The 72089-nt window shown below is 37.0% G+C and overlaps 2 pseudogenes; both read right to left on the bottom strand.

Moving 5' to 3' along the window:
• Positions 1 to 28572: 28572 nt before the first annotated feature.
• Positions 28573 to 34694, bottom strand: LOC129063201 (forkhead box protein K2-like; annotated as a pseudogene).
• Positions 34695 to 35613: 919 nt separating this feature from the next.
• LOC129063199 (stress-70 protein, mitochondrial-like) lies at positions 35614 to 36996 on the bottom strand (annotated as a pseudogene).
• Positions 36997 to 72089: the final 35093 nt, after the last annotated feature.

Below are 72089 nucleotides of genomic sequence, written 5' to 3'. Positions count from 1 at the left end.
TGTATTCATTATAATTGGATAAAGAAAATATAATAGTAGAACATGAAAAAAGAGATGTTCAGAGGTAAATGTTGGTTATGTCAATCCATAGAAAAATGAGCACTGCCATTTCAAATATGCTGTAGGATCTCAAAAACACCTTATTGTAGCCATTAAACGATGCCATTAAACACTTGAATGTAATAGATAATACTTTTGTTCTATTCCATTGATTCTAAGAATATTGAATGTATCCATGTAACATGCTTACTGGGAATAAATGTGTTGGAATGATTAACACAAATATCTAATCCACTTCCATATTCTTATTCTAACTAAACTAATTTAAACTTTTGATTTTCTACATTAGATTCTTCTGAGATTTAATATGTCAGCTTTCTTAAATATAATTAGCTCTGACTATACACTTCTGAAATAGACTTTCTGACTTTATCCAGTGAAGACTTCAGAGGTGAACACAACCATATGGATTGAGGGGATGACGAGCCTGCATATTCTCATCAACCCGGAAAGGCTTTCTTTAAAACCAGGCAGAAACCAAGCATGTTTCAAGACACCGTTTAAAGATAAATCTATTTTCAAAAAAAATCTCTCATGAAATTTAGAATTAATCATGTGACTCAGTATAACCTTGGCCTTTTATGTACACAACAATGTCTCCATTTTACTTGTAAAGTGCTTAAAAACTATACGATATTCAATTTCTTCAGTCCTAAGAATGTTGAAGTATGACTGATGGAAAATAGTCATAAATAGATGTTGAATAAGTCAGAAAAACTAAAGATCCTTTATTGGTCTTTGACTCAGACAGCATTATAGAGTAACTTGAGATCAGTTATTTTTTCTTTAAAATATGAAGTGTTGTTACAACTCAGGAAGGAAAAAATAAGCATACAAAATGCACAGGTCACAAATTCATAATTAATACCTATGTAAAAACAATAAAATGTCTTGTAAAACATGTCTTGTCAAAAAAAGCTTTGTAAAATGACTTTAAATTAAATTAATGAAGCATAATTTTTACAAATATTGAACAAATTTAAAGATATTTAATAACATATTTGAGAAAGTAGAAAAAAGGACTCATAAGAGATGATATTCAGGTATACTGCTGGTAAAAATGTAAACTGACTTCTAATCTTTCTGGAAGGAAATTTGGCAATATATGTGAAAAGTTTTAAGATCTATCCAAATATAACTAACAATACCACTTCTTGGAATTTATATAATAAAATAATCAAAGATGTATTTAAAAACTATAGGTTAATGGAGGTTTAGCAGAGCATTCTAGGTCCTCTTTATTTTTTCTCTTGTTTATAGGAATAACATTTTCCATTCCTATAAATATCCTTCATAAATATGGTTTAATGACTGTATAATGTCCCATTATATTTGTTGCACTATAATTTATTTAGAATAACTCTAATTTTAAACATTCAGTTGTTTCCACTTTTTTATCATAATAAATAATGCTGCAATGAATAACTCTCTCTGTATATTTCTTTATAATAAGGTCCAGTTGGATAAAGGGGCAAGAATATTTAAGAGATTAATACGCATTGCCAAATTGCTTTCTAATTACCTTTGAATGGTCCAATATAAATTTGTATCTGAAGTTCATATGAATCTATCTCTCTGTAACCTCCTCAGTAGTATTAAAAATTTATATCATTGTTTCAATAGATTAAAAATGGTTCACTGTGCTGCTATATTATTTATTCTTTGATTACATTTAAGGTTAAACTTTTAATATATTACTATATGGTAATATTTATTTCACATTTTAAAATTTATTTGCCTTTATCTTTGAATTTGTCTTTAGGGATTCTTGTAATTGATCTCTGTGAACTTTATATATCAAGAATATGACCTTTTGGGTGCAAATCAGTTTTATAATTTTGTGTGCTCAGATCTATATTTTTCTCTTTGAGATATATATTAATACTTATATTTTTAGAAAATACTTATCTAGATGCTAAATAAATATTCATCTATACTGATTTGTTAAACTGTGAACATTTATACTTTAGTCCAGAATCTCCTTGAAGAACACTCTCATGTGAAATTAGGGTTCCAATAATTCAATAGTTTGCTAAATTTTCTAATGTCATTTGGTGAATAATCAGTTTTTAATTTTCTTTTTTATTTCATATATAAGTCTTCCTCCATTTAATATTAATTTACTATATGTAACAGTCAGTTTCAGGATTATCTGTTTTGTTCTACTATTTTGACTACGCCTGTAACATTTCAACACTGCTTTCAAAGTTTTGTCTTTGTAATATACTTTTAATATCTATTAAAACAAGTATTCTGTTATCACACCTTAAAACATGAATATACAAATAGACTGTAGCCTGACCATATGTGACAAGAAAACTCTAATCAACTACTTCTGCAGCAACCAGCCTGGGAATCCAACCCACAACCTCTGCAGCAAACAATGGTGAGGACAGGTTAATGACTGCCAGCTCCCCATGTCTGTCCCAGAAGAGTGTCAAATAAATATTCTCCCTAAATCAATCATGTGAGATGGTCCTATTCTAGTGAACCCTCCTCCATTCCTCATGTCAACGACCTCTAATCAGAGCATACCTGACGTTTTCTCTCTCATTTACTCTGAAGTTTTCCCACTCCCCTGTTTGCCTTTGAGTCTCTGCCAAACATAAGTGACTGTGGCTGACTTCCTTTCTGTAGCAAATGCTGAATAAATAGCCTCTGTTCTCATTTGGATTTTCTTCATTTATTCCCATACACCTCTTCAAAATTCATCAAATAATCACTTTTGAGCCTGCTCTGATTTTTCTGTTACAAAGGAATATTAACCTTAAATACCAGTAAGTTCCTGGGTGTTGTGTCTTTAGCAATGAAAGTATAATTTTCCCCCACAGAATAATGTTTAAGTTAAGAAGCCACCTGGGCTTGAAAGAGTTGTTCAGGGATGTTATAATGAATAGTGTCTGCAGCTCAACCAGAGGCTTTTTGTGCTTGTATTAGGTATGTTATCAGACACAGAAGCACTCTCTACTACAATAATGCTGTGTTTCCATTTCAAATGTATAAAATTATGAGTAAAGAAACTTTCTAGTATAACAAAAAACCCAATATATACAGTAAATTACTCATATATTACAACCTACAACCTTTAGTACACCCAAAGTTACACCTTTGAAGAGTTAGTGTTGCTGGAGGTCTAGGAGAATTGGTCATCTTCACACACTGAGATATGTCAAAGGCTTCAGCTCAGAATAACAACCTTGGTATTCACTAGGGGCGATTCTGCTTCATGCAATAGAGATGGCCTGCCTTGGAGGCAGGGCTGGGTTGGGGGAGATAAATGAGGATGCAAGGTGATGGGGCATGAAGGAAGATTAACTTTCTGTCCTCACATAAGCACAAAGAGGAAAAAGGACTCAGGATCCCAAGGGTAAAGGCATTCTAAATTAAGTCCAGGAGATTAATAACTAAGTTGACCATCAGTCAAGTTTTGTTTTGTATTTTTTAAAAATTCGAATGAACTAAACTATAAAAATAAACATAAATGATCTGTATGGTAGTTTTTAGAAGCTTTCATAAGCTAATTCCCACAATCAAGTTTTTTCTGACTTCAATGATTAGAATGAATGACTCACACATACAACTTGGAGTAAAAAGTTGTATAATGTGGTTCTGTTGGAACATATAATAAGTCAACTATGTTTTACTATTTATCAATACAAATTATTAAAATCAAGTTAAAATTATTGATTTTCTCAACAAAATGTTATAAATCCTGAGATTCTATCAATTTGTATAGGTTACAAAGTACTTCTTTGAGGAAAATAACTGTTATTTATTTCCCTTGCAGAGTCTAATTTTTAGAAAAAAAAATCACTTAGCAGGAAAAAATGCTAGAAGCTACAGAACCTAGCAAAGTGATAGTTAATATCAGATCCCATGGGTTTAGGAAAACAGGGGTGACTGGATGATTCAAGGAAAAGTTCAGAGGGCGAAGAGAGCTATGCAGAAAAAGAATCCCAGGCATTTACAAAGGGATACCTCTGAACGTTAGCTGAGTACCAACAGGGCATGAATAGAGTGAAACTCCCAGAGCTAGAGAAGAAAATCAGGGAAGTTTTAAACTGAACAATTCCCAAACATTCTATCTCGGACTTCTCAGAACGTGGAATCCTGTTATACTGCAGGATATTCATCAGAATCCCCAGAAAGACCAAGGACAGATGTGTGTCTCTGTACTCTCCACACATACATATGCATGCATGCATATATAGACAGAAGTGTATTATATGCAATTATAGATGGTCAATATATATTTGTGATATATAGTATATATACATATATGTGCATGATGTATATATCACATACCTGTGTGTGGAGAGACAGAGAGAGAGAGGGAGACTTGGATTAGTTTCTGAGATCACTGAAGAAGAACTTTCCTGAGAGGCTCAATAGAGCTCAGTATTTAGCCCTAACAATTATGGAGGGCCGTGTCTCCTGGTCCCAGGCTGCTCCTCTTTCCAGGGGATAATTTTAGCTATACAAATGTAATTACATTACACTCAATACTAATGAAGAGACTTTAAGAATTATAAAATGCTACATTATCAGTTGCTAACTTCTAAGTAAAGTTTTTTTTTAATTGAGTTTATTGGGGTGACATTGGTTAACAAAACCATACAGATTTCAAGTATAACTTAACAAAACATCATATACATACTGCATCATGTATCCATACCCAAAGTCTCTTCCTGCCACCACTTACCCCCTTTGCCCTCTTCTGCCTCCCCCCACCCCCTGTCCCCCTGACAATAACCATACTGTTGTCTGTGTCTATATATACACACACATATATATATACACATACATATATATGTCTGTGTGTATGTATGTGTATATGTATATATTTTATTTATATATATAAGTATATATATATATATAGCTTAATCTCTTTACCTTTTTTCACCCAGCCCCTACCTCCCTTCCCTCTGATAGCTGTCAGTCTGTTCTATGTATCTGTGCTTATGTTTCTATTTGTTTTTTAATTATTTCATTCATTAAATTCCACATGACTGAGATCATATGGTATTTGTTTCTTTGACTGATTTATTTTACTTGGCATAACATTCTCCAGGTCCATCCATACTGCTTCAAAAGGTAATATTTCCCTCTTTTTTAAATTTATTTTTATTTTTATTTTATTTATTTTTTAAATGTCAAGATCAATTATAAAATATTAAAAATTTAAATCCATTATAAAGTCTCAGCAATTAAAACAACATGACACCAGCACAGAAATACTCAAGTAGATCAATGAAATAAAATGAGCATTCTAGAAACAAATTTATATATCTGTCTAAGAATGTAATATATGATTAAACTGATATTTCAAATCAATGGGGAAAATAAGTCTTATTCAACAAATAAGGTTCATGGACCACTATTACTTGAAATAAAACAAATATAGAGTCCTATTTCACACATTATATAAAAAATATTCCGTTAGTTAAAAATCAATATGTAATATCTAAGGAGTTTTAGGAAAAAAACAAAATAATATTTTTCTTATCCTGAAGTAAAATATATAAGCACAGAAGCTACAAAGTGAAATATTGACAATATGACTTTATTAAACATGTAAGATTATACAGTAAGATACATATAAAAAAAGTTAAAGGACAAGCAATAGAATAGGAAAGTATTTGACACACTTCTAGAACAGGGTTAATAGTTTTGTTTTTTAGAGCAAAAATTCTAAAAATTCTAAAAAAGTCAAAAAATGGATAAAGAATTTCAAAAAGTCATTTAAAGCTTTATAAAAATAATAGAAATAGGCAAGAAATATACAAAAACAGGTTTAGTTTCAACAAATAATAAAGTAACAATTAAAATAACACATCATTGTCAAAATCAGATTAATAAGTATTAAAGCTATAGGTAATATCAAGTATTGGTGACTGTGAAAGGAAATGGGTATTCATAGACTCTTTTTTTTCATCTTCTTAGAGCAGTCCCTTTAGCATCTCTTTCAATGTTGGTTTGGTGGAGGTGTATTCTTTCAGCCTTCTAAGGGAAAACTCCTATTTCCCCTTCCATTTTAATTGAGAGCCTTGCTGGGTAGAGCAGTGTTGGTTGCAGGCCTTTGTTTTTCATGACTTGGAATATATCTTGTCATTCTCTTCTGGCTTGCAGTGTTTCTGTTGAGAAGTCAGCTGCCAGCCATTTCGGGGTACCCTTCTATGTTACTACCTCTTTCTCCCTTGCTTCCTTTAGGATTCTGTGTCTATCCTTGATATTTGCCATTTTAATGATGATGTGTCTTGGAGTGGGCCTCATTGGGTTCCTCTTGAATGGGGTCCTCTGTGCTTCCTGCACTTGTGTGACTTTTTCTGTCCTCCAATTAGGGAAGTTTTCTGTCATTACTTGTTCAAACAGGTTCGCTATCCCTTGCTGCTCTTCTTCTCCTTCTAGTATCCCTATTTTACAGATATTATTACATTTCAGGTTGCCCTGTATTTCCCTCAGTGCCTCTTCAATCTTTTTTAGTCTTTTTTCAGTTTCTTGCTTTTTCCAGGAGCTTTTTTCTACCTTCTCCTCCAGCTCACTGATTCAATCCTTGGCCTTATCTAGCCTGCTTTTGATTCCTTTTATTGTGTTCTTCAACTCAAAAATTGTAGTTTTCATTTCCTCTTGTCTCTTAGTGATAGTTTCTATGTCTTTTTTCATGTTGATATAGATGGCAGTAAGTTCCTTGTAGTTTCCCTGTAGTTTCTCATAATTCCCTGTGAGCTCACTGAGCTCATTGAGCTTCCTTAGAACTGTTGTTTTGAACTCAATATCTGATAGCTGACTTGCCTCTATTTCATTTAGTTCTCTTTGTGGGGATTCATCCTTTTGCTTTGATTGGGAGGGGTTATTTGTCTTTCTTTGTCTTCCCATTATTTGCAAGGCTCTTGTCTTTTGCTTCTGCTTCTTAAATTGATCTGTCTTGATTTCCTGAATTTGTGGTGGAAACTTCTATGCTAGGAGACAGCTGTTTTTTTCTTTCTGGATCTGCCTCTGATGATGTCAGATGTTGACCTTGTCTGACCTTAGCCAGTCTATTCAAGACTTTCAGGAATCTACTATGTGTGGCTGTCTCCACCAGCTATTAATCTAGTCACTCGGCACTTAGCAGGCCAGCTTAGAGACACCAGAGGGAGAGGCCAAGGCCCTCCTGGGGACTGGGCTATTGAGTCCTTTCTGGCTGCTACAGATCAGGGGAGTAGTCTCCACCTGAACAAGATGGCTGCCGCCATCTGGGGGATGAATCAGCACTGGGATCTGGCCGGCTATTCTCTCAGTTCTCTCTCCAAAACCTCAGTCCCCAGTCTCTCCTTCAGCGTCTCCTTCAGCACTCTGCCCGCTCCTTTCCTGGAGCCCAGGGTAAGTGGCTGCAAATAAAAAATTTGTACATTGACTCTTTCAACAGTCTTTGCATCTCCAGCCACCTGTCGCTGGCAGAGAGAAACGCTGCCACTTTTCGCAGCTGGCTCTTATCTGTGTACTTTTTGGGCTCTGGTGCTATAGGCTGGAGATCTCCAATTATGGTTTAGATCCCGCTCTTCTTAAAGGGATCCAACTGACCATTTCAATATCCTCCCAGTGCTGCTGCCTGTGGGCGCCCCACCTGCCTTCTAGAGTCTCTACCGCACTCCTTACCAGCTAGGTTGTGCTAAAGCTGATTCTCCTGTCTGTCTGAGGTTATAAGGCTCCTTTCTCGCTATTGTTCAGTTGTTTGTTTCAGGTGATTTCTTCACAATTTAGTTGTAATTCCAGATTGGTCCTGGGAGGGGGTCAGTTTAACTTCCACCCACTCCTCCACCATCTTGATTATCACCAAGTTTTAATAATTCTTAAATTAGGTGAAAGGTGAATAAGCCATGTCATGACCAATTTTTCTCTGCATGTCAACTACCCAAATTGATGAATTCTGAAACAGAACTAAATATTTACTTGATTTCCTCCTAATTAAGATATTTATTTTCTTTTTTATTTAATTTTTTATTGTTGTTTAAGTACAGTTGTCCCACTTTACCCCAGTTGCTCTCCCCTGCCCTGCCCATATCCCCTCTCCTAGTCAATCCCCACCCCATTGTCCATGCCTATGGGTCCTTTATACATGTTCTTTGACTAGACTATTCCCCTTCTTTCCCTCATTGTCTCCCTCCCCTCTTGTCCCTGTCAGTTTGTTCTTTATTTCAATGTCGCTAATTCCATTTTGCTCACTTGCTTGTTTTGTTGATTTGGTTCCACTTATAGGTGAGATCATATGGTATTTGTCTTTCAAAGGCTGACATATTTCACTTAGCGTAATACTCTCCAGTTACATCCATACTGTCACAAAGGATAGGAGTTCCTTCCTTCTTTTTTTCTTATGCATAGTGTTCCATTGTGTAAATGTATCACAGTTTTTCGATCCACTCATTTACAGATGGGCACTTAGACTGTTTCTATTACTTGGCTATTGTAAATAACGCTACTATGAACATTGAGGTGCATAGGTTCTTTTAAAACAGTGATTAAGGATTAATAGGGTATAATCCCAGAAGTGGAATTGCAAGTTCAAAAGGCAGGTCCACCTTTAGTTTTTTGAGGAAATTCCATACTGTTTTCCACAGTGACTGCACCAGTCTGCATTCCACCAACAGTGCACCAGGGTTCCCTTCTCTCCACAACCTCTCCATGTCAACATGTTTGTTGACATGTGTATAATGGCCATTCTGACCTGTATGAAGTGGTATCTCATTGTGGTTTAAATTTGCATCTCTCTTGATAGCTAGTAATGTTGAATATCCTTTCATATGTCCATGGGCCTTCTATATGTCCTTCTTGGAGATGTGTCTATTCAGGTCCTGTGCCCATTTTTTAATTGGATTGTTTGTCTTCCTGGTGTTGAGTCATGTGAGCTTTTTTTATATTTTGGAGATCAAACCCTTATCTGTGGTATCATTGGCAAATATGTTTTCCCATATTTGGGAAGTTGATTCCCTTTTCATCTTGCTGATGTTTTGTTTAGCTATGCAGAAGCTTTTTAATTTGATGTAGTCCCATTTGTTTATTCTTTCCCTTATATCCCTTGCCCTAAGGGATGTATTGGTGAAAATAGTGCTGTGTGTAATATCTGAAATTTTCCTGCCTGTGTATTCCTCTAGGACTTTTATGGTGTCACAACTTATATTTAAGTCTTTTATCCTCCATGAGTTTATTGTTTTGTATGGTGTATGCTAGTGGTCAAGTTTCATTTTTTTGCATGTAGTTGTCCAGCTCTCCCAATACGATTTGTTGAAGAGGCTATTTTTACTCCATTTTATGCTCCTGCCCTCTTTGTCACATAATAATTGACCATAAAGACATGGCTTTATTTCTGGGCTCTCTATTCCATTCCACTGATCCATGTGTTTGTTCTTACGCCAGTACCAGACTATTTTGATTACAGTGGCCTTGTAATATAGTTTGATGTCAGGTAATGTGATACCTCCTACATTGTTGTTTTCTCAAAATTGCTGAGGCTATTCAGCAATTTTTATCATTCCATATAAGTTTTTTTAAACATTAGTTTTATTATATGTGACATCTGTCATTGTTATTTTGATAAGGAATGTATTAATGTTATAGATTACTTTGGGTAGTATAGACATTTTGATGATGTTAATTCTTCCAATCCATGTACACAGTATATGCTTCCATTTATTTGTGTCTTCCTTAATTTCTTTCTTTGGTGTTGTGTAGTTTTCTGAGTCCTTTACCTCCTTGGTTAAGTTTATTCTTAAGTATTTTATTTTTCTTGTTACTATAGTAAATGGAATTTTTTTCCCTAATTTCTATTCCTGAAATCTCATTTTTAGTGTACAAAGATGCCTTTGATCTCTGAATATTGACGTTGTATCACATTGTTGTATCACATTATTAGGTCAAGTGGTTTTTTTAGTGGATTCTATAAGGTTTTCTATGTACACTGTCTCTATATAATTTAAGTATGCTCTGATCATCATTATTTTCTTCTTTCTACTTGCTCTGGGATTTGTTTGTTGTTATTCCTCTAGAGGATATTTATTTTCTTATGTCATCCCTACAATCTAATCAACCTGTCTTATAAATTATAAGTTTATCCTCCAATATACCTTTGAAATTTTAAAGGACATAATGTAAAACAACATTTGTACAAAGTTGCTTTAGAAGTACAGAATTACTTAAAATTAAATAATTTATTAATTATGATACTATTTATTGATTGTATGCTAGGGCTAGAAATATTTCCACCAATGGCAGCCAGGTCTCTAATCTTTGGCATATTTCCTCATAGATAAATATCATCATACTATTTAGAAAAACAATTTTGTTAGACAGTTGAAAAATTTAATATATTTGGAAGATTGTCCCATAGGTTGTACATTTAAAAGGGCTAAGAATACTGCATTTGTGGATGCTATAGATATTTATTTCCTTTGTTTTGTCTTTTTGTTCCTTGAGCTGTATTATCACCTGTTTGCCTCAACATTGCAGAACAATGAGCAGGTTCAAAATAAGCCCAAATTAGAGGTATTACTATAAAAGAAAAAAAATCTGTTTCAGGTTTAGACTAATTTAAAAGATACAAAAGATACTGAGCAACAAATATGTAGTGTGCTCAATTCTAAGTGTTTTTAATGTTTTGTCTAGGTTGTTGTTTTTGTTTTCTAACTTCTCAAAACTAACTAAACATTTTTATTAAAGTAGCATTTGCTATCAAAATAAGGTACAACAAAACTTACCTATAAACAAAATTTAGATATTGCCATGGAATTATTCAAAATAAGATTTTAGCTGCTATTTAAAATATTTAGCATAAACTATTCTTATACTACAACAAACACTGAACAATGATTATCTATAGTCAGTCACTCAGGCTCCAGGATTCAGGCTGTTTTAGGGAAATCAATAATTCAAGCTTCATGACAAATATTATCCACATCCCAAGAAAATTCTTCTCCATATCACTAGATGTATGTTTAAAACAATGGCAAAAATTTGGTTCATTAGATTCCACATATGAGTGAAATTGTGTTGCAGCCTCTCTAGGTTGGGCAAGTCTGCCTGGGACTCAGGTAGATGCAAGAAGATGTGTGGAGCTTGGGGATGTTTGACATTCCTTTATTCAGGAGGGTCACACAGGCTACAGGCCTGTGTCCAGGTTGGCACCCTGACTCCCGACCTCATCCAAAGCTCCTACCCCTTATACTAGCCCTACACAAAGCAGGCTACAGGCCAGAAAGTGAAGTAATTATCATGAGCTGTACATGCGAGTGGACACAAGGCTACAGGACAGTTTATTGCATCTGGGCTCATGGCTGCGGAAACACTGCTTTATCAGACTCCTTCAAGTTTGTGAGGGGGTGCTCCCTCCAGTTACCCACGCATCTGGGTGAGGAAACCAGACCACCTCCACCTACTTTCTCTGACTGGCTTATTTCACCTAGCATAATGTACTTCAGGTCCATCCAGCCAGACTGCCTCTATCTACTTTCTCTGACTGGCTTATTTCACTTAGCATAATGTACTCCAGGTCCATACATGTTGTCCCAAACGGTAAGACTTTCTTCTTTTTCTATGAATGAGAAGTATCCCATTGTATAAGTGTACCATAGCGTGTGTTATCTACATATCTACTGATGGACACTTTGTCTGCTTCCATATCTTGATTATTGTAAATAATACTTCAGTGAACATAGGGTTGCATAAAGTCTTTTGAATTAGTGTTTTGAGTTTCTTGGGATAAGTTCCTAAAAGTGGAATCACTGGGTAATAAGGCTGTTCATTTTTTATTTTTTTAGGAAACTCCATACTGTTTTCTACAGTGGCTACACCAATCTGAATTCCCACCAACAGTGTGAAATGTTGCACTTCCTCTACATCCTCATCTATAATTGTTTTTTGATTTATTGATTATAGCTATTCTGACAGGTGTAAAGTGATATCTCATTGTGGTTTTAACTTGCATTTCTCTGATGGTCAGTGACATTAGGTATCTTTTCATATGTCAGTGGGCCACCTGTATGTCCTCTCTGGAGAATTGTCTATTCATGTCCTTTGCTCATTTTTTTTCATTGGATTTTTTTTTGGTGTCGAGTTTTATAAGTTCTTTATAAGTTTTTGATATTGACCCTTTAACAGATATATCAGCAGATATGTTCTTTCATTTACTGTGTTGTCTTTTCATTTTGTTGACAATTTCCTTTGCTGTGCATATAAAATGCAACTGATTTCTGGATATTAATTTTGTATCCTGCTACTTTACTGAATTCATTTATCAGTTCTAGCAGTTTCTTAGTGGACTCTTTAGGGTTCTCTATGTACAGTATCATGTCATCTGCAAATAATTACAATTTTACATCTTCCTTTCTGATTTGGATGCCTTTTATTTCTCTTGTCTGATTTCTGTGGCTAGGACTTCCACTATTATGTTAAATAAGATAAAATGGACATCTCTGGGGATAGAAGGTTAGGTGGCAGAGGGATCCAGCATAAAAGAAAAAGAACTCATAGACAACAGTGTGGTAATGCAGAGGTGGGGAGGGGTTGGGTAGAGGTGGAAGAGAGAATAAGGTGGATAAATGATAATGGAAAAATACAGTAAAAAATAAACTTAATTTTTTTAAATTAAAACAATGACAAAACAAGTCCATAAAAGTTTAGCAGTTGTTCTATTGATGATGCAGGTGTCAGAGACTAATTTGAATAGTGGGAAAGATTTGAGTGGAGGAAACACTTAGGAAAAGGAGAAGACAAGTTAATTTGTGAAGTTCTCTCTTTCTCACGAAATCATGAATGATATGGTTTCTCTCATGAGTGCTAATATTTCTAAGTAATACCAACAGCCCGTTTTCTTGCTTCTTATTTTGTTCCAAATTCAGTTTCCAGAGATAGTCAGAAATTAGAATAATGTATGCAACACTTGCTCTTGCAACCTACACAACTTATATTACTATTTAAGTTGTATAAATATAAGTCTACAATAACATGTAGGAATGTAATAGAGTAGCACATATGACTATTTTTCAGACTAGATGGGTACTGAATGAAAATGAGTTTTCCAATTGCTCCATATCCTTGTCAAGAATTAGTATTAACAGGGAAAGAAGGAGAAAGTTCATCAAGGAACATGTATAAAGGACCCATGGACAAAGCCAAAGGGGGTAGGATTGAGGGTGGGAGGTGGGGGTGGATGGGGCAGTGGAGAGTGGTGGGAGGGAAATGGAGACAATTGTAGTTGAATAACAATTTTAAAAATCTTAATAAAAAAGAATTAGTATTGTGAGTCTCCTTTTTAATTGTAGCTATTTGCAAATGTCTTAGTTTTACTGGTAAAGGGAAAGGTATAAAAGAAGGATTTTACTTTTAATTCAGAGGCGTTCTTTGGCAACCTATAGAGTTTTAGTTTGTTACTAGGTAAAATGCTCTTATTGGTAGCTACAGTTCTGACCTTCATCAGAGCAATTCATAAATGAAACATAATATTTCTTTGGATCTTCTCCAAGATGAAAATCTTAAGTAAATATATCAAATTTGATTTTATAACTACTTTTTAACATATGATAAGAATATCAACTCAATGCTGGTAAAGAGATTAGAATTAATTTAGACACAGTACAAGATTAACTGTTAGAGTTAATTGAAATAATCCCTTCAATGAGCAAATCATGATTTTGAACATAAAGTTAATTTTGAATTAGCAATATCCAGAATTATTTGATATAAACAGCTATGTGTTATTAATAATGTTAGCAAAATCTATTAAAAATCTAAGCAGATCTAAACTTGGCAACTCCTCATTCAATAAAACATAAGTACATATATATTTAATTTAGATACAGTGTTTTTTAATCAAAAGAAATTTTTATAAGAACAATATTAATAGCCTACATTAGGACAACAAATCAAAAATATTTTGCATGACCATAAAGGAAAAGACTTACATGCAAATTACCTTGAAATTAATTTCTTCAAAGAATATATTTGTGGCCTTATGGATCAAGATATAGTTTTTAATTAAAGAAATATTTTTAACAAATTGAGCAATACTCTAAGTTGTTTGCCATAGACAACTTTCCATTCAGGTTAAAAACTATGGTTCAAGTGAAAACAAATCATAACTTGGCCAGTGACTGATGACTTAAGGGTTATTTCTTAAAAAGGAAAAAAAAATGGTATGGATTAGATCCATTCTTTCTTTCTTTCTATTCATCAAAAATTTCAGTTAAGAATCATAAAGAGAAGCCACAGGTGGGGTGGATGCTTATGCTGAGAAGATAATAAAAGATCTCGTGCAAGTGAGGGAATCAGAACAAGGTAGTGGTGGAGGAGGAAAAAACAGACTCACAGAAATAAACAGTGATGAAAGACCAGGTAGCCTCATGGAAGAGTGTGGATGGGAGCCTAAAGGTACAAATGCTCTCAAGCTCCCTCTTCCATGGACATTCAGGTAAGCTTCTCTGAGAATTCTATTAGATTTCCCTGTAAAGAGACCTTGGTCCCATAATACCCAGTTCCTTAGCACTTAACCTCCTTGCAATTGTTAGTTTACATTTCTGTCTCTCTAGCAGACAACTCATAGCTTTAAGAGAGCAGAATCTTATTTGCATTCATATTCTCAATGTCAACACATATTTAATGTTCAAATATAATTTAATAATTTCATAAAAATAGATTTAATTTAAAAATCAAGCCCTGAGTCCTCTCACACTTTCAATTTCATGAATTGGAATAGAAGAACAGAATTAGTAACATCACAAGTTAAGGTGGAAGGAGAATTGAACAGAAGGAAATTGATTTTAACAGTCCTTGCTTAAGACAGTAATTCTCAAACTTTAGTGTATATCAGAATCACTTGAAGGACTTGTTACTGTACTGATTACTGGGTCACATCCCCATGTTTCTGAATCAGAAGATCAGAAGTAAGGCCAAAAATGTTTATTTTCAACAAGTTCCCAGATACTGACGATGCTTCTGGTGAAAGACCTTATGGGGAAAACCACAGGATTAAGAGAGTGGGATGTTCAGAAAAGACTGAGAAAGAAATAGAGGACATGAAGGGAATTGGCCTCATAGGCTAAGAAACATTTCTCTGTCAGAAAAAATAATTAAGAGGCTATAATTGTTCACTTAGAATTGAATGGTAAAGTTTAATTGGTATTACTCTTTTAAGCAAGTAGAGTTAAGATGACTATATGTCTAGGTTTATCTGGAAAAGCCTTGATTTTTTTCCTATAGCCCAGCATAATAATTAATAGTGCTTCATTTCTCTCTAAAGAATGCCCCAATTGGGACACTAAATTATATGGTCACCTTAGTTGCTTATAAAAACAAAATTAAAAATGTATGGAAGCTCTAAGGTGTGTTACTTCTCAGTCCCTCCAGGCAAGAGAATAAATGAGCTGGTAAAGAGAAGAAAAAAAGATTTTTATCTCTTTAAAGCCCTTTCCAAAAGATCTTTGAAAAATACTGAGTAGCAGACACTTCCCAAGACAGAGAGACGGTACTCTGAAAACCACGCAGAGGAAAAATTAAGTGCCAGTCCTGGAATCAGGATGATTAAAGGCTAGGTTTTCCTTAGCCCAGAATAAATATGCTTTTTGGTAGCTAGGCCTTTTCAGAACACACAGAATAAAAAAAAGAATTGCCAGGTATTCTGACACAGGATAGCAGAGAGAGAGAGTCCAGGAAGAAATTTCTTTTTCCACAAACATCCCAGGGAATTTAGATGCATGCCATCCATCGACCATACTTAGAACAACATTTCAATAAATATGGACAAGTTCTGAAGCATTACTCTTCCTAGTAGCAACAGCATTTTTTTTTAATCTTAACCCAAAGGAATAACTTTATAATAGAGAATCCAGAAACCAGCTGACTCGACACTCTTTTCTACCTGGAGAAACCCTCAGTAGTTCCAAGATCTCTGTTCCGTTTTTCCAGTACTCAAGCAGGGAAGCAGGCAGGAGGGAAGAAGAAAGTCATGGCAGGAGCCAAGCCTTGGAATTGGAGTGTCTTAACTCCTTCACCTTATTCATGAAATTAGTAGTTCCCTAGTACCATTAGCAAATCATGGTGGAAGAACCTGTGAATTACTTCCACAAACCCTTCATGTCCAAGGACATCAGGCATTGTCAGTAGGGACTGTGAAACCCAGAGCTGTCACTGGAGATATGATAGATATGATAGCACCTTATAATATGTAGGCCCCTTGGCTGCCATGATTTGAAATTACCTTTATTCAGTAGAATTTGCATAATCTTTAACAAAGTTTTCTCTGACTTGATTCCTTTTTTCTCAGTAATACAAAATTTGCATGACTCAATTTTGACATCTTAAGAAGGTCTGCATAAATATACATTTTTGATTGAATTTATGATATAGCCACGCATAGCATATCCCTGACATCATGTTACCTTCTTGGTCATACATTGACATTATAATGTTATTTACTATAAAATTGCATTGACAGCATCTCAGAAGTGCTGTGATGACATTTTATTTTTCATCCAAGTGAGTATTAAAAGCACATTTTGACAAAAATATCTTGAAGGGAAAAAAAACTACCAAATTTTGCTTTAACATAATCATGATAGTTTTCAGGAAATAATTTAACTGTTCAATGCTAGCTAGAGTTTTATTCTGGATCAATGATAAATGAAGTAAGTTTTACAGAGAAAGACTTCCTCAGAAAATATAGGAAGAAAATGTGTCTGTTTTAAGAAGCAAGACTGAACCCAGAACCTCCTGCTTTTGTTTTCAAGTACAAGGCAATATTATCACATCCCCTAACTTGACAGGTTTTGTCATATAATTGTATCAGAAATCATAATCCATATTATAATAGGTATTTTGCAGGTCGCATATTTTAAATGTTAGTAGAGTTAGGCAGCATAGTCCATGTTAAAAGTAAACTGATTTTGCTTTCTGAATTTTAAAGTAGGCCAGCAACCTGTTTAATCTCAGTGATTCATTTTGAACACATATTTCAGGATTAAATTGTCAATATTTCCTCTTAGGCTTATTTATCAATTGCCCTCACACCACATGCTGCTGAGTACTTTTGGTAACAGAAGAAGAAAGAAAAAGAATAACTAGAATTCATGGAGTGCCAGCTATGCAGAAAGCACTGTACTAACCAAGCACATTGCAAGCAAAATCTCATGTATTCATAACAGAATGTTGTATGCAATTTTTATTCACACTCTATAGATGAGGAAGCTGAACCTTGGAAAAAAGAAACTTCTAAAGGCACATGGCTACAGTGGCTGCACCAGTCTGCATTCCCACCAACAGTGCACTAGGGTTCCCTTTTCTCCACAACCCCACCAGCACTTACTGTTTGTTGATTTGTTTATGATGACCATTATGATCAGTGTGAAGTGGTATCTCATTGTGGTTTTAAAGGAGACAACTGTACTTGAACAACAATAAAAAATTATATTTAAAAAATAAAATAAATAAAGGCACATGGCTAGGAAGGTGTGGAGTTGGGATTTGAAAATCTCTGGCTCCAGTGCCTCTTTGAAAGAAATGAAAGTGAAAAAGTGGAGCAAGAGCTGTGAGCAGTTGGGAGTGGTTGAGCACATCCACAAGTGTTTCTAACCCAGGTAAAATGTTGTCATTTCCCTCGCCAGTTGGGAGGCTTGTGGGAGGGAAATATTTCTGACCCAGCCCAGGTGGATGAAGCAATGATGGATGCAATGATGATGATGAATCTAGAGTGGGATTTGCCATGCCACTTCTGAGAGAGAATGCCTAGGATAAACAACTGAGGAGGGTATCCAGAACAGACCATCAGAGCAAGGGAATACAGACCTCCTTCCAGGAGCCTAATGACAGTCCTGATGCCAGAAAAGTTGTGAACAGCAGCAGTTGGGCCTCATAAGTTGGATTAGAGTCAATAAATTATGTAGATCTATTTAATGCACAATTATGGGCAGCCATGTTTCCCTAAGGTCTTGGATGAGATGTAGTATTAGTACCAAATTCTTCCTTTCTAACTATAAGCTAAAATATTTGCATTTGTCCACAGTGAAATCCTGCCAAGTAGCACGCAGGTTAAATTCTGACCATCAGTAACTTCTTTCTTAAGAATGCCATTTGCTGAGCCATCAAGGGACATGTGAACAAGCATCTGACCTAAACCTATTTAGGACAATTATGTACACTTTTTCTTATTCAATTATTTAATACCAATGGGTAAGTTAACATCTTCAAAACATTAAATCCACTAACTAATTTATTAAGATAGTTGCTATGAGCTTATAATATAACTTGAGAATCATACAGTCAGCTTTCAGCTCAAATTATCCCAAACATTTACGCACTGGCCATCTACTCCCCAAAGAGTTACTTATCTTGATTATTTTACAAACTTAAAAGGTTGTGGTAAGACAAGTGATTTTCAAGCAATTTTTAAATAAATTAACTTTTTAGTTGTGTTCAAATAAATTCTAGACATGGCAGGTAGGTGATATTCAATTTAAGAAAGTAGGCTACCAATTTATTGCCTTCAATTTAGAAAAAACATGTCATTGCTTAAATAATTAACATGAGGATAGCTGCTACTTTGAATCTTTAAATCTATTGCTAAAGATCATTCTTGGTGATTCACCTTTATACTTGATAACATAATATGAAATGTGTAAAATTATCTTCCATATATGTATGTGTGTATGTATATGTATGTATAATATTTATACATAAACATATAGAAGAAAGAAAAGATAAAAACATATACACATATTTGTTTGGGCCACAATTTTATGGCTCCAAGAGAATATTTCCAATATAGGCAATTCAGTCCAAAAAAAAAAAAGTAATATCTACACATATGTGTTTAGAGGTCTTAGATTTATATGAACTATAAACTCTTGTTGATAATCCAACCCATGCACTCCATCAGGGGTTTTTTGCTTTATTTTTTGATGCTTTTTCTTTTTTATTCCTTGGGTGGCTAATTCTTCTTCTAGAAATAACACTATTGTATCTAAATTTTATTGTGCAAACCATTTTATATGTATATTAGCTCTTCCTGATATAAACAAGGATGATTTCCCTTACACCCCCTCATCTACTCCTCTGATAGCATTGTTTAGTCACTACTCTGATTGGTCAACTTTGAAAATTCAAGTAAGATACTAAAACCTGCATTTCTTATACCACAAACCATAGTTGATATCTTTTGACTTCACATTTGGTAAGATGAGGACACCTTTAAGGGTCAAATGGAGGTTGATGAATGATAAAAAAAAAAAAAAATTATCTTCCTCTCCCAGTGCTTGAATTATATTTCCTACTCTACAAGCCTATTGCTATGAATCTTATGCACCAAAAAGGGGAAGTTTTAATCATAAAATTTAAGTAGATTATCCATTTTATGGCTTTACCATATTTTTAATATTCTTCTGAGCTCTCAATCATTATACATTCTATTGAATCTGTTTTTTAACTCTGGACCACACTTTCAAAAACCTCAACTTCTACTGTTTTTCTTGGTAATTATATTAACTCATCTCATTGTTCTTTAGATACCTTACAGTCTTTTTCAGTTCTCACGTTTTTGACAGCTCTTTTGAGGTATAATTGACACAAAGTTTTATATGCAATTATCTTCTAATTTTGAAATATTTTAGATATAAATACTTTAGATTTAAAGAAGAGTTGTAAAAATGGTACAGAGTCCCCTTAAATCCTTTAGCTAGAATCTCCAAATGGTATCATTGAGCAATGATCAATATTAGGAAATTAACATTGATTGGTACAAAACTGTTTATTAAACTGGAGCATTATTTGAATTTCAACAGTTTTCCCTAAAGTGTTCTTTTTCTGCTTTAGGATCCAATCCAGGATCCTGCATAGCCTTTCATTGTCACAGTTTATTGCCAATCTATAATAATAGTTCCTAAGATTTTCTTGTCTTTTATTAATTTGACACCTTTTAAAAGTATTTATCAGGAATTTTGTAGAAAGTTCCTCAATTTTTAGTTTGTCTGATATATATTTATGATTAGAATAAAGTTATGGGTTTTTGAGATGAATATCAGAGAGGTTATATGCCCCTTTTCAGTGCACAATTTTATTGTGTAAATTATGTAGATATATATTATTACTGGTGATGATATCCACCATGTTTTTTTCATGACAAAGTTACTTTCCCCCCTGAGACTATGCAAATACCCTGTTTCTTCTTAAATTTTGCCCACATGAATTTTTTATTCTTTTCCTTCAACTTGGTATGTCGGTTTTTTTCTTAGTAGTTCAAGTGTTTCCCTACCACTCAACTAGGGATAGATTTTTCTGGTTGTTTCCTCCAGCTGCTATCTGTTTTCACTAGTGTCCTAAGAGTAAATGTGTTTGTTTTCCCTCTTCCCACAGATGAAGCTCCTGTTCTGACAGGAGAGAGAGGAAAGTGTTCGAATGGAGTTCAGTGTTCCTTCCACAGCAGCGCTTCTCCCCATCCAGTGCTTCACCATGAGAGAGACTCCTTAGAATTCTTTGATGTGATTGCCTCCCATGCTTCATGGAGATAAAAAAACAACAACAACAAAATGGAATAGAATGCAGATTTCATTTCTCCTGTGATTTCTTCTGTAGTTCTGATATTTCCTCTCATTATTTTTAGGCTCATTCATATTTATTCACTTGTTCTCAAATGTTTGTACACATTTAAGAGTAAAGAAACAGAAATGTGTATTGCACGCTCTATATGTGAAGAGGGGCTTATGGATGGCAGGCTCCACTTCAGCATGATCATACTTTATACTGCCGGAATGCTTCACAGACAAAGTAGAATATGTTTTGTTATCCATTTCCCAGGCAGACATGGGCTGATGGCTGTTCTGAATATAGACTTTAATCTCCATGTTTTGTACCTCCACAGAATCAATATCACCTCTCCAGAATTCAGAACTTCTCTGAGGTTCTATCAGGAAGATCAGCTCCTGTTTAATCGACACACCTTTAAACATATTTTAGGCTGTGGCTTTCTTGGCACTATTTTGTCTGTTAGCAGTTTTCAATTCATTTTTCATTTCAAAAATATATTTAAATCTATTATCTAATGATTGCTCCCATGTACAGCTTGTAAGTTGTGTGCCTTCATAATTATCTCATCATTTATGATTTCCTAGAAAAGAGTTAAAAATGAGCAATTAGTCATCCTGAACCAGAGCTATAAATTTTATTTCTGCTTTAATTAAAAATGCGTATTTTAAGGATGAATTTTAATTATAAATACAGTATTTTGTAGTTGTTACTCATCAGATAATAGACTTTAGAGATTCTTAACCTTTTTTTCTCTTTGGCCTTATAGTAAATAGAGTTATCTAGAAACAGATAATTGAAGGACTTTGAGGCAAAGCATAAAGTTTCCTTTGGAAACAGTTATGTTACAAATACTTTTTTTCTTTTTGTAAGTTTGCATAAGTACATCGTGGGATAAAATGAAAAGAGCAATGGACTTGGAGTAGAATGTAGACCTACACCCTAATATCTACCTTAATCTATATCTCAGTCTGCATATATTGGCAAGTTTGCCATGGTAATAATTTAGATTGTCTTCAGTTATAAACTTTATAATTCTATGCCTTTGGTCTCTTTATTTTATTGTCTTCAATGATGTTTTTGATTTGTAAAACCATTAATTTAGTTTCATTGTTCAAAGTTTTCATTTTTTGTCACCTAACTTCCTAGAAAACACAAAGTTAACTTTCTAAGCAATATGCATTTCCTTATATACTGGACAGTATAATCATAATGTCTTCCACTCCCACAGTCTTTTCCTAAGAAAATTTTCATTGTACATAAATATTTAAGATAAAATGAAGGACAACTTCAAGTAGTTTGTTCGTTCCTCTAGGAGGTCATGTTCTGTACTAAAGGATCATGCCATTTAGGAAATGAACCAGTGGACAACAATGGCCAAAAAAAAGCAAATTCTTCTTTTATGAATCTAAGCATCTATAGAAAGAATGAGAATTTGGCACCAGGAGCTGAAAACACACACATGAGCGGAGGTCATAAAAATCAGAGGTTGAAGTGGACCACAAATAAAAATGTGATCATGTTTAAATGAAAAGTAAGTCAAAACTGAGATAAACAAAAGCTGTTCATAATAGAAAGTGAAGTGAGGCCTTGGCCAGGTACTCAGTTGGTTAGAGCATCTTCCCAATACATTAAATTTGTGGGTTCAATCTCTGGTCAGGGCACGTAGAAAAAGCAAACAATGAATGCATAATTAAGAGGAACAACAGATGAATGTTTCTCTCTCTTTCTCTCTGTAAAATCAGTAAATTTAAAAAAAAGTGAAGCAAATTATTATAGTAGAAGCAGAAACAAGGAAGAGTGTGTATTTCAGGGGCAGTAGATGGAGGATCTCCTACTGAATAAGGACTAAAGCTTAAGTAAATTTCCCTAGATACTAAACTACTTTCTTTCTTTTTTTTGTCGTTCAGTTACAATTGTCCCAATTTTTCCCCCATTGCTCTCCCATGCTCCACCCCCAACCCTCCCAGTCAGTCCCCACCCTGTTGTCCATTACCATGGATCCTTTATACATGATCCTTGACTAGACCCTTCCCCTTCTTTTCCTGTTTTCACCTCCCTCCTCCCCTCTGATCACTGTCAGTTTGTTCCTTATTTCCAAGTCTCTGGTTCGGTTTGGTTCTTTTGTTTCTTTCATTCATTAGGTTCTACTTATAGGGTAGATCATATGGTATTTGTCTTTTACCTCCTGGCTTATCTCACTTAACATAATGCTCTCCAGTTCTATCCATGCTGTCACCAAGGGTAGGAGCTCCTTCCTTCTTTCTGCTGCATAGTATTCCATTGTGTAAATGTACCACAGCTTTTTGATCCACTCATTTACTGATGGGTGCCTAGGCTGTTTCTATTAGTCATTGAAAATAACACTGCTATGAACATTGGGATGAATAGGTTCTTTGGAATTGGTGTTTCAGAATTCTTAGGGTATAATTCCAGCAGTTGAATTGCTGGATCAAAAGGCAGTTCCATTTTCAGTTTTTTGAGGAAATTCCATAAGTTTTCCACAGTGGCTGCCCCAGTCTGCATTCCCACCAATAGTGCCCCAGGGTTCCCTTTTCCCCACATCCTGCTGGCACTTGTTCGTTGATTTGTCAATGATGGCCATTCTGACTGGCATGAAGTGGTAAATCATTGTGGTTTTAATTTGCATCTCTCTGATGGCTAGTGAAATTGAGAATTTTTTCATATGTCTATGGGTCCTCTGTATGTCCTACTTGGAGAAGTGTCTGTTCAGATCCTTTGTCCATTTTTAAATTGGATTGTTTGTCTTCCTGGTGTTGAGTCATTTGTGTTCTTTATATATTTTGGAGATCAAAGCCTTGTCCAAGGTACCATTAGCAAATATATTTTTCCATACAGTTGGTTCTCTTTTCATTTTACTGATTTTTTTTTATCCTGATGAAGTCCCATTTGTTCAGGTTTTCCTTTATACACCTTGCCCTAGGACATATAACGGCAAAGATATTGCTGGTTCCTATAATCTCTGGCCTAATTCTGGATTCCCATTAGACTACATTCATCCTCATTCTCATGTGCAATGTAGCCACAATCTTACTTAAAGGTAAGCTGAGTGAATCTTTGTTTCTAGCCAACAAAATAATCCAGACCATAGCCCTTAAAGCATCCAACAGTGTCTTCTTTGTACTTACCACAAGTGTTGGGTATAAATACCAGGACTTCTTGATATGGTATTTCAAGGGTCTAAAGACTAGAAAAAAATTGATTCACCAATATAAATACTAGAGAAATAGTAAATATACCTGCCCATTTTCACACTACTATCAAGTATCAAAACATTCTCTCATGATATACATACTACAGGAGTAATTAGAGTTTACCTAAAGTACAAACTGTGTCAGGCCATAATTTCTTCCACTGGTTATCAAAAAAATACTGACTCTGAGACATTCTAAAACATTCCTACACTGAATCAACAGAAATCTACAAATCTATTTAAGATGCTTGGATTTGTCTTGCCTCACAGGACAATAAGACAAGACAGGTTTCAGCCTGAGGTCATCATGCATTTAATTCATGACATATTTATTGTTGGGTTACAGCTGTTAAAAGTGAATAATCTGGAATTTTCTTACACAGAAGTAACGAAAAATAAAAAAGCAAGTATTCATATTCAGAAAGGAAGGAAAATGGAATATAGAAAAACATCTAGTATAATGTTGTAATGGCAAAATATGTATAATACAAAATAACATATGACATGTTATGATGTTTGGCTTAAACATAAAAGGTTTTAGCTTTAACATTAATTCAAAACATATTACTAATGCCAATGAAATTGGATTATTTATATATACAAGTCAATTTTACTTTAATATGTGAATATTTTACATATTAAATGTTTGATTACTAATTACATGTAAAAGTATGTGAATATAGTTGTTAAGTTTTGCTTTTCTCAATATGCAATATGTATAATCCATGTAGTTTCAAATAAAAAATCCAAATAAATGCAACATTTTATTCAGATTTTCATTTATAATTCAGGACTTAATTTTAGTTTCCAAAGAGATTAGTGAGAAATTTTAAGTTATAATTGACTAATAAATACATCCCATCTGTTTCTTCAATAAGATCATATAGTATATGACCCATCTTTATCTCAACTATTACTAAGAAGATAAATGCCCTAATGGGGTGGCTTGGTTAGAGCATTGTCCCTGGAAACCAAAGGGGTGAAAGTTTGATTCCCAGTCAGGGTACATGCTTGGGTTGTAGGTTCAATCCCCAGTCAGAATGCATGCAGAAGGCAAGTGATCAGTATTTCTCTCTCACATCAAACTTTTTCTCTCTCTCTCCACCCCACCTCTTGACTCTCCCCTTTCGCCTCTTTCTAAAAATCAATACACACATTTTTAAAACCTTTAAAAAAAAGAATATATAGTGCTTTAACATATATAAAGTTAAGTAATATAAATTTTAGTTCTTTGAAGCAAATTATTTTAATAATGATTGTTTGACTATAACGTGATTTATTCTCTAAGCAAATAGCCTTTTCCCTTAGACCTTGAAATTGAGAGCAATTCACTATGAATGAAAAACAATCCCCAAGAGGAAAGTAGAAATGACATTGACTGAACTGCTACATGGCACACATTTGATAGGCTTTGTTACAAACTGTGTGGGAAATTTCCAAACTAATATTTTGACCTCTTTCCTCAGATAAAGAAAAAGAGAGTTATACTTAATATACTTGTTTAGATGTTATATTTTAGTACTACTTGAGGTGAGTAAATTAAAAATAAATCTATACTGGTCCACAAGACCTAGCCACAAAAAGAGTATCAACTTAGAATATTAATTTTAGTTTGCATAAATAAAATTTAAAATTCACCTAATGATAGGCTCCTCCTTTAAGGAAAAAAGATCATGAAAGTCTCCACTATGAACAAAGCTGAAGGAGATAGATCTTATTTCACATACAAAAACCAAGAAGTAAGGTATTATGTAGGAGCCTGGTCAGGAATTAAAACTACACTTGTTGGCATACCACCTATTTAGATGAAACCCTGAGATCTTATAAGCCAAGCCATTTAGTGTTTGGCGTTCTGCTTTAGAGAGGTACCAAACCCAGTAGAGTCAGATCCCAATAAGGTTCAATAATATGAGTATACCAACAACTCACATCTTGAGGACAGTAGATTATGAAGCTATATTAATCTTGCCTTTAATTTTGGTGAGAAACTATATTGGAACAAAATATTAGTGTAAATCCTTTCTCAATGGCATCCAAAAGCCCCCTCCCACCTTTTCAAATCAATCCATGTAAATGAGACAGGATTGGTTAAAATAAAATCTGTCCTAGAACTGTGAAATCTTGGACCAAATTCCAGGGACAGTACAAAGCAACAACTTCTGAAACATTACCCACAACCATCCTATATGACAGATATACTGATGAAAAGACTGAAATTACTTGCCCAATATGATGTAACTGAATGCAGATCCAGCTGCCTGCTGCTACAAAAGCCAATACTTGAGAGGCAGATGCTGATGTAATGGAATGTAGTTTATTTTCAGGTGCTGGCAACCTGGAAGATGGGGAACTCATGTCACAAAGCCCATCTCAACATCTTAGTGAAGGCAGAGGTTTCTGTAGGGAGAGAGAGGGGAATAGAAAAAAGACATCATGAGATGGGGTTGAAAAGTTCTCTATGTGCAGGCAAGCAAAGTCCATTGCAATAAGGCAAGTGATGGTCCAGTGTGTGTCATCCTGGCTTTACATCATTTAGGTTCTATGGATGAAGGTCAGCTAATCTCTCAGAGCTGGGATGCCTGACAGTTGGTGTCTGTATCTTTTGGAGTTAGTTCTTAGGATACTTATACAAATATGCTGTTTATCTACAAGCTACATATTAGTCGGAGTCAGCACTTACAGAAACGAAAGAATTATGGGGCAGGTTACAAATTCCCACTGTTAAAATAACATTCAGTAAATGGCAAGAAAGAGCATGGAGTCTTTGGCAACCTAATTCCAAGTTCCTGATCTAACCTTCTGCTGAACTTCAGTATCACAGAGTCACCTATAAATATGGTGAGACTCTGTCCATAGGGAACAAATTTCTATCATCTCCTAAAATTCCATTGAGTTCCCTGTAGGATGCTTCTCTTGAATTTAAAGTATTGGGCTTGGGCTTGAACTGAATGCCCTGCTTTGCTTTACACACACACACACACGCGCACACACACACACACACTGGGAGAAAGAGAGAAATGTATTCTAAAATACAAGCCATTTATTGAGACTACTCAATATGGGTAAAATCTCTAATGAAGCAACTTCCCATAAGTTCACACTTCCTTTTTTAATTTCATAATTTTTAATATATATTACCTGCAGTAACATTGTGACAGCTCCATACTTCAGATTGACACACAATGCTTAAAACAGATTTATCAGCTTTGGTCTTTGGGTAAATAATAAATGTTTTAAAATTGCGTAAATATTACCATTTCTGAGTCATTTCATTCCACCAAGAAAATAGAGGTTTTTTCCTCTCTTAAAAAAAAACTAAATACCAAACTACATTTAACAAATAACATTATGATGATGACATTCAAAAATTCAGAATAAGGACAAAGCCCTCTTTCTCTTTCTGTTTGTATCGTTACTCAGCTCCAATGCTGTGGAGCACTCTGCAAAGGCAAGTAGTTTTCTTTTGGAGGAGCTTAGTCCCTCTTCGGGAAGGGCTCCTATTTCTCATTCATTCATAGTTCTTTCTTTAGTGGTAGATTCAGTTCCAAAAGATTGAGGGGAATTTCCTATGACAAATTATAAAACAACCTAGATGCTTCCAATGCTTAACTGTAGGGCACTTTCTTCCAAGACCCTTGTAAATTAATCCTCAGTTTCTGTTCCACCCCAGCAGCTGCCCTTGCCAGGGCTAGGGCACAGAGTCAGGTAAACAGCTGGTCAGATGATGACAAGCTAGTGACCACACCTAAAAATAACAAATATGCCAAGAGATCTGTGACATTTGTTTGAAAGGGTATATGATAAAAGAATGAATTTTTTTTCCACATAAAGTAAGAATAGTTCTGTCATTTTAAACACATAATAGTTCAGAGACTTGTTTTACTTAGAGTGGAAAATTATGCCAGGGACAAAGTCCACACAAAGAAACACAACAAAGAGTAGCAAGAAAAAGAAACAGTTAAGTGCAGCCCATCAGTCCAGTCTATCCCATGCAGCCCCACAGAGTCCATCTGTCTGTCCTATACACTAAAATGGAGGAATACTCATCAGGCCACTGTTCTAACAAGAAAATGGGCAGCTGTCATCACATAACTCCTCCTGAACTTTAACCAAAGTAAATTATTCCAGAGGTTGAAAACAAACAACATAAACAAACAATGTTGTCTCTTTTCTCCAAATAAAATCCACACCAAAGGTCCCGTGTGACTCCAAAATATCTGAGTAGAAATGGAGTGCTCTGAAAGGTCAAAGAACTCATTATTTGGTAAAGAAAGAAAGTCCACCTCAAAATAGTCTTATTCAACATGTGAACAACAAAATACTGTGTTGTCTGCCAGCCCCACATGTCCTCCAAGGGTGGCTGGGTGGTTCCTATGTTGTCCCCTTCAAGGAGGGCCCAGTCTGGCTGATAGCTCTGGCACCAGGCGCTGTCCTCCCTCAGAAGGACTGAGAGTCTTTCCTTCGAGTTAAAGCAGGGGTGTCCAAACTTTTGGCATCTCTGGGTCACACTGGAAGAAGAAAAGTTGCCTTGGGCAATACATTAAATATACAAACACTAACAACAAGAACAACAAAAATCTCATAATGTTTTAAGTAAATTTACAATTTTGTGTTGGGCCACATTCATAGCCATCCCGGGCCTCCACGGTTGGACATGCCAGAGTTAAAGGATGAGCACTGCTCAGGGAGACAGTGCTGAAACCAGGTTTCCTTGTGTGGTTTTAAAGTTCAGGTGTGACTTCCATCTTTCAGGAGTTATAAGGCTACCTGGGTTTTTTGTTTTCAGTGCTGTTGTGAAGTCCAACCACAGCATATTGAGTCACTTTTGCAGTTTTTATTGGTAGCTGGTGCTGACCTAGAGAGAGGTGCCTGTTGCCCATGCTGACAGTCTGGAGAGGGGTGGTCTATGCTGTCTCAATGACCCTGCTGGCGGGACTAGGGTTGCCTAGTTCATCTCAGTAAAAAGTTCCATTTTCACTTTTTCGTGATCTCCCTTCTCCTGCAGCCCTGCCTGAAGAGGGGCCAGCAAGGCCACCTGAATCACCAGAGCCTGCCTGGCAACAGTGTTCCTGTTTGCTGGGGCCAGCCCAGCCACACCAGTGATGGGTACTGCTGGGATCTTGTTGACCATGTGAATAATCTCCACAACAGGCTGCTGGGACAGTGTAGGCAGTGGGCCTTGATCATTGGGCTCAGCTGTTGTCGCACTGCAATTAAAACAGACTGACTAGGCAGAGCCTTGTGCACTCAGCAAATCATGTCTCCTGGATGACAGCCAATTTGGACTGTGAGGCACCAGGCTCGGGGTTCCAACAGGGCTGGCAAACCTTCCTACCCTTGACAGACTCCCAAGGGTCTGGACAGCACTGCAGTGAGCAGAGAGAACTCCAGCGTGATTAGGAGCCACTTGGGCACTTCCAGACAAGACGGGTCCCATAGGGGCTCTAAAGTAAGGCGCTCCCCTAGGCCATCTTTCTCTAAAAGCCTGCTCTGTTAATTTGCTTTCAGAGGTAGGATCTTTCCTCCAGAATGAGCCTTTACCTGGTTCTTCCTGGGAACGTGGTATTTTGCTAAAATGACAATTCAGAGAGAAACTGTGGTGAATTGAATTCTACCAGCCCTTGTCCGCAGTCTTGTACTATGGATAATTTTTAGTGATGTGCATATAAATTCCATTTAGAGTCAGCTGCTTATCAAGATCCATCATAATTGCTTGTACTATTAATTGTGTGTAGAAATAGGTGGCTTTGAGTCATCCTTTGTCCTGTCTCCACCTAAAGTTTCCTGTCCGTTTTCTGACTGCGCACTTTCAGCCATTAAACTGAGGTCAGATGTATCACACAGCCAATTTTGTACCCTAAAGATCCTGCTCCCGGGGCTGGATGAGCAGGAGTTGGCTGCACTGATGGTTCCCCTGGAGGAGAGGAGGGAGCTGATGACTTGGAAAATGGTGTCTGGAATGCTGATGGTCTTGGGTGAGATGTGTGCCTGCACCTGCTTTACCAGGGACTTGGGCTCCTCCAATTTCTCCCTCTTCTTGCTTGACAGGGCAGTGGATAGGATGTTTGTGCTCTGGCACCTGGACGTACATACGTGCGATAGCCGCAGTGGCACACCGTGGCTCTGGAACAGGTTGTTCATGAGCAGGCCATTCTAACCCAGGCAACGCAGGTAGACGTCACTACCGCCCGCATGGCCGAAGGTGGCCCATGCTCACGTTCAACAACCACTTGTGAGTGGTTGTGGCTGATGGTCACCGAGAGCTTCATCCTCGGGTAGGTACTCAAATCGGCAGCCCTCGAGGTGCGCCACAGCCCAGCCACCAGGCAGGGACCCTCTGTCCGCGCCTCCGCCAGCGCTCCATTCTCAGGAGGCCAGCCAATGGATCTGCGCATCCGGGCGCCTCTGCCATAGAGCTGAGGCCAAGAACGGCTGCCGATAAAGCTAAGGCCGTTCACACTTCCTTTTGAAGCTCCTGTGACTCTTGAAGAGAGGCGAGGGTGTATGTGCTAGAGCTAAGCTAGAGAAAAAGCTAAAATAAGGAAAAATGACAATAAACATTTTTATTTTCAAATAAGCATCCTCTCTAAATAACTTAAAAGTATCTGTAGATATTACATAAAAGAAGGGTAAACTTGTTATAATTAATCATTCATCACCATACGTAAACAGAATTCTATAAATATTCATTATGAGATTGTACATCTCAATATTATATTCTGAATGTTCTTCCAGAAAAAAAGAAAAATAAATCATTAAGCAATTAAAGCAAAAAGAAAAATGCAAGAAGAGATATGGGCATGGGAATATTAAGAATAACCAAAAATATGTATATCTCCTAGAAATCTCAGCTAAAACAATTTTAAATTCTCCACCTATTTCTTGTAAACAATTTTGGTTTTAAATTTAAAATCCTGTGTTTATGCCAAAAGAACTGACAAGTCCTAGTAAAAGAGGAAATCACATACTTGCAATGCAAGTCGACTTTCAATATGGCTATAGAAAGATGGCAATACTAAAAACAAGCTACTAAAATTACTAAAGAAATATATTTAATCTTACAATTTTCTGAAGAATGTAAGGAACCCAAGAGTCTGGTTCTGTATTTACAAAAAGGATAGAGAATGGCAGTCAGAAACGCCAGGAATCATGAGAGGCTGCACTGAAGAAACTGAAAACATCTACAACATACCCTCTTGCCTTCCGACTTATGGGAGAAGTTGTGTGAGAGTAATGCAGGAGGTGCTATGACAATGATAACTGCTGAAACAAACTGGTAAATAGTATAAAATATATTCGTTGTAACATTTATGATATACTAAGTACAAGGCACTATGCTAAAGTGATTTACAAGTATTACCTCACTGAATCACCTATAAGTACTATTAGTATGATGAATACCCCATTTTACTGATGAGGAATGGTAGGGCTGGGGAGGTCAGGTTATTCACATAGTAAAGGGCAGATGGTACAATGAAACCCAGTTTGAGGTTTGAGGCCAGAACTAACAACCATGCCAACCAGAGGGACACTTAAGAGCCCCGTGCAAGTCTAAAACAGGGGCACTCACCATCAGAGAAATTTAGGAAAGGTTTTGTGCTAAGATGATGTTCCAGAAAATAGGAACACAGAGCAAGAATGTAGAGTTATGAAATAATCCCAGAGATGTCTCATTTCTCATTTCTTATACATGAACCATAAAGTGCTGGTGAGCTGAGTAAGGATGAAGACCCTGGTGAGTCTAGGTATAGTTTGGATACCAAGAGCCTTTAAAAGATTTCTCACATGGAACAAATAGCAGATCTGCATTAAGAAAAATTTGTTCAGTAGTTGTGTGTTAGAGCATGGGGAACAATTTGAAGTGGGTGAAACTAAAAGGGTGATATGAGAGAAAGATTGGACCAACAATAGAAGACGGTGTTACTAACTTTCATGTTTGTAGCCTAACACATAGTAAGTGCTAAGGATACATTAAACTTACAATTGCCCCTGAGTAACTGAGCCCTTAATAAGTATTCTATTAATCTAAATATTGTGTAATTCTTTCCCCCACTCCAAGTTCACATAACCTAAATCCAGCACAGGGATTAGGTGATTCTTTCAAATAAGCAAAATATATTACATTTGTCTTCTATCATATTTCAAGACAAAGAAGAAAAAAATGTCCACATGCCCAATGCTGCAATATGTTATCTCAACGCTAGTTCTGCCTCCTCCACATGAAACAAACCTCATACATTTATATGCACACGGATGTTGGATGAATGTCTAACAACATGAAAGTGAGTTGGAAACTTAAAGAGCTAGATAAATACAAATGGTTATATAAAATTCTGCACATTAAATATTTATATTTATATTCACTATCTCCATTTGATCATTCAAGCTGTGACTTAAAAGAGTAGCAGAAAAATGAAAAAAAAACTAACATGTTTAATCAGAATGTGAATGTTATAACAGAGGCTCTGAAATTCAAAACACAAATATGCTGTAACAACAGAAGTATTTCTTTATTGTTGAAATTCTAAAACTGCTTAGAAAATAAAATATCTCAAGACTCTATTAAAGTTAAAATATAACTTGTGAAGAAAAACTATTGTTCACACATGTATTTGTTTCCTTTCATTTGACAGCCAAAGTTCCATTAGCAACATAAGAATGTGTATGTGAATAAATTCTTTCCAAATAGTTTTGTTTTAAAAAAACATCAGCTTTGCCTAGAATAACTAAGTATAATATCTCACTTATGTATATATGAAGGAATAAAAAGTATTTGACATTATTAAATTTATAAATATAATTCTACCTAAATATATAGATGGGGTTTTCATTACTTTAATAGAAAAAGGTAACTACACTGATTATTTCATTATTGATGAACGAATATTTTAATGCATATTTTTGTTGTTTGTCTTAAAAATTATTATTTATATTCTTATATGTAATTCTTTTACTGTTAGGGTTCTTTAACATTTTGTCACTGGATAATAACCATGCCAACAAAATATCTATTAGTTTAATGTTTTCACATGGTTAACAATATAGCTTATAATAATAGATATTTTCCTTTTGAGATGAAACATCGGACACACTACCAAGGGCAATGCTTATTTAGAGATGAAAGCTTAGTCCAGCTGGCAATGCCTGGGGCAAAACATTCTGAGGCCTGGACTTTTGATTTCCTGCCCTTACCTTTTTGGAAAGGTAATGGATATAGTTTTCTTAGGTAAATGCAAGTCAAATTTAATATAATGCCTATATGGGTGTCTAAAAGGTGCAAAATAGTAACTCAAAAGGCAACTTATTTATTGTATCTTAGCTGAGTACTAATATAAAAAGCACAGTAAAACCAACTAATTTAGCAAAACATGGTAATTTAAAAGATTGAAATATTTTGAAAATTTATTCAAAGGTTCCTTTGTTACCTGTTTAAAAACTTAAATAAGCAATGGTAAAGGAAAATTTCAGTTTATTTTGCCCCTACTAAATGCCAGAAACTGCTCAAGGGGCTTTAGCCCATTTGAAAGCGCTTACTTTATAACTATGAGGAGGCTATGTCTCTCACTTTGTTCAAGCTGGAAGCAGATATTTTGCAACAGTTTGTAGTGCAAGAAAACTTAAGATCATAATCACCATAAACACTTTTATAGTGTTTAAGACAACTCACACTTATCTGTTTAAATCACAACTTATTCTTTTGCAGTGTTTAACTGTGTTACCCACCATGGTTTTGGTAAAATGATGCAAAATTAATATCATCAGTTTCAATCCCTGACCAGTCACTTCAACCTAATTTTGTTATGTACATGTTCCTATTTCACTTTTGGCTAATAAACAATTACTACTTAAAAAGTTTGAAAACAAGATCAGTGAATTAACAATGTACAGTTTACAAGGCATCAAATCGCAGAGGATATATAAATACAGAGAAATTTCATCCATCAGTTAACTGAGCCAGATTACATAACTTATTTGCGAAGTTAGAAGACTCATCTTTAGTCACTTAAAAGAGTGAAAGAGTGGCTCAGAATATTCTCCCCTTATTACATAAGATTTTTTTTACTATAATTTTAAAAAAAATAGCTCCCCTAAGTTTTCAGTACAATGGAGAGAATGAAATTTACCGGAACTGAAAATAATGAATCAGAAACCAGAGTTCATTGACCTTAGTTTTCAACTGTGCCAATCATGATACATGGTTTCAGAGTCATTTCATTACTCTGCATTTCTCTTTATTTAATTGTAAAATATGAACAGTGACACATCACAAGTATGATGGGAAAAAATTTATTTATTTTTTTACCAGATGTTGATTCTTTTTACTGCACATATTTTGCACAAATTGTTCCTCAAGTAAAGGGGTAGGAAAACAGTTATAGTAGACACATCATTAAATAGAGCTGATCCCAAGTAATGGACAGCATAAAATTGAACAGAAAATTTCTTCATAAGTCCCACATGGTGCTAGAAATCCTCACCCCTACTTCTCAAGTTCAGTATGTTATTGTCAGTGTTCCAGTTTGTTCCTGTTGTCTATAATATAAATTTTTGTCAGTCAGTCACACAGATTGTAAAGTCGGAAGAGACATCTTAGAACACTTCTTAGAATTAATGCTTAGGAGAGCCCTTACCTTTGTTTTAATTTTAACAATACATTTTATTTAATTCAACATACCAAAAATATTTAAACTTGTAATTTTGCATTCTTTTTTATATGCAAATTCTTTTTTGAAATTTATTGTTGTTCACAGTTGTCCCACCTTTATCCCTTTTTCTCACCCAACCCCATCCACTACCCATTCCCATAGACAATCCCCCCATTGTCCATACCCATGAGTCCTCCATTCATGTTCTTTTGCTTGCCTGTTCCCCATTTTTCCCCCATTTCCCCCTACCCTCCTCTGGTCTGTCAGCTTGCTCCTTATTTCTAAGTCTCTGGTTCTATTTTGCTCATTTGTTTGTTTTGTTGATTAGGTTCCACTTATAGGTGAGATTATATGGTATTTGTCTTTCACCCCCTGACTTATTTCACTAAGCATAATACTCTCTAGTTCCATCCATGCTGTTGCAAAGGGTAGAAGTTTTTTCTTTCTTTCTGCTGCATAGCATTCCATTGTGTAAATGTGCCACAGTTTTGTTTTCTTTTGCTTTTCATATTTTTTTTAATTCAGAATGGATCAAAAAAATCAAAGATACAAGTGCCAGACAATGACCAGAAGGTAGCTACGAAAGTCTCTCACAGGAAAATTAGGAAGCCTTATTACCTTGTTTTAAAAGTTGTACCTAACAAATACTTAGCTTTCTATCGACCTTGCTTCCATTGCTCTACCTTTGAATGTGGCACCACAGACTTGCCTTGCAAGGCCTCAGTTGAAGAATCCAATGTACACACATACTGGTATGGCAGTACTTAAATATCTTATACCCAGATGGTCTCATTCCAGGTCTTTGACTGACTACCTTTTTTGCTGTGTGTGATAGTTTCATCCTTTGTAAATATGGTTACTTCAGCACAAAACAATGTTAAGTCTTTATACTGATCAATAAATCATCTTCTTCCCTTTCTCGTGCAGCTGAAAAATGATAGGCTAGGGACAGAACATTATGAGCTTTGTACTGTTGGAATTATCACTCATTAAATGATCATTAGCTAATAGTCACTAAATTTACATATTAAGAAAACTATATATAGAATACTGTGAAAACACAGTAAAAGACTGAAGTTTGCCCATTTCTGCCCAGGAAGTCCTTTCACTCCCACGCATCATAATATGTTGTCCTTTGGGCTCCAAAGTTTACTACTATTACTGTCTCTCCTCTTTTTGATCTTCTTTTTGTTCCCCAGTGCCCGAACCTCCAGAGCCTTCTCGTTCAGAGGCCATCTTTTGGTTTGCCATTTTGAAGAGTTTAAATTATGCTTGCTGAAGGGAAGATGCTGCCTGCTTTATGTTTTCTCCCGTTTCACTATCTTTTTGAGCCAGGAGCTCCCTCATTTTGGAAATCTCTTCTTTTAGTTTGCCGTACTTATCAGTAGGCAATTTGTCCTTGAATTTTTCCATCTTGCTTTCTGTATCATGAATGATTCCTTTAGCCATATTAACTGCTTCAACTCGTTCCTTCTTTCGCCTGTCTTCCTCAGCATTCTTTTCTGCATTTTTAACCATATTTTCAATATTGTCTTTGCTTAACCCAGGAGAAGGCTGGATCACAATCTGCTGCTCATGTCATGTACCCTTATCTTTTGGCAGAAACATGCACGATCCCGTTGTCATCAATGTCAAATGTAACTTCTATCTGAGGGACTCCACAAGGGGCTGAGAGAATTCCAATCAAAGTAATTCAATCCAAACTATTCAAGAAGTTTGTTGTCTCCAGCTATCTCTCTCTCACTCTGACACACTTTAATCTCCATTTGAGTCTGACCATCAGTGGCTGTAGAAAATATCTGGCTTTTCTTGGTTGGAATGGTGGTGTTCCTGTTAATAAGTTTGGTAAATACACCTCCCAGAGTCTCAATTCCTAGAGAAAGGGGAGTGACATCCAGGAGCAGTACATCTGTGATGTCACCGACCAATACAACCTCCCTGAATGGCAGCCCCAATGGCTACAGCCTCATCAGGATTGACAGCTTTCCTTGGGGCTCAGCCAAAGAGATCCTGCACAGTCTTCTGAACCTTGGGCATCCTAGTCATGCCACCAACAAGAATCACTTCTCCTATGTCACTCTTGCTGACTTCTGCATCTTGCATGGCTTTTGGGCATAGGGTGATGGTCCTCTTGATTAGCTCAAACACAATCCCCTCAGACTGAGCTCGGGTCACCTTCATATTCAAATGCTTAGGTCCAGAAGCATCCATTGTAAGATATTACAAGATGATGTCAGTCTGCACAGAGGAAGAGAGTTCACATTTAGCCATTTCAGCAGCTTCCTGAACTCTCCGAAGTGCCATGTTGTCTTTGGTCAAATCAACTCCTATGTCTCTTTTAAACTCCTTCACAAGGAGTTGTAGCAAGGCCTGGTCAGTCTTCACCAACTAAGAAAGTGTCTCCATTGGTGGACTTCACCTCAAATACTCCTTTCTGAATTTCCAGGAGAGAGATATCAAAAGTTCCATGACCTAAACCATTATAGCAAGGACTTTGTCTTCTGATTTGTCTAGGCCATAGGCAAGAGCAGTGGTTGTGGGTTAAATGTACCACAGTTTTTTGATCCACTCATTTACTGGTGGGCACTTGGGCTGTTTCTAGCACTTAGCAACTGTAAATAACACTGCTATGAACATTGGGGTGCATAGGTTCTTTGGAATTGGTGTTTCAGGATTCTCAGAGTATTGCCCCAGCAATGGGATCACTGGATTGAAAGGCAGTTCCATCTTTAGCCTTTTGAGGAAATTCCATACAATTTTCCACAATGGCTTCACCAGTCTGCATTCCCACCAACAGTGTACTAGGGTTCCCTTTTCTCCAGACCCTCACCAGCACTTTTTGTTTTTTGATTTACTGCTGATGGTCATTCTGACTAGTGTGAAATGGTAAATCGTTGTGGTCTTAATTTGCATCTCTCTGATGGCTAGAGATGTTGAGGATTTTTTTCATATATCTCTAGGTCCTGTGTAGGTCTTTCTTGGAGAAGTTTCTGTTCATGTCCTTTGCCCATTTTTAAATTGGGTTGTTTGTCTTCCTAGTGTTGAGTCATTTGAGTTCTTATATTTTGGAGATCAAACCCTTGTCCAAGGTACCATTGACAAATATATTTTCCCATGCAGTTGGTTCCCTTTCCATTTTGCTGATGTTTTCTTTAGCCGGGCAGAACCTTCTTATACTGTTGAAGTCTCATTTGTTTATTCTTTCCTTTATATCCTTTGCCTTAGAGATGTATCAGCGAAAATATTGCTGTGTGAAATATCTGAAATTTTCCTGACTGTGTTTTCCGCTAATATTTTTATGATGTCGTACCTTATATTTAAGTCTTTTATCCAGTTTGAGTTTATTTTTGTATACGATGTAAGTTGGTGATCTAGTTTCCCATTTTTGCATGTACTTGCCCAGTTTTCCCAACACCATTTGTTGAAGAGGCTATTTTTACATCATTTTATCCTCCAGCCCTTTTTGTTGAATATTAATTGACCATAGAGACATGGGTTTATTTCTGGGCTCTTTATTCTGTTCCATTGATCTATGTTCTGTTCTTATGTCAGTACCAGACTGTTTTGATTACAGTTACCTTGTAATGTAGTTTGATGTCAGGTATTGTAATCCTTCCTACTTTGTTCTTTCTTAAAATCACTGAGGCTATCAGGATTGTTTATGGTTCCATATAAATTTTTGAAATATTTTTTTTATTATATGTGACATATGTCATTGGTATTTTGATAGGGATTATGTTGAATCTATAGATTGCTTTAGGTAATATGTACATTTTAATGATGTTAATTCTTCTAAAGCACGAACATGGTATATGCTTCCATTTATTTGTGTCTTCCTTAATTGCCTTCTTCAGTGTTGTGTAGTTTTCTGAGTACAGGTCTTTTACCAACTTGGTTAAGTTTATTCCTAAGTATTTTATTTTTCTTGTTGCTATAGTAAATTGGATTATCTTCCTAATATCTATTTCCTAAATCTCATTGTTAGTGTACAAAAATGTCTTAAATTTCTGAATACTGATTTTGTATCACATTGTTTTGCCACATTCACTTATTAAGTCAAGTAGTTTTTTGGTGGAGTCTATGGGGTTCTCTATGTACACCATCATGTCATCTGCAAACAATGACAGTTTTACTTCCTCCTTTCCCATTTGGATGCTTTTTATTTCTTTTTCTTGTCTGAGCTCTGTGGCTAGAATTTCCAACACTATGTTAAGTAGAAGTGGTAAACGTGGACATCTCTGTCTTGTGCCCCATCTTAGGAGGAAACCTTCTAGTTTTTGCCTGTCAAGTATGATGTTGAGACCTTACCCTTTCATAGGTTTCCATAAAGATGTTGTTATCTGAGTAGAGTCTGCAAATAAGGTCAAGGTTCATTGACTGTAGCGGCTTTGGTTTCAAGGAAAATGTCAATACTAACAATTATCTGAGGTAGTGTTTTATCTTTTTTGTCTATAAAAATACTTTGATGAGCCAATTTGAGCAAGAAAAGTAACTTTTATATTTATACCTCCACTACTGCCCAGGGTGTGATTTGAAAAGAGGATAAAACAACCAGAAAAAGAACTTAAAATATTCTTCAAAACTAAGTGATAGATGTGAAGTTTTTGAAAATAGCCCAAAAGAAAGGAGACAGTGGGAAAGCAAAAGTTGGTCCAGTAAACTGGGGGAAGAGAGGGCCATGTGGAGAGACGAAACAAGTGAGAAAGACCATATGTCAATAATGGCAGGAAGTTCCTAGAAACAGAGATAAATGATTTTAAGTTTTTGCTTAGGCTCTCTGCAGTCATTAAAATGTCAATTAAAAATATACCAGGTGCAAATTCAGGTCAAGAGGGAGGCATAGATAGGCATGCTTTGCTTCCTTGCGCAAACGCAGAGAGAACTGCAACTATATCTCAAAACAAATAACACCCACAATCATCCAAAAATCAAGCTATATGGAAGTTTAACAACCAAGGATTTAAAGAAGCCACATTCATCCAGATGGGTAGGAGGGGTGGAATTATGAAGATCGGCAGAGAGACGTGGAGACAAGGTGTGGCTTCAAGAGACATCAGTGGTGGACTGTGCAGTCTCACACTCATGTGTGATAGATAAAAATCAGGAGAGATACCTTGGGAGAGTGATCCCAGACCCAAGCCAGACTACGCAGCCCAGTGTTCCAGCACCAGGAATGTAGATCTCCATTACTTCTAGCTATAAAAACCAGTGAGGGGAGAGGCAGTGGAAGAGACTGATGCATTTTCAGGATAGTCAACTTACAGAGCCCACATTGACTTATAACATATGTAAACCCACCTACTTCACCACCAGAGCAACATCTGGAAGGACACCAGTCACATATAGGAAGTGGGTGAAGTGACTGGAAATAGGAAGAAAGCTGGGAAAACCTCCAGACCAGGCAATGGCCTTGTCCCCTCTCCAAGCTCTCCCCCCACATGGAGCCACAAGTGGTGAAGTGTGTTGCCCTACCCTATTGATTACCTAAGGCTCTGCCCCATAAAATTCACAGGTGCTTTTTCTAAGACAGGGAGTCAAAGTAGCTCTACCAAATACACAGAAACAAACACAGCAAGGCTGTCTAATTGAGGAGTGAAAAATAAAAAAATATGGCCAAAATGAAAGAAAAGAAAAAGAACTAAACAAGATAAACAACCTATCAGATGCAGAGTTAAAAACACTGGTGATCAGGATGCTCAAAGAACTCACTGAGTACAGTAAAAACATAAAGGAAGAAATGAAGTTTACACTAACTGAAATAAAGAAAAAACTACAGAGAAACAACTGTGGAGTGAATGAAGCTGAGAATTAAATCAATGATTTCAAACATAAGGGAGGAAAAAGCATTCAATTGAAACAGCAAGAAGAAAAAAAATTTAAAAAATCAGGATAGGCTTAAGAACCTCTGAGATACTTTAAACGTACCAACATTCAGATAATAAATGTGCCAGGAGGAGAAGAGGAAGAGCAAGAAATTGGAAACTTATTTGAAAAAATAATTAAACTAATTTGGCAAAGAAAATAGATATACAAGTCCAGGAAGCACAAAGAGTCCCAAACAAGTTGGATCTGAAGAGGACCACACCAAGTCACATAATCATTGAAATACCAAAGATTAAAGATGAAGAGAGAATCTGAAAAGCAGCAAGAGAAAAGCAGAGTTCCCTACAAAGGAGTTCCCATAACTGTCTGCTGATTCATCAAAAGAAATTTTGCAGGCTAGAAGGGACTGGCAAGAAGTATTCAAAGTGATGAAAAGCAAAGACCTACAGCCTAGGTTACTCTATCCAGTAAAGCTATCATTTAGAATTGAAGGTCAGAGAAAGTGTTTCCCAGACAAGGTAAAGCTAAAGGAGTTCACATCACTGAGCCATTATTACATGAAATGTTAAAGGGACTTATTTAAGAAAAAGGAGATCAAAATTATGAACATTAAAAGGGCAACAAATTCATAACAACTGAATCTAAAAATAAAAAAAAAACTAAGAAAACAACCAGAACAGGAACAGAATCATAGATATGGAGACCATTTCGAGAGTTATCAGCTGGGAGGGGGATGGGGGAGAATGGAGGAAAAGGTGCAGGGATTAAGAAGTATAATTGGAGGAGACAGAAGATGGCAGAGGAGTGAATGGGAGTCAACTCCTCCCAAGACCAAACTGGAATTGTGACTAAATAGGGGAGAAATCACCTCGAAAACAATGGAACAATAGAGTGAGAGGAGCCTTGGAGCCACAGACAGACAATGGAATCAACTTTCACACATCTGAACAGGTGAAAAATGTGGTGGAGGCTCAAGAGGGTGGGCTGGGCGCCCACAGGCACCAGCAGCAGATGGACATTGAAACAACCAGTTGGATCCCCCTGAGAAGTACAAGGTCTGAATCATAAGCAGAGACCCCTAGCCTACAACATCTGAAACCAGAAAACACACAGACAAAATGTAACCACGAAAAAATTTGTGGTGCTCTCTGCCAGAGACAGGCAGCTGGAGATGCAAAGAGACATTTAAAGGGCCAACGCGAAAATTTGCAGTGGCAGCCACCTTCCTTGATCTCTGGGTAGAGGCGGCAGCAGATTTGGCTGATGACTGAGGAAAGATTGGTGAGGAAAACTTTGTGAAGAGAACTGAGATGATGGCCAGCTGAGCCCCGGTGATAACTCACCTCCCACTCTGCAGCTACCATCTCACCCAGGCATAAGTGAATCAATAAACCTGCCTTCCACATGCTCCACTCAGAACTTGCGTGAGCACGGGCTGGGGTGCTGAGAGCAGAGTGGCTGGAAGAAATAGAGGATCCCTGGCCAAAGGGGACACAGAGCTGCCTAGAGACCTTTGAGGAGAGACTTGAGACAAAGGTGTTAGGGAAAGAATTTGAGGAGCAGCTGGGGATTCCTGGAGCTAACTCAGTCTGCACACCATAGTCTCCATTTTGCACAGGCAGCTCATGCCCCCAAAGAGGTAGAAGCAGGAAAGCACACAATAGCCAGTCTTAAACTGCCCAGTGCCAGCGTGGGCGCGCTCGCGCCTGCCAGCCATTACTACAACACAATCTGCAGAAATAGTGGATCCCTGGCCAAAGGGGTCACAGAGCTGCCCAGAGACCCTGAAGGAGAGTCTGGAGACAGAAGCATTGGGGAAAGAACTGGAGGAGTAATGGGGGTCCGGGAGCTGACTCCTCCTCCTTTCCGTAGTCTCGATTTTGCGCAGGCAGACCACGCCCCAAAGAGGCAGCAGCAGGAAAGGAAATAATAGCCACGCCCTCCAGACAGTCCAGCCCCAACAGCAGTTGCATGGGGGCCTTAGTGCTGAATGCAGAGCTGCCTGCAGAGATAGGAGACCCGCAACTAAAGGGGACACAGAGATGCCTAGAGACTCTCGGGAAGAGACTGGAGACAGAGGCATTGGGAGAGAACTAAAGGAGTAGCCAGTAAGGGGAGGGATCTTGGTTCTGACTCCTTCCCCAGTCCACGTTCTCCATCTTGCTCTGGCGGACCACTCCTTACTATCTTGTAAGGACAAGATACTCCTGCCATCAGGAGGAAATGCTCCACCCTGTGGTGCCTAAGCCTGACAGATGAGGACAGAGGGACCAGATTGACAATTGCAGGAGAAAGACACAGACAGTAGATTCCTGGAAGGCTCAAACAAATGGCCCAATGTTAGACAGGGTCAACAACTGACATCATCAGAGGCAGACCCAGAAGGAAAAAAAAGAAAAAATAAATAAATAAAAAGAACCGCCTATTACCATAAAAATTTAATCCATTAAGTCAGAAAATCTAGACAGGTCAATTAAAGCAGAAGAAAAAAACAAAAACCAAGAAAATACAAAAAAATGACTCTCACATGTAATGGGAAGGAAAAGAAGTTTGCCCCAAATGAGGGCAAAGGAGGAATAACCACAGAGAGAGCTAAATGAAATAGAGGTAAGGGAATTATCAGATATTGAATTCAAAACAATTGTTTTAAGGAAGCTCAATGAGCTCAGCCAGCTCAAAGAGAACTATGAGAAACTGCAGGGAAATTATCAGGATCTTATGGCAAACTATATCAGCCTGGAAAATGACATAGAAACTATCAAGAAGACACAAGAGGATATGAAGAATACCATTTTTTAATTGAAGAACACAGTAGAAGGAATAAAAAGCAGACTAGATGAAGCAGAGGATCGAATCAGCGAGTTGGATGTTAAGGTAGAAAAAAGCTCCCAGAAAGAAAAAGAAATGGAAAAAACACTCAAAAAGAATGAAGAAGCATTTAAAGAAATGCAGAACAATGTGAAATGCAATAAATAATATACGTATAATAGGGATACCAGAAGAAGAATATGAGCAAGGGATAGAGAACATGTTTGAAAAAGTAATGATGGAAAATTTCTCCAATTTGAGGAGAGAAAACGTATCCTGGGTCCAGAAAGCACAGAGGGCCCCACTCAAAGGGACCCAAGGAGGCCCACTCCAAGACACATCATCATTAAAATGGCAAATATCAAAGACAAAGAGAGAATCTTGAAGGCAGCAAGGGAGAAACAGGTAGTAACATACAAGGAAGCCCCCAAAAGGCCAGCAGCTGACTTCTCAAATGAAACACTACAAGCCAGAAAAGAATGGCAACAAATATTCCAAGTCATGAAAAACAAGGGCCTACATCCTACTTTACCCAGCAAGGCTCTCAATTAAAATAGAAGGGGAAAAAAGAAGTTTCCCAAAGAAGTCTAAAAGATTACATCTCCACCAAACCAGCACTCCAAGATATGATAAAGGGACTGGTTTAAGAAGATGAAATAAAATAGTGGGAAAGAGAAAAACACAGGTACAAAGAGAAAAAATGAATAAGTTTCTGTCAATAATACTCTCAATGTAAATGGACTAAATGCCCCAATCAAAAGACACAGGATAGCTGAATGGATAAGAAAACATGACACACACATATGCTGCCTACAAGAGACCCACCTCAGAGCAAAAGACCTACACAGATTGGCAGTAAAGGGATGGAAAAAAAATATTCCAAGCAAATGGGCAAGAAAAGCAAGCAGGGGTTGCAATACATATATCAGACTACATAGATTTCAAAACAAAGGCCACAAAAAGAGACCCAGAGGGACACTTTATAATACTCCAAGGAAAAATCCATCAAGAAGACATAAACATTGAAAACATAGGCAACCAACATAGGAGCACCCAAATATATAGGGAAAACCTTGAAGGACTTCAAGAAAGATGTAGACAGCAACACACTGATAGTAGGGGATTTCAACACCTCACTGTCAAAAATGGACAGATCTTCCAAACAAAACATCAACAAGGATATTGTGGAGCTGAATGACACATGAATCAAATGGACTTAACTGACATATATAGAACCTTACATCCCAAAGAAGCAAAATACGCATGCTTTGCAAATGCACATGGAACTTTTTCAAAGATAGAACACATGATAGGACAGAAAGCAAGCCTCAGCAAAATAGGAAAATTTAAATAATAATAAGCATTTTCTCAGACCACAAAGGTTTGAAACTGGAAATCAACCACAAAGAGAAAGCTCAGAAACTTGCAAACTCATGGAGACTGAACAGTACACTATTAAACAATGAATGGGTCAATAATGAGATAAGAGAAGAAATCAAAAAGTTTCTGGAAACAAATGAAAATGAACAGACAACAGTCCAAAAGCTATGGGACACAGCAAAGGCGGTCCTGAGAGGGAAGATCATAGCAATACAGGCTTACCTAAAAACGATAGAAACATTCCAAGTAAAAGACCTAACACTACAACTTCAAGAACTGGAGAAACAACAACAAATAAATCCCAGAGCAAGTATAAGAAAGTAAATAATCAAGATCAGAGCAGAACTGAATGACATAGAGATGAAAAGAACACTTCAAAGGATCAACCAATCCAGAAGCTGGTTCTTTGAAAAGATAAATAAAATCAGCAAACCTTTAAGCAGACTCATCAAGAAAAAAAGGGAGAGGACCCAAATTAATAATATCAGAAATGAAAGAGGACCAATAACAACTGATGCCACAGAAATACAAAGGATCATCAGAAACTACTATGAACAATTATATGCCAAGAAATTTGAAAACCTTGATGAAATGGACAAATTGCTAGAAAAGTGTAATCTTCTAACATGGAAGGAAGAAGAAGCAGAAAGCTTGAACAGACTGATAACAGCTGGGAAAATTGATGCAGTAGTCAAGAAACTCCCAGCACACAAAAGTCCAGGGCCAGACAGTTTCACAGGAGAATTTTATAAAACATTTAAAGAAGAGCTAACCCCTGTCCTTCTCAGAATTTCCAGAAAATCCAAGAGGAGGGAAGACTCCCAGACTCTTTTCATGAGGCCAGCATGACCCTAATCCCAAAACCAGATAAAGACCCTACAAAGAAAGAAAACTACAGACCAATATAGCTGATGAATATAGATGCTAAAATCCTCAACAAAATATTAGCAAACAGCATCCAGCAACACATCGAAAAGATTATCCACCATGATCAAGTGGGATTCATCCCAGGGATGCAGCGATGGTTCAATATACGCAAGTCAATAAACATAATACATCACATAAACAAAAGGAAAGACAAAAACCACATGATCATCTCGATATATACAGAAAAAGCATTCAATAAGGTTCAGCACCCATTTATGATCAAAACACTCAGCAAAAGGGGAATAAATGGGGCATACCTCAATGTAATAAAGGCCATATATGAAAAACCTACAGGCAACATCATATTCAATGGGCAAAAACTAACAGCTTTCCCACTAAGTTCGGGAACAAGACAAGGATGTCTGCTTTCACCACTTCTATTCCACATAGTATTGGAAGTCAAGCCACAGCTGTCAAACAAGACAAAGAAATAAAAGGCATCCAAGTTGGAAAAGAGGAAGTAAAACTATCATTGTTTGCTGATGACATAACAGTGTACATAGAAAACCCTATAGACTCCACCAAAAAACTACCCAACTTAATAAGTGAATTTGGCAAAATAGCAGGATACAAAGTCAATATTCAGAAATTGAAGGCATTTCTGTACACCAACAATGAAATAGAAGAAGAAGAAATCAGAAAAAAAAAGCTATTCAATATAGCAACAAGAAAAATAAAGTACCTAGGAATAAATTTAACCAAGGAAGTAAAAGACCTGTACGTAGAAAACTATACAACATTGAAGAAATTAAGGAAGACACAAATAAGTGGAAGCTTATACCATGTTCATGGGTTGGAATTATTAATATCATCAAAATATCCATACTACCCAAAGGAATTTGTAGATTCAATGCAATCCCTATTAAAATACCAATGATGTATTTCACAGAAATAGAACAGAGATTTCAAAAATTTATATGGAACCATAAATGACCCCAAGTAGCCGCAGCAATTTTGAGAAAGAAAAACAAAGTAGGAGGGATCATAATACTGGACATAAAACTATATTACAAAGCCACTATACTCAAAACAATCTGGTACTGGCACAAGAAGGGACCCATAGGCCAGTGGAACAGAATAGATAGCCCAGAAATAAGCCCAGATCTATATGGGCAACTAATATTTGACAAAGGGGGCAGAAGGATGAAGTGGAGTACAAATAGCCTTTTCAACAAATGGTGTTGAGAGCTGGACAGCTACATGCAAAAAAATGAAATTTGATCACCATCTGACACTATACAGAAAAATAAACTCAAGATGGATAAAAGACTTAAATAGAAGTCAGAACACCATAGAAGTCCTAGAGGAGAATATTGGCAGGAAACTCTCAGATATCCCACGCACCATTTTTTTCACCAATATGTCTCCTAAAGCAAGGGACATAAAAGAAAGAATAAACAAGTGGGACCTCATCAAAATAAGCAGCTTCTGCACGGCTAAAGAAAACATCAGCAATATGAAAAGGGAACCAACTGTATGGGAAAATATATTTGCTAATGATTCATCAGATAGAGGTTTGATCTCCAAAATATATAAAGAACTCATTTGACTCCACTCCAAGAAGACAAATGATCCAATCAAAAAATGGGCAAAGGACCTGGGCAGACGCTTTTCCAAGAAATAGATACAGAGAGCCCAGAGACATTTGAAAAGATGCTCAGTATCACTAGCCATCAGAGAAATGCAGATCGAAACCACAATGAGGTACCGGTCAGAATGGCCATCATAAACAACAAGCAACAAACAACAAGCAACAAACAACAAGTGCTGGCGAGGCTGTGGAGAAAAGAGAACACTAGTACACTGTTGGTGGGAATGCAGACTGGTGCAGCCATTGTGGAAAGCAGTGTGGAATTTCCTCAAAAAGCTAAAAATCGAACTGCCTTTTGTTCCAGTGATTCCCCTGCTGAGGCTATACCCTAAGAATCCAAAAACATCAATTCAATAGAACCTATGCACCCAGATGTTCATAGCAGCACAATTTACAATAGCCAAATGTTAGGAGTAACATAAATGTCCATCAATAGATGATTGGATCAAAAAATTATGGTACATATACACAATGGAATACTACGCAGCAGAAAGAAAAAAAGAACTACTCCACTTCGCGACAGCATGGATGGAACTAGAGAGCATTATGCTAAGCGAAATAAGCTAGGGGGTGAAAGACAAATACCATACAATCTCACCTATAAGCAGAACCTAACCAACAATACAAAGTTGCAAGAAAAATAAGACCAGAAACACTGAAAGAAAAAAACCAACAGAGAGAAGAAGGAAGGAGGGAGGGGTCGGTGGGGAAAAGGAAGCTAAGGGTCAAGTCAAGAATCATGTAGCAAGGACTCATGGACAAAGCCAAAGTCGGGAAGGATTGAGGGAGGGAAGTGGGAAAGGTGGGTAGTGGAAAGTGGTGGGGAGTAGGCGGAGACAAATGTATTTGAAATAAATAAATAATTTTTTTAAAAAAAGAAGTATACTTGGTAGGTACAAAAAAGACATGGGGCTGTGAAGAACAGTATAGGAAATGGAGAAACCAAAGAGCAAATGTGCATGACCCATGGATATGAATTAAGTGTGTGGGGAATTGCCAGAGAGAAGGCGATACCATGTGGAGGGGGTAAAGGCAGAAATGTGGAGCTGTAATAGCATAATCAATAAAAGATATTTTTAAATAAATAATAAAAAATAGGAGGGAGGGAAGGAAGGAAGGAAAGAAGGAAGAAACAAAGGAAGGAAGGAAGGACTACCAGGTGCAGCAATCTGTAGAAAAGATTCTATAGAAGAGTGAAGGATGAAGGATAGTTTCCTTCACAAGACAAAGCTAGTCAGGAAAAATGACTGCAGTGGTGGGTACTCAGAGTGACAGCTTCAATAAGGTGACTATCACTGATTGATGTAGATGAAAGGAAGCCTCCACTCTCTATTAACTGGGAATCATCAAAGGTAATAATGTGGGGAGCACCAGTGGAGTTCACCAGATAAGCACTATAGATGTCAATATATTCTTTTTGAATTTTAAAATGAAGGTAGCCTAGAGCTTTAGGTGTCTTCACATAAATTCCCAGAAGTGGAATGTTAAGTCATCTGGTAGTTCTATTTTCAATTTTTTGAGAAACATCCATACTGTTTTCCATAGTGGCTGAACCGATTTTCAACCATACCAAAAATGCACCAGGGTTCCCTTTCCTCCACATCCTTGCTAACATCTGTTGTTTGTTGGTTTATTGATAATAGCCATTCTAACAGGTGTGAGGTGATATCTCATTGTGGCTTTACAATAATTTGCACTTCCCTTATGATGTAAATTGAGCATCTTTTCGTATGTTTATTAGCCATCTGTATGTCCTCTTTGGAGAAATGTATATTCAGTTTCTCTGCCCATTTTTTTATTGGATTGTTTGTTTCTTTTGTTGTTACAATGTATGACTTCCTTACATATTTTGAATATTAACCCCTTTTCAGATGTATCATTGGTAAATACATTCCACCATTCAGTAGGTTGTCTTTTTGTTTTGTTGATGGGTTCTTTTGCTGTGCAAAAACTTAGTTTGATGTAGTCTCATTTGTCTATTTTTTCCTTTTGTTTCCCCTGCCTGAGAAAGTATATCAAAAAATATTGCTATGAGGAATTTCAGATATTTTACTGCCTGTGTTTTCTTCTAGAAGTTTTATGGCTTTGAATTTTACCATTTTTTCTCTTTTAGCTTACTGCATTTCATCACAGTGAAGGGGAGGAGTTGCATACTCACATATTTTAAAAGACTTTAATATATAAGATATTTATTTTTCTCTACATTTGATGAAGGTAAAGTAGCAAATCCATTGTAGGATCTGAATCTTCCCAAAGCGGAAAGACCTGAGTAGAGCACTGCACAGGGGATGCTTGAAGATGAAAAGAAATATGATTCATCCTGTCCAGAAACAAGCCCTTTCAATTTATGCTAAAGCCAGCAGGAGGTGAGCAGAGGCTGGGAATAAGGGGTTGCCCAGATGAGTGTGGGTCAGAGAGCCAAATTCCCTATCTCTCCAACTACATCTGTGGTGCCACTGAGCACCCAAGGCATCACCCCACCAAAATGCCAGTTCATCTGATATGGAGTATCTAAAACTGGAATGACAAGAATGGCCTACTCCCTGAACTCCCTGTTCTTGTACATACTACGGAGGGATCTGCTGCTCCCAACTTGCATACATGAATCTGCACAGAGCTTTTCCAGATGTTCAACTACACTTTTTATATAAATACATGCCATGACTGCATGTGTTCTGTAACCCCACTGTGCTTTTCATCTTTTCTCCATAACTGTGTTGACCTAAACTATATGCCATAAAACTCTTTATCTGTTTATTTCCTTTTCCATTTGGGGTAAAGATTCAGTTTCACTCTTTTGAATCTAGATTTCCAATTAACTATTAGTCAAGTATTAACAGCACAAGTAGTGAGTTTAGACTAGGAATTGGTGTGGGGGATATGCAAGAAAATTTTTTATTGGATGAAATCTTTATCTCATAGTAAACATTCTTGCTACTTTGCAGCAAAGACATAGCAGATTTGAGGCACTGTTGTGGGCCAATTATTCTCCAAGTTGAGCGATCTCCTTGGTTTGAATAGAGCCCTACCCAAAACTTTATGAAGTAAGATGGGGGAGAGGCCTTTCCTACATTACCCTATCCCACTCTCCCCTTAAACCCTTTGCCTTTTTAACCTTGCAGAGGTCGCAGCTGATCTCAGATACAAACTCTTAAATATTGTTACATATATCAGGTGTATAGGTTCAAGGTCATGACTAGCTGAGTGTTTGTGACTAACGTTAAGCCATAATGTTTAAGCTGTCAGTTTGGTTATAACATATTTCATAAGGGTGAGTGATATTCAATAATAAATTGTATCTGAGAGATACTGTGAATGCCAAAGTCTGTGTTGGTGTAGTTGTTTTTTGTTTTTTTGTTTTTCCACAAACTTTGAAGTGGGTATTGTTGGGGGGGGTTTCACTTGCATTGAAAGTGACTGGAAGAATATATTGATTCAATAATCCAAGAGATGTTGAAGAACTTCTACTTCAGCAAATGCCACTTGAGTCCAATGATAAGAATGATAGAGTTAAATATGAAAATGGAACTGTTTTAAAAGATGAAAATTATGTGGAAGTTCTTTCAGAAGATTCGGATACCAAGCAAGATATTTCTAGTGCAGAATGTAGAAATGAATTAGACATGAATGAAGGGTTTTTTTTTTCTTTTATTTGTTTGTTTTCATGGGGTTTTATTTAAAGTTAAAAAATCAAAATGGAGGGAAAATACAATAAGAAGACAAATTAGAAAACAGCCACAGAACATTTTGTGTCAACTTCTGTTAGTTTGGCCAAACACACACAAAAAAAATGCCAAAGCAGAAATTGGAACTTGGAACTGCTTTATCTCAAATGATATTGAAGATCTAATTTTATTATATACAAATAAATACATCAATTTATCTCAAGCCATTTTTCATGAGAAAAAGATGGTAAATGAATAGACAAACCAAATTGGAAGCATTTTTAAGCCTCATATCTATCTGGTTAACATAGCAGCAACCAGATAAATTTGCAGGATTTATGGACTACAAATGATAGTGAGATTGAACTTTTTAAACTATCTTTACAGAGATACAGATTTATTAATAATTGTATCAGGTTTGATGACACATTTATCTGCTTATAATGCCTTAAAGTGGACAAATTAGTGGCTGTGAGAAACATTTTCTCCGCATTTGCAGAATATTGTAAATTGTTATTCTATGGGACAGAATGTAAGAGTAAATGAAATGTTACCTGGTTTTAGAGACAGATGTGGGTTTAGACAATATATTCCATGTAAGCCCAGTAAACATGATATAAAAATTTTTGCTATGGTTGATTCAAAAGTATTCTACATAGGAAATCTTGAAATATATGCCAGTAAGCAGCCTGAAGGTCCTTACCTGATTAGTAATAAACGAGCAGATGTAATCGAGACCTGCAGAACCCATTTACTCATCAGGACATAATATTACAGCAAATAACAGGTTCATTGATATAAATCTTATCTCCAACTTGAAAAAAAAGTGACTCTCATATGTAGGTACTGTTGATAAAAATAAACCGCAACTTCCCCCTGAATTTGTCACCTAAAAAATGACCTGAAAAATCCAACTTATTTTCAGACTACACACTTGTATCTCATTTACCCAAAAAAGGAAAAGTGTAATTTTAGTTTCAGTTATGCATTTCAATGACGCCATAGATTTAGATTTGGAAAAGCCTGACATAATAGAATATTACAATCAAATGAAGTCAGGAGTTGACACTATGGACCAAATGGTAGGTACGTATAACGTGGCCAGGAAAACCAGAAGATGGCATATGGTTATATTCTACACAATTCTGAATATTGCAGGAATAAATGTTCAGACTATTCCTATGCTGAACAGCAACATTAGAATAAGGTGCAAAATATGTATTAGAAATCTCATAATGCTGTTAGTGTCAGAAAAAATAAAATGGTGTTCCAGGTCTCTACAAGTGTGAATAAGCCTTTACACCTGAAACTTCAATTTGAAACACAAATTTAAGGAAATTCTAATGATGACATAGATACAACACCCTCAAAAAAAAAAAAAAAGAAAAAGAAAAAGATGAGTTAGGTATTATGCAACCAAAATGAGTCATTTATCAACATATTTTTGCAAGTGTTGTGAAAAGTACTTATGCCTTGATCAAAGCAATACTGTTTATGATGACTATTATAAAAGTTTTGCAAAGCCAACTATTGAAAATTATGCTTAATCAATGTTAAAGGCATTTTGGTTGCATTTTTTAGTAATATCCATGTTTCCATTACTTGAAAAGAAAAATTTTTTATTCTTTGTTTTTATATTTCTTTGTTAATAATTTCTAGATTGTAACTGAAAATAATTGAATGCTTATTTAAGATACACATGGCTTACCCTGTAATTTTTTTACTGCAACTTCCACAGTATTAAAAGCAAACTATATTCACTGTGATGTTGGACACTACAGGTATCTGTCCCTGGATCAGCATGGACCTCTTAAGTCTTCTTTATGGCCTGGCTTTTTTTCTTCTTCCATCCTGTGGTTTTTTTTCTAATAGATATTCAAGACTTTTATAATCTCATAGCTACCCAGGTTCTACTTCCTAAATTTTAAGAACTTTAATCAAGGTTTAAATTAAAGGGTCCATGTGTCAACACTTAACACCCGATGAAAGCCCAACCTTTATGACAAATCCGGATTTGACAAAACAGCACCAAAATGTATAAAAAATGTCACATGACTCCACTCCAGGAAGACAAACACCAAATTAAAAATTGAACATAGGACCATCACTGATGTGGCTTAGTGGACGAGTGCTGGTCTGCAAATGAAAGGGCCACAGGTTTGATTCTCAGTCAGGGTACATGCCTAGGTTGTGGGTCACATATCCAGTTAAGGGTGTGCAAGAGGCAACCACACATTGATGTTTCTCTCTCTTTTTCTCTTCTTTCACCCTCTCTAAAAATAAATTAATAAAATCTTTTAAAGATAAAAAAATGGGCAAAAGACATGAACAGACCCTTCTCCAAGGAGGACATACAGAGGGCCCAGAGACATATGAAAGGATGCTCAGCATCACTAGCCATCAGAGAGATTCAAATTAAATCCATGATGAAATACCACTTCACACCAGTCAGAATGGCCATTATAAACAAATCAACAAGTGCTGGCGAGGCTGTGGAGGAAAGGAAACCCTAGCACACTGTTAGTGGTAATGCAGACTGGTGCAGCCACTGTGGAAGACAGTATGGAATTTCCTCAGAAAACTAAAAATGGAACTGCCTTTTGACCTGGCAGTTCCACTGCTGGGATTATACCTAAGAACCCTGAAACACCAATTCCAAAGAACCTAGGCACCCCAATGTTCATAGTAGCACAATTTACAATAGCTAAGTTCTGGAAGCAAACTAAGTGCCCATCAGTAAATGGCTGGATCAAAGAACTATGGTACATTTACACAATGGAATACTATGCAGCTAAAAGAAAGAAGGAGCTCCTACCCTTCACAGAAGCATGGTGGGATCTGGAGAGCATTATGCTAAGTGAAATAAGCCAGGTGGTTAAAGACAAATACCATACGATCTCACCTATAAGTGGAACATAATCAACAAAACAAACAAATGAGCAAAATATAACCAGAGACATTGAAATAAAGAACAAACTGACAGTGACCAGAAGGGAAGGGGAGAGAAAGATAATGGGGGAAAGTAAGGGGAGGGTCATCAAGGAACATGTATAAATGACACATGGACAAAGCCAAAAGGGTAGGATTGAGGGTGGGAGGCAGAGATGGGTGGGGTAGGTGGGAGTGGTGAGGGGGAAATGAAGACAACTGTACTTGCACAACAAGAAAAAAAATAGTAAAAAAATAAACAAAAAAGTCCTTGAGTGGTGTCTTAAGAAAATGATGCTGGTCATCACAGCTTCAGCATCTCCTCTTTATTGATGCTCAGTTACCCCTGCTGATCTCAGTTTCCTGGCTTCTTCTTCTCCACTCTCACTCTTTTGCTCTCATGTGTAGTAATCTGATGAAATAAATTATTGCTGCCTAGCTCCCCTCCCCTATTCCTCACCCCTGCAATACATATGAGTTTCAAGTTATATTACTGTCATAAAGTGCTCTATGCTGGCTTTTCTAAAAAAAAATAATAATAATAACATACACAAAAAAAACATGTTCTTAGGTCTACCAGTCTTTCCTTCACTCTGGCCCCTAGGTCTCCAGCGTTAGTAAAAATGAAAGGAACATTATTTAGTAAATTGGAGGAGAAACAAATTGATCATTATCTAAAAAGCTGTTATGAGAACAAAGTAAAAAGTATTCAACTAAAACTAATATAGTTAAGAGAAACAAACAAGTGAATTTAGTGAATTCACTTTTGGCTAATTGACCTACGGCAATTTCTACATTAGCCTGTCTCTTCAAAAGCAACATTAACAAAAATTTTAATAGAAGCTGGTTGGACCCAGGTTATGCTTCATTTCCGTGGATAACAGTATTCTCATCTGTTTCCCAGTACAGTATATTTTGATATAATACTTCTTAGGGATTAGTTTATTCTTTTCATCTTTCTCTTTCTGCATACTTTTACCTTAGCACTTAGATTTTCTCTGCTTATCAAGTATAGAAACATGTAAGGAGAGAATCACAATAAAAAGCCTTCTATCTAAATAGCCTGCTGTCTGCAGAGTTCCTAGGAAAATTATATTACACTCATCTCATATATTACACTGGATGGGCCCCACCCTTTATGCATATAGGTCTTCATTTACAGAATTAAATTTTGTTTCTGACATTCAGAAATTAAAGTAGACCCCCACCTTATCCATGGGGAGTAGTTCCAAGACCTTCAGTGGGTATATCCTAAGACCACTATATACACTATGATTTGTCCTATACATATATACTTATGATAGGTTTTAATTTGTAAATTAGGTACACTAAGAGATAATACAAATAATAAAATAGAATAATTATAACAATATACTTTAATACAAGTTATGTGAATGAGGTCTCTCTCTCTCTCTGTGTGTCTCTCTAATATGATACTGCGATGGCTACTAAGTGATCAATGGGGGAATGGCAAGGGAACATATATAGCATGGATCTGCCGGACAAAGGCAAGATTCACATTCTGGGATGAAGTGGGACATCATGAGATTTCATCATGCTACTTAAATGGCATGCAATTTAAAACATAAATTGTTTATTTCTGGAATTTTTCACTTAATATTTTCAGACTTTGAATTTGGGTAACTGAAACCATGGGACCAAAACTGTGGATAAAGAGAGACTACTATACCCATAATCATTTTCTATTCTAAGTTTACTTAATTGCTCTTTAATAACCTCTTTCATTGGTCAGCACAAAATCTGCTGATTTGTCATAGTATACAATATTCTATTATAGTTATTTGAACATCTAGATATAGTCATCTTTATTCCCTTATCATTGCCACTCTGATAGATATAATAACCATAATAGGAATCTTTGTGAGGATGCTTCCCCAAAGCAGGTCCTTATAAGCTTATACAAATTATCAATATAACATGTTTTGGGGTTTCTCTAAGTAATTTAATAATAATCAGTTGTTCTTTGTTTCCAGGAGTCACATTTTAAAAGTAAATTTCAAGATTATATTAATTACCTATTATCTTTTTAAAAATTATTACAATTTTATATCATATTTTGATTGTCAAATCAAGGTGATAATATTATAAAATACATTTTTCATAATAGTAGAAAAAAGTACCAATACCCTTATGTTTTAAAAATGAATTTTATATTCATTTTTTATAATGAATTATAAACAACATCAAAAAATCAATTAAGTATAAAATTTGCTTTTAAGTATTTCTAATATTTTAGTAAACACAATTTCAAAGTACAATTTGATGTGTAGCAATTGCATTGTGAGATGTTTTTCGTACAAAGTTTTTCGTGCAAGATGTTTACAAGATCTAAAATATCACCAGACCAGAACAAATACTCTTTTTGCCATTGATTTGAGAGAGAGAGAAAGGGAGCATGTGCCTGCATGAGAGAGAGAGAGAGAGAGAAATATTGATGTGAGAGAAACATCAATTCGTTGCCTCTCATACCTGCCCTGACCGGGGATCAAAACTACAACCTTTTTGGTTTATGTGACAATGCTCCATCCAACTGAGCCACCCAGCCAGGACTAGGTACTTCACTTTTAACATACAAGATAGCAATATTTTTAAATCTAATATAAGTTTTTAATTTAATGTTCAAATAAAACAATATAATATATATATTTATAACTCTTATCTATAAAAAAGACATTGGATTTTTTTATATTCAACATCCATTCCCTTCTACTTGATCTGTGTGTTTCAAGCTAATTTAAGAATACAAGTAGTAAACTACCAGAATTAAAAACAAGGAAGCTAGTACTAGATAAAGATAGTTTAAATACCTTTACATTGAATTCTTACTGTGTCTAGGGTGGAAAGATTTGTTCCCAAATGAGGAATTTAACTTAATCACCTTTTAAAATTTATTTCCTAAAAACAATGGACTTGTGAACATGAGAGTGTGACACTGCCCTGTCCACAGTAACAGAAACAGAGAAACAGTGACAAGATTATGGTTTGAGTGAGGCATTTATTTAAGATAGATCTGAAATTAGAGTCATGAGATTTTGGAAAAGCTAACCTCCAAATATCAATAAACATTTTTCAAAACCAAATTCAATCTCTGTTAATGAGAGCAATTTCAGTTCATGGAGTGCTGTTCTATGGATTACCACAAAAGGGAAAGGAAAGGCGAGCCAGAGCAGGAGAAAGCCTCATGAAGGAAACTGGATCATTAAAGAGAGCAGAGGGGGCAGGGGTTCCCGTTAGGATGGCAGAGTGGGTGGACACTGTGCCCACCTCCTCCCATGAGCACATCAAAATTACCACTAAAGGCTGAACAGAAGTCTTATAGATAATATAAAGGAAGAAACTACATGGAGATTGTTAGAAGGACCAGAGATACAAAACATGCTGGCCTCACACCCACATGAGAGGTTGAGAATCAGGAGTGATATTTCAGCTGCAGAGTTCCCCCTGCGGAGTGAGGAGTCCCAGCCCCACACCAGGCTCCCAAGCCTGAAACACCAGAGTCAGGAAGAGGAGCCCACAAAACACCTGGCTATGAAATCGGTGGAAGATTCCATCCATCTCTCTGAGACAGAAAGCTGCTAGAAACCCCAGGCATCCTCTTAAAGGGCCCACACACAGACTCACTTGCTCACATGCACTCATCTTGGACTCTGGCAAAGGGACAGCAACCTGGGAGGTGCCAGAGACATACAGGTAGAGACTAAGCTGTCTGGCTTCAGGACAAGGGCTGCAGGGAGGGTTGCCATTGTTCCTGTGTTGAATCTTCCTTCCCACATGACCAAATCTGAATGTACATTAGTCTGGTGAACTCCACTAGCTCAACCCTGATGACTCCTTAAGACTATACCTCACAACAAAAGTTGGCAGGCCCCAGGTGATTTGTGGCTGGCTGATGTGTACTGTAAGACTTTTACCAAGGGGCCTAAGGCCCCACACTGGTACCAAACTTAAATCTGTGTTAATCTGGTGAACACCATTCCCCCAGCCTCACCCAACTCCTGTACTTCCCAATGCTCTTCAGGGACTGAAACTTACAGGCAGCTGACAAGCAACGGCAGGCCTCTAGGTGCCTTGTGCCTTTTGCAGACCTGCCCCAGGCCTGACACTGGTGGCAGCTAGCCTTGGTTCACAGCATGACTTCCCCCACTTGCATACAGGCTCAGCAAACGCAGCTACCAAACATGGATCACTTTGTAGCTTTTAACAGATAGCTCCAGTCTGCTCACTGGCAGTATTTGACAAAGACACATTACTATATGATTTTACTTGTACTTGCAATCTAAAGTACAAAATTTAAAAAAAAAAAAAAAAAAAAAAAAAACAGAAACAAATTCAGAAAAGGGACTTCAAGATGGCAGAGGAGTGAGTAGAAGCCACACTGACCCCCTTCCAGGACCAATCTGGAATTACAACTAAATTATGGAGAAATCACCTGGAAAACAACTGAACAATAGTGAGAGAGGAGCCTTAAAACCATGGACAGACAGAGGAATCGGTTTTGGCACAACCTAACTGGTAAGGAGTGCAGTAGAGGCTTGAGAAGGTGGACTAGGTGCCCATGGGCAGCAGTGCCAGAGGGATATTGAAATGGCCAGTTGGATCCCCCCGAGAAGAGCAGGGTCTAAACCAAAAGCAGGGATCTCCAGCCTACAGCACCAGAAGCCAAAAATCACAGAGATAACAGCCAGCTGTGAAGGATTACTCTCTGACAGAGATAGGCAGCTGAAGATTCAAAGAGCCATTTAAAGGGCCAACACATAAATCTGTAGTGGCAGTCACTTACCCTGGGCTCCAGCAGAGGCAGGGGCATAGTGGGCTTGAGCTGCCTTAGGAGAGACTGGAGAAGGAGGCTTTGGGGAAAGAACTGAAAGAGTGGAGAGCAGAGTCCTGGTGCTGACTCATCCCCCATTCTGCAGCAGATATCTTGCTCAGGCAGACCAATCCCCCAAGAAGCAGCAACAGCATGAAAGGACACAATAGCCCCTCCCCCAGGAGGCTCCGCCAGACCGGCGTTGGGCAAGCCCTACTGCTGAGTAGAGAGCGGCAGTCACAGATAGTAGATCCCTGGCTGAGGTGAATGCAGAGTAGTCTAGAGATGCTTGAGGAGAGTCTGGCAATGGAGGCATTGGGGAGAGAACTGAGGGAGTAGCAGGGGGAATCTCAGTGCTGACTCCTCCCCTATACTGCAGCAGCCATCTTGCTCAGGCAGACCACTCTCCTGAGTGGCAGCAGTACAGCATAAAAGGACACAACACCCCACCCTGACTTCTGAGGGCAGAGAGACTAGATTAACAACTGGAGGAGGCTGACACAGAGTAGATTCCTGGAAGTCTCTTAAAGACTGCTTAAGGTCAGATGGGGTCAACAGCTGACATCATCAGAGGCAGATCCAGAAAGAAAAAGAGAGAGAGAGAAAAAAAAAAGCGGTATTCTACCATAGAAGTTCACACCACAAAGTCAGGAAGTCAAACCAAAGCAATTTAAGAAGCAGAAGCAAAAAAAGAAAAGTCTCACAAATAATGGAAAGACAAAGAAACATCCCCCAATCAAAGGGTAAGGAGGAATCCCCACAAAGAGAATTAAGTGAAACAGAGGCAAGTATACTATCAGAAATTAAGTTCAAAACAATGATCCTAAGGAAGCTCAAAGAGTTCAGTGAGCTTAGAAAGAATTACCAAAAACTACTGGGAAACTATGAGGAATTTACTGCCATCTATAAAAGCATGAAAAAGGACATAGAAACTATCAAGAGACAAGAGGAAATGAAGAATACTATTTCTGAATTGAAGGACACAGTAGAAGGAATCAAAAGCAGACTAGATGAAGCAGAGTAACAAATCAGTGAGCCGGATGATAAGGTAGAAGAAAGCTCCCAGAAAGAGGAAGAAAATGAAAAAAAGACTCAAAGAGAATGAAGAGGTGTTTAGGGAAATGCCAGACAACCTGAAACAAAATAATATCCATATAATAGGGATACCAGAAGGAGAAGAAGTGGAGCAAAGGATAGAGAACCTGTTTGAAAAAGTCATGATGGAAAACTTCAATTGGAGGAAGAAAAAGTCATGCAAGTCCAGGAAGCACAGAGGGTCCCATTCAAGAGGAACCCAATGAGGCCCACTCCAAGACACATCATCATTAAAACGGCAAATATCAAAGACAAACAGAGAATCCTAAAAGCAGCAAGGGAGAATTAGGTCATAACATACAAGGGAGTCCCGATAAGGCTAGCATCTGACTTCTCAACAGAAATACTACATGCCAGCAGGGAATGGCAAGAAATATTCCAAGTCATGAAAAGTATGGGCCTGCAGTCAGGACTACTCTACCCAGCAAGGCTCTCAATTAAAGAGGAAGGCAAAGTAAGGAGTTTTCCAGACAAAAGAAAGCTAAAAATAGATACACCTTCACGAAACCAGCATGCAAGATATGCTAAAGGGACTGCTTTCAGAAGATGAAGAAAAAGAGCCAGAAAGAGAGGATCACAGGTACAAAGGAAAAAAATGAATAAGTCCACAATGAGATACCACTTCACACTGGTCAGAATCCCATCATAAATAAATCAACAAACAACGGGTGCTGGCAGTGTTGTGGAGAAAAGGGAACCATAGTGCACTGTTGGTGGGAATGCAGACTGGTGCAGCCACTGTGGAAAACAGTTTGGAAAATCCTCAAAAAGCTAAAAATGGAATTGTATTTTGACCCAGTGATTCCAGTGCTGGGATTATACCGTAAGATTCCCAAAACACCAATTCAGAAGAACCTATGCACCCCAATGTTCGTAACAGCATAATTTACAGTGGCCAAGTGCTGGGGGCTATCTAGGTGCCCATCACTAAATGAGTGGATCAAAAAACTGTGATGCATTTACACAATGGAATACTATGCAGCAGAAAAAAAGAGCTACTACCCTTCACTACAGCATGGATAGAACTGGAGAGCATTATGCTAAGTGAAATAAGCCAGGGGGTGAAAGACAAATACCATATGATCTTACCTGTAAGTGGAACCTAATCAGCAAAGCAGGCACGCAAGGAAAATATGACCGGCAACATTGAAAGAAAAAACAAACTGATGGGGATGGGAGAGAAGGAGGGAGAGGGGTAGCAGGGAGGGGAAGGGGAAGGGTCAGATCGAGGACCAGATGTGAAGGACACATGGATGAAGCCAAGGTGAGGAAGGATTGAGGGGGGAGGTGGAGGCGGTGGGACAGGGGAACTTGGTGCAGGTAAATGGAGACAAATGTATTTAACAATTTTTTTAACAAATAGAAAATAGGAAAAGTGGGCCTCATTGGGTTCCTCTTGAATGGTACCCTCTGTGCTTCCTGGACTTGCGTGACTTTTTCCTTTATTGGTGAAAAAAACCAACAAAATATAAAAAACAAAACAAATTCATAAATAGAACAAAATAATGGTTCCCAGATTGGGTGGTAGGTAGAGGGGTTGGGTGGAAAAGATGAACAGTTTAGAAAGTACAAATTGACCCTTTCAAAGTCATGGTAATGTAAATACACCATAGAGAGTATAAACAATAATATTGTAGTGACTATGTGTGGTGCCAGGTGAGTACTAGAATTATCAGCAGATCACTTTATAAATCAGATAAATGTCTAACCAATAGGCTGTACACTTAAAGCTAATATAAAATAATACTGAATGTCAACTGTAACTGAAAAATAAAAAATAAATAAATAGTTAAGCAAAGGAAAGGGCCATTAACTGATGGGAAATGTGTGGCCTGAGTCTTCTTTACCAAACCTATCTTAGAACATAAATTTAAAGGTTGTAGCTGAAAAAAAAAAGGAATATGGAAAAAGGTAAATGACTTCAAATCTTAGGCACAGGCACACAATATTTCAGGGTGCCAAAAGAATTTACTAATGAAACACCATATTGCTAACATCAATGCTTGAGAGCAGTATAGATACCCCAAAAGGAAATATGAGTAAAAATCTTTTCCATTGTCCAAACATGGGCAATGATAGATTCTACAGACCAGTGAGCTCAGCATCAATGATGTGCAAAATCTATACTGCATTATTAGAGGTGGGATGTGTAAATGTTTAGGAAAAGAATCCAAGATCACCAAGCAAAATCTTGCAGTCACTTTGTACAAACTGTGTACATTTTACTTTAATTCTTTCTAGACCAGCAAGTCAAAGAAGTGGAATTCATGCAGCAATGCTACAAACTGCCCCACAGGCCAAATCCAGCTTGCTGACTTTTTTTTAAATAAAGTGTTTTTGGAATAAAGCCATGCTTATTTATTTGAGACAATGCAGCTTCTCTCAAACACACACATGCACATGCACACACACTTTCTCTTTGGGGAAGCCAGCTATGATGCTATTAGAAGAGGGCCATGTGGCAGAAACTAAGGAACTAAGTTAGACCTTTTGTCAACATTCAGTGAGGAACCAGGCCTCTAATCAAAAAGATGAGTGAATAACCCTTAGAAATTGAATCTCCAAACCCAGTCAAACCTTAAGATGACTAAAGTTCTGGCAAACATTTTTCCTGCAACTTCATAAAAGACTCTGAGCTAGATCATTCCAGATAATGCCTCTGCATTATTCCTGACTCGCAGAAATTATGTGAGATAATAGATTTTTTTTTTGTTTATTCTAAGCTACTACATTTAAGTTTTTGTTTCTTGCAAATCATATTCACCATTCTTACAAATGAATGCATGGCTGACTCATTTATGTGCTTAACCTTTCCCCCAAATCACAGATAGATCTGAAGTTCTTGAGAATAAAAGGATTTAAGACATAAATCAAAAATTTCTCCAGACCCTTTTTCCTTAACTTCCAGACTGCCAGCAATTATGTTTTTATAATACAAATTTTGCCCCATCCTATTCCTACTTAAAATCTCTTGATAATTCTCTGTTGTCTGCAGATAAGAACCCAGGCTCTATGCCAGGTCCTTCAGGGGTCTGACTCCCGGCCTCTTCCCTGTGTATCACTCATCCTAACAACAATGTTCCCAGGCTCCTGTATTGCTCCAAAATAAACTTTCTGAGTGTAGATACATAGTATCATTTCTCTCTCTCTCTCTCTCTCTCTCCCCCCCCCCACACACACACACACACACGCACACACACACACACACACAGATTGGATGTAGGTTCAATCAAGTGGACAAATATGTAGTTAATTGTTCATACCCAAAAGGTACTGAATAATGTGTTAGAAATCATTCTTAAGTGTTGTAGTCAATACCACATGGCTCTATCTTCAGCCTTTTCCCATTCAACATTTTAATCCTTAATATTAATAAGGATACACATTTTATCACTTTTGCTCACATAGCCAAATCATTGTGAATGCATCAAATAATGAAATCAAAATCCCCCCAAAATCTCAGAGTATTAAAATAATATAACATATACTTCAGAATGAAACCCAATTAGAGAAAAATGTAAAGTCCTATACTTATATAAATGATAATTACAATATTTCAAGATGGAGACTATGATTTAATGACAGACCTATAAAAAAGAGTGAGGATTTTCATTAAATATATTTTTCTAATTATGTATTTTTGTTTGGTTCACTTTCATTTGCCTAGAAGAGACTCCACTACATAGTAAGCATTCAATATATATTGTCTGAACCATCAGTAAATGAGTGAATCAAAAAACTGTGGTATATGTACACAATGGAAGAACACCCAGCAGAAACAAAGAAAGAACTCCTACTTTTTGTTACAGCACAGATGGAACTGGAGACTACCATGCTAAGTGAAGTAATTCAGTCAGTGAAAGCAAATACCATATGATCTCACCTGTAAGGGGAATCTAATGCACAAAATAAACTAACAAACAAAATACAACCACAGGCATGAAAACATGGAACAGACTGAAAGTGACCAGAGGGGAGGGAGGAGAAGGACAATGTAGGAAAGAAGGAGAAGGGATTAGACAAAGAACATGTATGAATGACTCATGGACATGGACAATAATGTGGGGATTGACTGTGGGAGCAGAGGTGGGCTGGCCAGAGGAGGGCAAAAGGGGAAAAATCAAGACAACTATAATAGAATAACAATAAAAATGATTAATAAAAAATATTGCTTGAATGAATAAGTCAGGTGAAAGTTATGACTACTACAAAAAGCTATTAAAACCCTTAGTTGCATTAGTAGAAATGGACACACAATAGAACAAGAGAGAGATGATCCTCTTTTCCATCCACAGGCATACCACAACTATAGTGGGATTATGCCCACTTCTGAACAACATACTCTGAAATCTTTGTGTAAAGTCACACACATGCAGTTTCAGCAGAAAGTTGCCAGAATTATAATGATTCCTAAAAGCCAGCTGGAATCTCAGAAAACAGAGGTTAGTCATCAGGGTCCAAGCTAAACATTTTACAAACAGGTAATCATGTTGAAGAGGGGTTCGATTCATTCTAGATAGTGTCAATGTAGAGAACTAAAACGAGAAGAGACACTTTAGTCAATATAAAGGAAGGATTTTCTAGAAGTAAGACCTATCCAGAAATGCCAGAAATATTTTAGGAACTAAGAAGTTTCTGCATTTTGAGGTGTACAAGTATAAGATGGACAACCACTAGTCAAATGTTAGAGGGAAGAATAAGATCATAATGTATCAGACTTAAAACCTCTAAGATACTTCCAGTCCTTACTCTTTTAATGATTTCTTTTTTTTAAGTATATTTTATTGATTATGCTCTTACAATTGTCCCATTTTTTTATTTATTTGATTTCTAAATAAGATTATATCAAAAGTGAAAAAAAAAGTCTTCTTTGACTCACAAACACCATGAAAAGATAAAGCAGAAAACACAGAAAATTCAAGAATATGAGCCTGGTGTTTATCTGAGAAAATTTGATAAACTAAAACAATATAGTGATAAAAATGAAAGTAATTTTTACCTGTTATTTTCTGGAAATGAAGTTACATACTTATAAATAAATAGACAAGGAACAAAAACATTTAATTCTAATTCAATTAACCAATAATTATAACAATAAATTATAACAAAGTGACAAAATTATAAGATTAATGAAAAATGGGTCTTAGCAGTTAGGATATTATCTAAGCCAATTCTTTTTTTTAATATAAATATATTTTTTTACCATCACTCCCACAAGAATGACACCTTAGCACTGTCTTTCTGATGTGATAAGAATACATACATCTGTCTTGGCTGGTGTAGCTCCGTTGGTTGGAGCATTGCCCAGTGCATTAAAAGGCTGCAGGTTTGACTCCTGGTCAAGGCACATACCTAGGTTTCAGTTTTGATCCCTGGTCGAGGCATGTATGGAAGGCACCCAAATGATGTTTCTCTCTCAATGTTTCTCTCCCTCCCTCCCTTCCTCTCTCCTTCTCTTTCTCCCTTCCTCTCTCTCAAACAGAAATGAAAAAGTGCCCTTGGGTGAGGATTAAAAAAAAGAATAGATACATCTGTTAACCAATGTCACCCTAATATATTTAATTTTAAAAAGAATGTATATATCTGACCCACACCATAGTAGGAAACAAAGTAAGAGCTCTCAGAGCTGGTACCAACTGTCCATTGAAGAAATCTTTATTTACCAAAGAGAGGACGTTTCCTTGGACTCCATCTTTTTCATTGTACTTGCCCTGAATCATTCATTCCAGCACCAGTTGAACCAATTTTCTCCTGCCACTCCAGACTCCTTCAAGACCTAGTTCAACTGTCCCATGTCTCACTGGAACAGACCACCTATGGGAATCTATGGCACTCATGTCTTCAGTATGCTGCTATTCTGCCACCCCCAGGGATACAGTTAGGAGCTGGGAATGAGGATTGATATAACATTGTACTAACAAAAGCAAACAGCAGAGGTACCTTAGCAAATGACACTTGGGCATACACCTAACAACCTCACAGAACACATACGCCCCTCCCCAAATGATACAAATCCCCTATAGAGTAAAGGAAACCCCTAGATCACTTAAACATGTATGGAATTATTCTACAGGCAAGGCACAAGGGAAGTAAAATGGGTGGTGTTTCCTTCACCATATCCTGCATACAGAAGGGAGTTCGTACCTGGAAGCTGGAACCAGATCTCAAACCTGGCTCCTCCATGCCTTTGAATGGTGTCACTACTCTGCTTCCATCTGTTCTGGGCCTTAATTCATTTTTCAAAGTGGAGGAAAGTTGGCAGAGAGGAAGCTAAAGGGGAGATTTATGGCAGGGGTGGAGTGGGGATGACGACCTCTAAAACAAAACAAAAGTAGTACAAAAATGTAAAAACCAGATTTACTACTATAATATTTTATAACAATAGAAAGGAGCTGGAAATAATACATGCTAAACAGAGAATGATACACAATCCCAGAGTGAGGAGTCAGTGTTAGATTAAGAGCTCTTTCGGGATTGCCAAAGGGATCCGATCTACTGGGTCAGCTGTGAGCTGTCTTTGATGGAGACACAACAGGTGATGACTGGTCTGGAGACCACACTGGCCTGACCTAGGGCCCACTTAAAGTGCACAAACATGTAGGGCACATTCTTGTTTTCACACAACAGCAGGAGGTTCAGGGTGACCCCCAGAGGTACTGCACCTGCAGCCATCACAGTGAACTCAAGAGATGCCTTCGAGAGGGTTTTGGTGACCTCACTAGCCCCTTTCCAAAGCTGAACAGAGTTACATGACTGCTGAACGAGGTCCAATAATCTCTTAGTGACTTGGCAGTAACCGAAAACCATGTTCATTGATTAAAGGAGGTCTTTAAATTAATTAAAGGAAGTACTTCAATCAAACTGAAGAGTGTAAATGGCTAGGCAAAGAGGACAGAACCCAGTGCTCTGGTGAGCTCTGCCTGGCATGAAGTTGAAAAGCTTGCCTTCACAATTGTGGAGAGCAGGACCTGAAGCCATGCTTCGAGCATGCGCAGCACAGCAATGACTCAGAGAAATAATACAACCCCTCAGCATGCACAGTACAGCATGGCAAACAGTACATGTGCATCTATCAGAGGCTGATGTAAAACAACATGTGCTTATCAGAGTGACAAAAAAACATGTGCCTAACAGAACTGAGGAAAACAACATGTGCTTATCCAAAACATATGAGAAAAAGAAAAAATATGTTTATGAGTAATTTTGCACAATCATCATGACTTTGCAACCGAAAGAAAGATAAAAGCAGAGAACTTCAGACCACGGACAGCGCATCCTGAGAGCGAGTCACTTCGACAGGTTCTGCACATTCTGCCCAGGGAGAGAAAGAGCCTCGCTGTGACCCTGTCCCTCTGACACTGCCTTGCAAGATGCTTACTGCCCTTTGTTGCCTCCTGGACCCAGACCTGATCTGGACTCTTGGGACTCGGGTTTGTTATTTCCAAATTCTCTTGTGTGATGTTAGTACTGATTGTTCCGAGTGATTATTATTGTTATTAGGTTAGCATGGATTTGGATTGAGTCTGCATTAATAAAAGCTGAGTGAATGGCATAGTCACCTGTGTTGACTCACTGTTATTCCTCAGTGCCAGCGTCACCTGTAGGGCTGGCAGCTGTATAGGCAGCCCAGTGGTTTCAGTTCTTGAGGCCTGGCTCAGACAACCTGAGCAAAGGCTGACTTATAGGAATAACTATGCCACAAAATATATGCAAATGACAACAATGAATATTCAACTCCTGATATTTTTAACTATAAAAGTACCTTTCATTGCTGAGTATGAATCATTGCATTAATTAGCAGAAAAATTGATAAAAACCAGAAGCTATGTAAGTAGTGCCATGAGGTTCCCATATATTACTTCTGAAAACATGTGGGGTAAAAATCAGTCAGTAATGTATGGGAGGCAAATGTTACTATTCCCATTCACAGATAAGAAATGTGAAACTCAGAAACTGAATGATCCATCAAGGTCACACCTCCAAAATGAACAAAAATGGGTCTAGACTTACCTGAATCTAGTGTGTTGCTCTTTGCAGTGCACCATGCTACCTTCCTGTATGGTTTTCATGATTTTTATCTATAGCATAATGTTGGGAAATGTCTGGCCTGGTTTCAGGAGCTGTAACCCTGCCAACAGGCTGGAGGGCCCCAAGGCTAGAAATAATCAGGAGGCCTTGAAGAAACAGACTTCTGAGGCGATTTGACCTGTTCTCTACTTTGCCTTGGGATGGTCTCTGCCAAGGACAGGTAAGACCCCTTGTGGGAGGGGCAACCTAAGACAGGCATGGGCCAATATGGGTAGCAAATAAGAAATTGGGGGACACAGAGAAATGGAAAAAGGCCCCCACACCTCTCGGCTTGGCTTGGACAGGAGTCCTCATTGCAGCCAAGAAGCAGTCTCCTTATCTCTTGGTGGTTCCCTCCTCCGCCTGGCTCAGGATTGAAACAGTGCAGGAAAAAACAGCCCTAAATCAGACCTGACGGTTGCCAGGGTAATCAGGCCTAAAAGTAAATTCTTTAAAGTGTGCTCCGTTCCTCCCTCAGATCTCTGGCCAGTTCATGCTGCAAAGGACCTTCACATTATTTACAGCCCCTACCCTTTATCCTTAAGGTGCTTGCCCCTATCTTCATTCTCTTTTGTTTAGACTGGTCTCCTCTTGGACCCATGTAATTCAGTAAATTCCTGTCACTTGTTTTCTTAAAAGTATCTATTCTCTGTGAACCTTAACATGCTAATGTAACAAGTGTACGTATGTATTCCTGTTGCCTAGCCCATTGGTAAGTTTTTCAATATAAGCCTTGGAACAAAGAGCTTTGGGGCCTTCCCCGTTAAGGGGATGTGCCACCGCCTTCCCCAGGAGGAGGGAAGTGTCCCGTCTGCTCTCCCGGCAAACAGAGAAGTGTTCGCAACGTTTTGTGTTTATTCCCCCTCATTTGTGACAACCCCGGGACAGGCTCTGCGGGTTTCAGAGCCCTGCTCCCACCTCAGCTGACCCCAGCGGGTTTCCCTCAGGTTTCAGGGAGCACTGGGCTCTCGGTGGCGCTCCCCTGCGGCGGTGCGCCCCTATAGCCGCCGCACAGTGTGACAGCATAATTTACAACAAATAAAATTATTATATAGAAACATAGAGTTAGAGTATGAAATAGTTTAAACATATAACTCTTGATTTTCTTTATCCCCTGTATTTTTAAAGTATTTGAACAAAAAGTTTAGGGCTTGTTTAGTACTTCCAAACAAGGTTGTTTTTTTTTTCTTGCAATATGTTAAAAAAGAAACTACCTTTAATTCAAACTGACAGGTGATTTTTCTTAAGGGCCTAGAATGATGAAAGTAACATTTTATGCTAAGACTCTTGAGACTGTAAGCAAAATGAGAAGAATTATGTGTTTGAACCAAAAATTATGAACTATGGATTCAAAATTTATTAGCATAGACCTAAAAGCCATTTAAAAGATTGAAAATGATACAATTTTCACTAGCTTTCAGTTCCTTTCTAGCATGGAATTGACAAGTCCATTGGAGCCATAATCTATGTCTACATAGAGAATTAAAGCAGGATCCTGTCTAAGAAACTGTGGCTGATGCCTGGGAAGCAAGAGGAGGATCCCTGATCTAGAGAACCAGAAAAACACGTTATATGTAACTTATGCACCACACAGTGGTCCTAAAAAAATCTATTTTTATTTTTGCAAGCTCAGAGACATGTAGGTGCATATACAATTACTTATTTTTCTAATTGTTAGGGTATATTGTAGGATATTGACACAAAATTCATTTGACCACATTTCCCCCCAATTCACTGAGATCTTTTGCCTGGTTCTGGTCCAGGTTTAGGATAAATTAAGTGAAAATCTCTCATTTTTACCTGATAAATACCTCTCAAGATTGAGGCTCCCTAGTTAGTCATATCAAGGTGACCATCATGGCTTAGTCAGCTAAAGATCCTTAGGCTGTAACACATTCATCTCCAATGAGTAAACCACCCACCTTCCCAGACAGTGATGCTTGTCATGGTCATCTGCAGATCTGGCATTTACCTGGTCATATTTTACCACATTCTCTTGGCTCTTGCTCTCAAGAGCTGCACTTGTGTCTATTCAGCCTTGATTCATACTCTACAACCAGGAAATTTTCTCTTATTAGCTATTTATTAAGTTGTGGAAGGAAATTGTCCCTTATGTTTTTATTCTCTTAAAAACAATTGCCGGAACCTTCTCCTCCCTGAGTGATGTAATCACCTTTATCTAAAGACACATAGCTTGCAACAACCACAACCCTCCAATTTATAATGAAATATTATGAAATCCTGGAAAGAGCACTGGACTTGAAATCAATACATGGCTTGGAACCCAGTCTCTGTTACTTAGTATGGTAGTGTGGTAAGTGTCACTTGGCTTGGTAAAGTCCCTGTGAGTCTGGGTTTTGTTCCTTTTTAAGCATGAAAACAATATCTACTTTAGAACCACTGTAATGATAAATTTAAACAAATCATGTAAAAACAAATATCCAAAATGTCTGAATTTTCTAGCTAGAAAATTTCCCCACTAAGGCTCTTGACTCTAAGGTCTCAGAGTTATAACTATATCTTAGATGTTCATAAAACAAAAACTTTTATCCATGGAAGTAAGAGCCAATATGATAAGAGAATGTGGCAAAATCTCTACTGAGTAAATTAAATGTAGCTACTAGCAGAACTTTACATATTAAAAATATTAAGGAAAAAATCACAGAAGTATTATGTCCTATATGTTTTCTAAAGCCTGGAAGATTTATTTTCAAAATTTTATATTTTATATTTCATCAGTGAGAAATAAAAACTCAAAATCCAATGCAAGTGTAGACTTACATATGTAGATCATGGAGAACAGAAATTTGATTAGAAAATATATTTTCTTACTCTTTCTCCCTCCCCTTTCCCCCACAATTTGCTTACTAATATCCTTTACCATAATTAATTCTTGATGGATATGTGGTGGTATAAGTCAGATCTAATTCTTGATGATGAAATTATTACATATTTTAAATACAGAAATAGAATGTTATTCATATCGAGAGATGTCTGCTTTATCTTTTTTAAAAGAGAGAAGATTTCTTGCAATTACACCATTAAGGAAAACTGGTGAAAGAAGAGTTTGGTGACTCTAGTTTATCTTTTCTAAATTCACAAAGCTCCTGTGCAAGAAGATGGTAAATACTTGATAGGTATGTGGCCACACAGATGCTACTATCAGATACATAGATATTCATTTTTGTATTTCTACAACATTGTAAAGAAAGAAAATCTTTTTTCCATGTAAAAATCTAGATTGGACCATTCTGAGTCTGCTTCTACCAATACTCAGAGATGTTATGGCTCTTAAGAATGGCCTATTTAATGGGGTTAAGTAAGGTAGTAAAGACCTTCATGAGTAAAATTTAAATAATGAAAAAACCTACTCTGAAATCTTTTAAGGCACTCTTGCCTTTATAAAATGAATATGTTAGCAACAGAAGGGGACATATTCTCATTATTAATGCAAACTGTTTTTCTCCTGAGAAATAAGTGATATAGCTTCTGAATATTTCCAGTCACTAAAAAGACATACAGCAAGCTAGTTGCTTACATGAGTCCAAATTAAAAAGAAGCCAGCTAAAGTTTCCAGATGTAAACACTTTTTGAAATTGGCAAGAAAGACCAGAGTCTAAAGTCCTAAGGTAATGTGGAATTTATTCAGCAAGCTCTGAGATACATCTCTAATACAGACTCTGTTCTGTCATCATCCTGTTCTTTCCCACTGGTAGGACAGGGCCCCTGTACTTTAAACATGCAGAACAAAGCAAATTACCATTAACCGACCTGAAGTGAAGTTTTTCTTCAAACTTGAAAATAATTGTTGCTTTCCTCTCTTAAGAAGGTTGATAGTACTTTTGTTTACTAATACTATGAGTTGAATTACATCTATCACCTATCAAATAATACAGAGACGGCTATACAAGCTGTTAACACTTAATTTCGACATTTACACTCAACATATGGTCACTTTACTTTAGTAGTTTCTCCACCATAAATAATAAATTTCCTTCTTTTTATTTTTCTTAGCATGTGTTATTTTATAATGAATGTCTAAGTAGTCTATTTTCTTCTTATCCAATATGTATATAATTGTATGCAGTTATTAGTTTTGTGTACTTATCTCTTGCGCTATGCCTTGTTTTTAAGTTTTAATACATAATTTTTATTGAAAACTGGCAAAATATCAATAAAGAAGCATGTGATGACAGTTTTCTTATATTTAAGAGAACTGAAATGCTTGTAATTTTATTGAATCTTTCTTTGAGTTTGAATTCTCATTTTATTATTACTGTCCACCCAATAACTTTTACATTATATTCTACCCCTATGAAAATATTTATTAAGGGCACTACTTTAGAACTGTTTTCTATCCCTAATAAAGCTCTGTTAAGAATGTTGGTAAGCTGTGCTCCATATCTTTTCTGATGCTTCACAGATAGCTCTGACCCATTAAATCCCTCAGTATAAAATGTGTTCTTCCTCTCAGAGGTCAGGATTTTGAAGACACCAATTTTTTTCAGTTTCCCAAGTAGTC

Source organism: Pteronotus mesoamericanus, unplaced genomic scaffold, assembly GCF_021234165.1.
Source record: "Pteronotus mesoamericanus isolate MK-2021 breed Mesoamerican mustached bat unplaced genomic scaffold, CSHL_Meso_final scaffold_85, whole genome shotgun sequence".
Taxonomy (NCBI): Eukaryota; Metazoa; Chordata; class Mammalia; order Chiroptera; family Mormoopidae; genus Pteronotus; species Pteronotus mesoamericanus.
The sequence above is the reverse complement of the archived record's forward strand: the minus strand, read 5'-3'. Positions and strand labels throughout refer to the sequence as shown.